The 72,089-nt window shown below is 38.9% G+C and overlaps 1 non-coding gene across 1 annotated transcript; it reads left to right on the top strand.

Annotated features, from left to right (window-relative positions):
• Positions 1 to 22,363: 22,363 nt before the first annotated feature.
• LOC128586847 (U4 spliceosomal RNA) lies at positions 22,364 to 22,504 on the top strand. Its single transcript, XR_008380310.1, has one exon. It is a non-coding gene; the product is annotated as a U4 spliceosomal RNA (small nuclear RNA).
• The last annotated feature ends 49,585 nt before the right edge of the window (positions 22,505 to 72,089 follow it).

The following is a 72,089-nucleotide window of genomic DNA, read 5'->3' as shown; positions in this document are numbered from 1 at the left end:
TACAAAAGTGAGCATAGAAAGCACATGCTTCCACATTTTAATATATTAGCTAGTTAGCAGGGTCACAGAAAGAGAAGACAAAGTGAAATCTTATCCTTTTACCATTTATTTCCTTTAAAAGGACTCAAATGATTGTGTTTCCATGTGTTGAACAACTTACCACAGTAACAACAAACCTCCCACTCATGAGTGCTGCTATAAGCACTGCTTACAGTTTACTAATTCCAGGATGCTTTCTAAGTCCTCACATGCACACAGATAAAAGCCATTCCTCACTGATGAAGTTTTCACTGCAAACACATTATTGTTGCCTGTGCTGTGGACTTCACTGACTCTGAATATTCTCCCATCCAAGTACTAACCAGGCCCGACCCTGCTTAGCTGACTCTGAATATTCTCATTCGCCTTTATATAGTTTAAATAGTATTGGAATGTTCAGTCAGAATGGGTTTCAACTAACAAAAGCAAGCTTCATTTGATTTTGATGCAACTGAGACCTCATTTTATCCCATTTCTAACTCAACAAGAAAATTCCTAAGTGAGAAAAAACAACAAAGAAACTAAATTAAAACCTGAATCGAAAAAGAAAAAACTAAGAACATAGCATTCCTAAGTATCTTTATTTTGAAAGCCTTTAAAATTTGGCCATTTTGCATTGAACATAGGATAGCTGAAGAATTCTGAAGTCATCAAATGCCATGTATTAAAGCAAATTTGGGAATCAACTTTTGATTACAAAATGGTAGCATAGAAGCAAGGTGGCTTTGGTTGCCTCCAAACAAAACCCTAACACAAGCAATATCTCAGAACTCAAACATGAAGACAAGCCAGTACTCAAAGTCACAGAGAGGTGGAAAAACTCTGAGAATAAGATAAAAGAATTAGATTTCAAGTTCCACAATGCCTCTTTCCCCATTCTGACTATACTGGACAAACAGATTGTGTTTCCTGGCAGGAGATCTGTCTCTATTTTAACCCATGGGAAGTATTGCAAGTGGCTGAAGAAAGAAATATCCCTGAGGTCACACCCAAGGGACCAGTGAACAAACCTCCCACAGCATGATGCTGCTGAATAGCCACTCTGATTTTTATGACTCCTTTGGCCAAGTTAAATATAGTATTTCCCCAGAGATGGTATCCCTATCTCCTCCTTTTGTTTCTGCCTGTCCTTGGGGATAATAGGTATCTATGGGATAATTCTGTAGTCCTCATGGTAACCATATGGCAAAAACCTGTAATAGATTCACTAAAATAAAAAGCGACAAATTAAAACATACTACCAGAGAAAATCACTTAACTGCAAATGAAGATAAAATCAATGAACATTTAGCTAGATTAAGAGAAATGAGGGAAGACTCAAATAAATAAAATCAAAAACAGAAAAGGAGACACAACAACTTAGATCACAGAAATACAAAGAATTATTAGAACTATATACATATTGGAAATCCTAGAAGAAATGGATAAATTCTTAGACACATACAACCCGCCAAGATTAAACCTTGAAGAAATAGAAAAGAAGTAAATCAATAAACCAATAATGACTAATCAGATCAAAGCTATCATAAAGTCTCCCCAGGACCTAATGTCTTCACTGCTAAATTCTACCAACCATTCAGAGAAGAAATAATACCAATTCTACTCAAACTCTTCAAAAAAACTGAAGAGGAGAGACTACTTCCAAACTCATTCTACAAGGTCAGTAATACCCTAACACCAAAACCAGATAAGGACACAACAAAAACCACAGGCCAATATCACCAATGAGCTTAGGTGCAACAATCCTCAACAAAATACCAGCAAACCACAATCAACAACACAGTGAAAAGATCATTCACCATGATCAAGTGAAATTCATCCTAGAGATACAAGAATGGTTCACATATGGAAATCAATGAACATAATACATCACATTAAAAAAAAAAAAAGAACAGAAACCAGATGATAATTTCAATGTATGGTGAAAAACCATTCAACATAATTCAACATTCCTTTATGATAAAAACCTTCATCAGACTGGGTATAAAAGGAACATGCCTCAAAATAATAAAGGCTGTGTATGACAAACCCATATCTAACATAGTATAGTACAAGAGAAGATTGAAGGTCTTTAAGAACTGGAACATGACAAGAATGCCCATTTTCTCCAGTTTTATTCAACACAGTACTTAATACCCTGGCCAGACCAATTAGGCAACAGAAAGAAATAAAAGGCATCTGAATTGGAAAGGAAGAAGTTAAATTAGACTGCTTGCAGACGACATGATCTTATACTTAAACAAACAAACAAAAAAAGCCTCTAAAGGCATCATCAAAAAACAATTGTTAATAAACAAATTCAAATACGGGTAGCATTTCTATATGTGAATAACAATTAATCTAAGAAAGAAACCAAGAAAACAATCTCATTTACATTAGTTACAAAAAGAAAAAATGCCTAGGAAAAAATTTCACCAAAGAAGTGAAAGATCTCTCCAAGGAAAACTATACATAGTAAAACACTGATAAAAGAAATTGAGGAGGATAGAAAAACAAAAACAAAAATGGAAAGATTCCACATTCAAAGATGGGAAGAAATAATATTGGTAAGTGACAATACCACTCAAAGTAATTTACAGATTCAATGCAATCCCTATCAAAATGCCAATGATATTCTTCACAGAAATAGGCAAAAGATCCTAATATTTATGTGGAACCACCAAAGACCCTGAATAGTCAAAATAATCCTGAGGAAACAGAACAAAGCTGGAAGCATCACACCACCTGATTTCAAAATCTACTACAAAGCTGTAATAACAAAAACAGCATGGTACTGGAATAAAAACAGACACATTCATCATTGGAACAGAATAGAGAATCCAGGTATAAATTGGGCCAACTCATCTTCAGTAAAGATGCCAAGAATGTACAAGGGGGATAGGACAGTCTCTTCAATGAATGGTGCTGGGACAACTAGATAGCTATATGCAAAAGAATGAGACTAGAAGAATCCTGTGTCTCACCATACACAAAAATCAAATCAAAATGGATCTAAACTTAATTCTAAGACTGGAAATCATGAACAGCATTGGGGAAATGCTCCAAGACATTGATGTGGGCAAAAATTTTGTGTTTAAGACCTCAAAAGTACCGGCGACAAAGGGAAAATAGACAAATGAGATCACAATAAGCTAAAAAGTTTCTGCACAGTAAAGGAGAGAGTCAACAAAGTGAAGAGACAACCCACAGAATGGAAGGACATATTTGCAAACTATTCATCTGACAAAGATTAGCAACCAGACCATGTAAGCAGCTCGAGTACCTCAATGGCAAAAATAATGTTAATAATCCAATTTAAAACAGGTAAAAGATCTGAATAGACATTTCTCAAAAGAAGATATACAAATGGACAATAGATATATGAAAAAATGCTCATCACTAATCATCAGAGAAATGCAAATCAAAACCAGAATGAGATGTCTGTTCACCCCATCCTTAGGCATACAAAAGTTCAAGAGACTGAAACAGAGTTGAAACAATATCACCTTTAGCTTCATCACAAAGGATATGGATGACTACTACAATAACAGGAAACTTTACCCAGTTAAAATGGCTTTTATGAGAAATACAGACAATAACAAATGCTGGCAAGGATATGGAGAAAAAGGAACCACCATGCACTGTTGATGAGAACATAAATTAGTATAGCTGCTAAGAACAGTATGGCGGTTCCTAAAAAAACTGAAAATAGAACTACCGTACAACACAGCAATTCCATTACTAGGTATATACCCAAAAGAAAGAAGTTCAATATATTAAAAATATATCTATTCTTCCTTGTTTATAGCAGCACTAGTCATAATAGCCAAAATAAGGAACCGAACTAAGTGCCCATCAATGGATGAATTGATAAAGAAAATGTATATACAAAGGGTGTCAAAAATATGTATAAGCATTTTAAGAAAGTAAAAAAACTGACCGGGTGTGGTGGCTCACACCTGTTATCCTAGCACTCTTGGAAGCTGAGGCAGGAGGATTGCTTGAACCCAGAACTTCAAGAGTGAAACCCATGCCTCTACCAAAAATAGGAAGAAATTAGCCCAGAGTATCATGGTGGGCACCTGTAATCCCGGCTACTCGTGATGCTGAGGAAGAAGGATAGGAGTTTGAGGTTGCTGTAAGCTGGATTGATGTCATGGCATGCTAGCCTTGGCAAAAGAGTGAGACTCTGTGTAAAAAAAAGGAAAAAACTGTATTAAATTTCTAATACTTAAGTCACATTTAACTTCTGCAATTATTAGAAGAGGTGCTCAACATGACTTGTATTATCTTTTGTTATCAGTATATATTATTACAATTTTAATACAGTTTTTTTCTTTCTTAAAAATGTGTATACACTTTTTGCACCCTCTGTATACATCAGTTGAATGTTATTCAGTCATAAAGGCAATAAAATCCTGTTCTTGGCAGCAATATAGATGAAACTGGAGGTCATCATATTAAGCGAAATATGCCAAGCATAGAAAGATAAATATCTCATGTTCTCACTCATACATGGAAGCTGAAAAAGTGGATCTTGGAAAGATAGAGATAGATGGTATTAGTAAAGATTAGGAAGTGCGTGGAGATGAAGAGAAATTGATTAATGAGTACAAATATATGATTCGATAGAAGAAATAGGACCCTGTGTGATAGATGAGTAGGGTGAACATAATTTACAATAATCTATTGTACTTTTGAAAGCAGCTAGAAGAGAATAAATTGAATGTTTCCAGTATAAAGAAAAGATAAATATTTAAGGGGATGCACATTCCAAATCACACTGATTTGATCTTTATAAATTATATGAATGCATTAAATTATTACATGTTCCCCGAAACTATGTACATCTATTATGCAACAATAAAAATATAAAAAAATGAGATATATTTTTTGAAAACAAGATAGAGTGATAGATCATATTAATTATGATTACTAAGCATTTCTTTCTTTATAGCAAACTGTGAAACAACACACATATTTACACTGAGACTCTGTCAAGTCCAATGTCACTTGGGCTCAATTCCTAGAGATACCTGAAACTTCATGTGTCCCAAATGTATTAGAAACCTTTAGTTTTTCTGGCATTGTTTTTTGCTTCCAGACAGATTTCATTCAAGGATCACACATACTGACTAAGGGCCTCAATGCCTCAGGAAAATCAAAATTCCTCAGGCATACAAACAAAAAGTTTCAAGACAAGACAAAAGCACAATTTAAAGCAATATAACCTTCAAATTCATCATAAAGAATACCAGAAAACTGGTTATGATGGCAGGAAACCTTACACTAAGATGTCTGTGAAAAAACTCTCAAAATAATATCACCATGAATATGATCAGAATTCCCTATTGGATCAGAACTACCTAGTATTTTCTTACTGTTAGAGTTTCCAAGGAGTTTTTTTCCCCTTCTTCAATATCTTTATTTATTTTATTTTATTTTTTATTGTTAAATCATAGCTGTGTACATTAGTGCAATCAAAGGGTACAATGTGCTGGTTTCATATACAATCTGAAATATTCTCATCAAACTGTTCAACGTAGCCTTCGTGGCATTTTCTTAGTTATTGTATGTAGACATTTGTATTCTGCATTTAGTAAGTTTTGCCTGTACCCATTCTAAGATGCACCATAGGTGTGGCCCCATCCATTATGCTCCCTCCACGCCAATATCCCCCCTCCCTTCCCTCCCTTGACCCTTTCCCCATATTCTTGGGCTATACTTGGGTTATAGCCTTCATATGAAAGCTATAAATTAGGTTCATAGTAGGGCTGAGTACATTGGATACCTTTTCTTCAATTCTTGAGATACTTTGCTAAGAAGAATATGTTCCAGCTCCATCCATGTAAACAAGAAAGAGGTAAAGTCTCCATCTTTCTTTAAGGCTGCATAATATTCCATGGTATATATGTATATGTACCACAATTTGCTAGTCCATTCGTGGGTCGATGGGCACTTGGGCTTCTTCCATGACTTAGCAATTATGACTTGGGCTGCAATAAACATTCTGGTATAGATGTCTTTATTATATTGTGATTTTTGGTCTTCTGGGTATATACCTAGCAAAGGATCGAATGGCAGGTCTATTTTTAGATCTCTAAGTGTTCTCCAAACATCTTCCAAAAGGAATGTATTAATTTGCCTTCCCATCAGCAGTGTAGAAGTGCGCCCTTTTCTCCACATCCACACCAACATCTCTGGTTTTGGGATTTTGTTATGTGGGCTACTCTTACTGGGGTTAGGTGATATCTCAAAGTAGTTTTGATTTGCATTTCTCTGATGATTAAGGATGATGAGCTTTTTTTCATGTGTCTGTAGATTGTTCATCTGTCTTCTTTAGAGAAGTTTCTCTTCAAGTCCTTTGCCCACCCTGAGATGGGATCACTTTTCTTTTCTTGTTAATACGTTTGAGTTCTCTGTGGATTCTGGTTATTACACCTTTATCGGAGGTATAACCTGAAAACATTTTCTCCCATTCTGAGGGCTGTCTCCTTGTTTTACTTACTATGTTCTTAGCTGTGCAGAAGCTTTTGAGTTTGATCAGGTCCAAGTAATGTATTTTTGATACTACTTCAGTTGCCTGGGGAGTCCTCCTCATAAAGTATTCACCCAGGCCGATTCCTTCAAGAGTTTTCCCTGCACTTTCTTCAAGTATTTTTATAGTTTCATGTCTTAAGTTTAAATACTTTATCCAGTGAGAGTCTATCTTTATTAATGGTGAAAGGTGTGGGTCCAGTTTCAGTCTTTCACAGGTCACCAGCCAGTTTACCCAGTAACATTTGTTAAATAGGGAATCTTTTCTCCACTGAATGTTTTTAATTAGCTAGTCAAAAATAAAATAATGGTAAGTAGCTGGATTCATCTCTTGGTCTATCCAGTACTGCTAAAGGGGTGTTAAAATCTCCAACTACTATGGAACTGTAGGAAATCAAATTGCTCATGGCTGTTAGAGTTTCTCTTATAATTTGAGGTGCATTCTGGTTGGGTGCATAAATATTAATAATTGAAATCTCATCATATTGAGTATTACCTTTAACAAATATGAAGTGTCTATCCTTATCCTTCCTTATTTTAGTCAGTTTAAAGCCTATTATGTCTGCAAATAGGATTGCAATGCCTACTTTTTTCTGCTTTCCATTTGCCTGGAGTATAGATGACCATCTCTTCATCTTGAGTCTATATTTGTCTTTTAAGGTAAGATGAGATTCTTGTATGCAGCAGATATCTGGCTTGAGTTTTTGTATCCAGTCAGCCAACTTGTGCCTCTTCAGAGGACAATTTAAACCATTGACATTAATTGAGAATATTGATAAGCCTTTCGATAGTCCAGCAAACATTTTTAATCCTTTTGCGACTGTGGAAGTTGGAATTTGATCAGAATTTTCTGGGTGGGTTTACTTTTGTGGTGGAGGATTATGCTGGTCTTCATGGAGGATACATCTGAGAATATTCTGGAGAGCTGGTTTAGTTATGGCAAATTTCTTCAACATGTGAATGCCATTAAAGTATTTAATTTCTCCATCATAAATGAAACTCAGTTTAGCTGGGTACAGGATCCTAGGTTGAAAGTTATTTTGTATTAGGAGATTAAAAGTCAATGACTATCCTCTTCTAGCTTGAAAGTTTTCAGCAAAGAGATCTGCAGTTGTTCTAATATTCTTCCCCTTGTAGGTTATGCTTTTCTTTCATCTGGCTGCTTTTAGAATTTTCTCCTTCATATTAACTTTAGTGAAATTGATTATGATGTGTCTGAGGGATGTCTTAATTGGGATGAGTCATGCTGGAGTTCTGATACTGTCTGCTATCTGAATTTCAGAATCTTTTGATCATGTCTGGAAAGTTCTCTTTCATAATCTCATGGAGAAGAGACTCTGTGCCTTGTGAAGCCACTTCAGTGCTTTTGGGGATCCCTATAAGGCAAATGTTGGGTTTCTTCGAATTATCCCAGAGCTCTCTGAGAGAGTGATCTGTTTTTGCCCTCCATTTCTCTTCCTCTTTGAGAGTTTGGGAGCGTTTGAAAATTTTGTCTTCACTGTCAGAAATCCTTTCTTCTGCTTGCTCCATTCTGTTATTGAGGGATTCTACTGTGTTAATCAGATCTTTGATGGCTGCAACTTCTTGTCTCAATGCATTAAAATCTTTGGTCATTTGATCTTTGAATTCGTTGAATTCTTGAGACATCTTTTGGATTACTGCTTGGAATTCTAATTCGATCTTATTTGCTATCCAGATTCTGAATTTGATTTCTGACATCTCAGCTATTTGTTTGTGCATGGAATCTTGTGCTGTGTCTGCCTCATTGTTCCTTGGGAAGTTGATCTACTTTGATTTTTGATATTGCCAGAATTTTTCCATTGATTTAACCTCATGATTGTTTTTCACTGTTGTCTCTGGGTGTCCTCAGAGTTGAGGAGGTTTCTCTCCAAGATTAGACTCCAGTGGGATCACTCTATTGTTGCTGGATCTTTGTAGGGAGTGACCCTGTGTAGCTCCTCTGAGGCTGCCCCAGCCAGGGAGTTCTGGTTGTGGGAGCAGCTCTGGATTGTGGCACACCTGGATCCAGCAATGGGGCTGGGGGTGATGCACATGGTTCTGGGAATGCCTGGTGCCTGGTGACTTTGGCACAGAGAGCCCAAGGCTCCAGCAGTCTATAGCCAGGAGAAGGGCTCCACGCAGAGGCAGGGAGGGCTCCGGAGGGCAAGTGGCTACCAGAGTCCCTGGCCAGATGAGTGGGCCAGTGTGGAGGCAGGGAAGGTACAGGATGAAGGATGTGGTGTTGGGCGCTCCTGGACCTCCTGGTCAGGGCCTGTGGAGGTCTGGTGGTTGCAGGTCACAGGTCACAAAGCCACTCTCATGGAGGTCCAAGGGCTGCAGGTTGCGGCACCGCTCACACAGAGGTCCAGGTGGCTGCGGATCACGGGTTGCGGGTCACAGCATCTCTCACACGGAGGTCCCAGTGGCCGTGAATCATGGGTCACGGGCCGTGGCGCTGCTTGCACGGAGGTCCAGGTGGGCTGCAGTTCGCAGGGTGCAAGGCTGCCTGGCTGCAGGTGAAGATCCTGTGAGGGCGCGCCCCCGGAGTCTCTTGCTGTGGGTGCACTTGGTCTGGATGACAGGGAGGGGGGGCAGTGCTCAAGAACCTCCTCCCTCCCTCAGTCTTAGCAGAGGTTAGTCTTCTGGTTCATTGGGTAAGGGGGGAAGGGCGTACTGGAAGTTCAGAATGGCAGGGAAGATCTTAGTTTAGTATTTCTGTTTAGCAAGAGAGTGTTCAGAGTCACAGCGTGATTGCTCTGAGGAAGTAGTCCCCACTTCCCACAGCGCTCACCCATGGGGTGAGGCAAGAGGTCCACAGTTCACCACTTGTCTGTAGAAAACCCGCAGGAGCAAATGAAAAGAGAAAAGAAAGGAGACAGAGAAACAAAGAAAAACCACAGCTTTCTTTGGGGGGGGGATGGACACTCCTGCTCCCAGATGAATTTTGTACCTGAAGCTTGGTTTCTTGGAGTCACAGCTCGCCTTAGCAGAGGTGACCTGCAGTTATCATCTCTCTCTTGGCTGGGCTCCCAGTCTTCAGCTTAATTGGGCTGTTTCTGGACATTATCTTTCCTTTTGGACAGGAGCCTCCCTCAGAAGCTGCTCTCAGTCAGCCATCTTGCCCTTCCCCCGTCCAAGGATTTGTTTTACAATTAAATGATTAAATTGTGAGAATCCATCCTGATTTTACCTTAACTCTTTTTAATTTTTACTTAATTGATTAGTATTTATAGTAATTAGAATAATGGCACCCCAGAAAGGTCCCTACCTCAGCCCCCAGAAACTTTGAAATATGTCATAATATATGGCAAAGGGGAATTAGTTATAGGTGGAATTAAGGTTACTAATAGTTGACTTTAAGATGGGAAGATTATTCTGAATCATCCAAATGACTCAAGGTAATTATCCAGGCCCTTAGAAGGGAAAGAGGAAGGAAGGAGAGTCAGAAATTTGAAGATATTATTCTACTGGCTTTGAATATTGAAGGAGCCACAAGCCAAGGGATTCTGAAAAAGGCAAAGAAACAGATTCTCCCCAAAAGCCTGCAGAAGGATCCAGCCTGTGAATACCTTCATTTTTGCTCAGTGAGACTCATTATGAATGTGTGGATTCATAACTGTACGGTAATACATTTGTGTTATTTAAAACATTGAGTGTGTTACAGCATCAATAGAAAGGTGATCTAGTAGTATTGAACATCTCTGCATTATATATTAGGCAAAAGCCACAGTCCCTAACCTCAGTAAGTTTAGTGGAGGGTAAGATTATATCTCCTCTGCATATCATCGAGTGAGTCCTCTGGGAAACTGTCACAATATCAAAAGTCTAACCACTGAGGGACTACATTAGGGGAATACACTTGAGCATATAACCTGGAAGAAATAGAAATTGGTGTTGAATATTCAAATTAGAAAGGCCATCATCTTATATTGAATCAGGTCTGGTACACTGATATCCAGAATACTGGTGTTTTTTCTTTTATACCTAACCGCCTGCTGTAGAAGGTAATTAATACCTTTGAGACCTATTTTCTGACAGTGGAGTTGAGAAAGAGAAAAGGAGACATAATTGTGGACTTAGGTGCTCATGTGCACTCGGATAATGGCAGAGGGCGAAGGCTATGGCCCTGGAAACCAGTATTGCCCAACCTGTGGTTTGTGTCAGGCAGATCTTATGGTCTTTGCTGTTGGTGTTAAGCATCTGACGGTCTAGGTGAGCTTTGGTTGTAACACATAACACTTTATAACAGCTGAGTCACACATAACACTTTATACAAACTTTTCATGAGCATGCACTTTGACTCACCTGTGAGGAGGCTGGAAACCAGTCCTGTGAAAAGACCTTCACAGGATTATCTAGCAAGGTGCAAATTTCACATCTTGCATGGAGGCATTGAAATTTGAAAAGGGGCTCATTTACATTCAGATTCTGACATGAGTACAAGGAAGTGATACTTTTCCCCTCAAAGAGGCACAGCTTATAGCAATTACCTTTCCCTTCTGTCACAGAGACCCAAAGGATCAGACCTAGCTTTCTGTCCAGCATGCGGGCAAGGTATTGCAGGTGTGAAGACCAGGGATGGCAGGTGTTTGCTGTTACTAATGAGAAGAGATGAAGTTTAAGTGCTACTCTCACTTGACAATGAACAGCATTTTAAACACTGGATTGGATTCCATACATTTGTATTTTAGAGCATCGTAGAGCACTACCAACTGTAGCAAAATCAATGACTACATTTTCAGGTAGGAGACGATATTACTTATAATCAGTGCTCCTGTAAGGCTAGGACTTTGCAGGGTATAGGAGAAGATTGTTTACTTTTCCTCTGAATATGTTTGAATACAAACCACTATAAAGTGCCTATTTCACTTATGGAAAAATTATAAATATGGAACCAGTTAACAAACGTGTTATTTCCACTCACCCAGCATATTCTTGTTGTGGAGTATTAGTACTATCCTTCCTTTTTGAGAATGAAAAATTCCCAGAAATGATCCCACGCACTAGTATTACATAGTTTTTAGACAGAGATATTTCTGGATTCAAATCCTGGCTCTGTCACTGTGTAACCCTAGCAATTGGAACCTCATTTTTCTTATCTGTAAAGCAAGGATACTGAAAAATATCTCATAATTGCTCTTTGATGACTAAAAAGATAATTTATGTAAAGTACTTAATATAGTGTAATGCCAAATATTAGTTTTTATTTTAATAACTGAAGCACAGTTACCTACTGATGAGTATGTGTGTTAATAGGTTTGTTAATATTTGTTAATATTGAGTGAATAAAGGAATTATTGAGTACATAGCTGATTTAAGTCCGTAACATGTACTAATAAAGAGTACACTGTCCTACACTTAGCAGGACATGCGTAACTCTCTATCAAGAAGATTCACTAATGGAATTATGTCCTGGGTGGTCACTCAGTTAGGCTGATCCATCACATCCCTTAACATGTCTGTCCTGGTGACACATCATACACATTGGGGAGTTGTTTAGTTGGGATCAGGGGTAGACTAGTCAGTCTTGGCACATTTTGTTCTGTTTTTGGAAAGTACTTACCCGTAAGAGGAAGCCACAACCTTGGCCTCATTTCCTTTCGCCCTGGAGCATGACAAATCTGCTAATTGGCTGCCTGCTGACCACTTGGCTCTTCTCTGGGACCAGGGAAGCCAACTTGAGGAAACAGCAGCTGGAAGCCTAACCCTCTGCTAATGTCAGGCCTTGGCCCATTGTCTGCATCCCGGAGACAAAGGCAATTGATGTTGCCAAGTGTTTTCAAAAACATTATAAATCCTTTAAATGAAAAGGGTTGATTGATAAATGACATGTTGTTCTTTTCACACTGAGCACACATGTTGCCTGTCTGCCAGTAACAGATTTGTCTACTGCAAATATGACCCACTCATTCACATTTTCCTGTTTTTCTCAGATAACCTCACTTACTATGTAGTATGAAAAGGGCTGCACCAGAAGCGGGGGGACCTGGGCTCTCTTCTGGATCTGCTGCACATTGCATACATGGCTTTGGGCAAGAGGGAAGACACTAGCATTGGGTAGTTAAGTGTCTTTGACATACTGATCTGTGGGTTAAGATGTCATCCATGCATGAAACCTCTTTAAATCTTCCCAACAACCCTGTAGGGTCAGTATAAGGGTCCCCATTTTACTGTGTAACTTGCCATGATCACTAAGCTAATATGTAGCAGAATCAGGACGCTAACTTATTTCTGCTCATTCCAAAGTCTTTCCTCTATCTACTATGCTATGTTGCCTCCAGAACTCAGTTACCTCATCTATAAAATGAAGGAAATGATCTGAACAAGCATCCATATTTTTTCCAATAAAGAACTACAGAAGATCAAAATCTAATGCCTTGTAGGCTACAATCACTTTTTCCTTTAAAAAAAATCTTTTCTTTAATAGCATTCCTAAGCCACTTGTAGAAATGTTGCAGGATCTTTCATTGAAATAGAAATTTGCTTCAAGCTATATCCCTCCTCCACACTCCTCCCACCACCAATTTCCATCAGTAGGCAGGGTTGTGTTCCTTCACCTCAGAGGGTATTTGTGGCAGGCTGGAAAGCAAATGCCATTTGAAAGCTGAGAAGTGTTTCTGGTTTTTGTAAAAATCTAAACTCCTTGATGCTATTAGGATAAATGTACCAAGGGATGAGGAAGGAGAAAACCGTGCCTTTGAGGTCAACAGATGGAAGTGCAAAGATTGCTCCAGTGAAGAAAAGGAACGGTGTTCTATGTGCAGGAACGTGCGCATAGCTCCAGGGCAGGGCCCGAGGGACATGGCAATCCTGCAGAGGAGTCGACAGAGAGGGCTGAGAGAAACCAGGTTGTGAGCACTGACTTGTAGCTTAGGAAAGATTCCTGGGCCTCCATGTGGCATGGAAGCAGAGAGCGCATGGGCTTGAAGCATGAATACAGATGAGCAGGATGAGCCATGGATGAAACATTCTTCCTTCAATAGGTCGGTACCACGAACATTTCCTTGATTCTTAATAAGCCTTAATTGACTAAGACTTAATTTCCACCTGTCAAATAGTATTGGGGCTTAGATCAGATTTTATATGGATTTAAAATAATAAATAAATGTGATATTTCCTGCCACCAGAGCTTGTAGACTGAATCACATCTGCTCTGCAATATTAGATGTGACTCAAACTTGAGTCAGGTGCATGTGGAAGCTTTATTGAAACCTATCTTCTTTCTGTTTATAATCTCTCATAAGGCTTTCTTTTCTGGGTTTAATTTTAAAGGAATTAAACATGAGCTATTCAAAACCCTATATTAAATTAGTCTCAGCTTCCAGTAGAATTGCTAATCGATCTATGTCTATTTAACAACATAATAGCTACCAGTCACAGTCATGCAGAAAGCAGTCACAATATACTGGAACCTTAGTTCATACTTACGGTACTATTAGGTAGCTAGCTGGTTATGAGCAGGGTGAATGATGGATGTGGCTAGGCTATTTTGGATGATCTGGGTCAGGCTGACCTGGGCTATTATGGGAATGAGGCTGATTAAGACCCTGCTGGTGGGTTGTTTTCAAGACCTTGCAGGTGGGCTATTTCAAGAATAGAGTTAATCAAGGCCTTGGGAGACTTCCAGGAAACAGCTGATACTCCTCAAAGTTGTGTATAAAACCCAGAGGCTGTGCTTTTCACGGTGCCTGCAGTCCCTAGACAGGGCCTGGCCTGCTTGCCAGGTCATTAATATAACTTTCCTTCCTTGGTAAAACTCTGCTTGCTCTTGCTCTCTTAATTATTTTGGTGACTACCCCAAGCCACCTTCCCACTCTAACAGCTACAGGGCACATCTCAGAATCTCAGTTACTCCAGAAGAGGAGGAAGAGCAATGGGATCAGGGAGGGCCCCAGAGTGATTAATGTCTAAATCAGCGGCGCCCAACCTTTTGGCTTCTCTGGGCCATATCGGAAGAAGAGTTGTCTTGGGCCACACATTAAATACACAAACACTAACAAAAGCTGATGAGCAAAAAAAAGAAAAAAGGTCTGCACATAATTTTTATGATATCTGCCACCACAGATAAGCAAAAAAGTCCTCAGATAATGATCTTAGTTATGCACTGGCCATCCAGAGAGTTTTTTAAAAGCATCAAGCAGGTCCCAAGGTTGAGATCATCAATTTAGAAAATGTACCTGTCTAAATAATAAAAATGTCTTTCTTGATAGTTTGTATTATAAAAGTAAAAGAAAAGTGGACTTTATAAAACTAGTGGGATATTAAAAAATAAAAAACCTAGTGGGATATTTGACATTATAGTTGAGAAACAAATGCATCGGTATCTGGTTCCACAGAAGTAGTTGCAATTCTCAGTGAGTTCTCAAGGTGCTCATCAGATGTCTGGTTCTAATTTTACTCCCAATGTGCTTCATTCTTGAAAATAGTTGCTCACAAATTTAGGTGATGCCAAAAATTGATGACATGAATCTGGTGTGATTGTGAAGTGAGGGGTATTTGTCTCTGGGGAGATAAGATCGACGAAAGTCTAATAAAGAAACATGGTCAAATTTTTCTTTAAGTTGAATGTCAGATTGCAACTCTGTTCATTCCATTTGAAAACTGGCAGGGAACATATTTATGGCAACTGAAAATGGAGTCAGAATGCACCAAAATATTATTTTCCCAGAAATCTTGAAATCTGTTTTCAAATTCTTATATCAAATTAAAAAGCAGGACTGCATATTTTTTATTGTTTATGGGACTTTGCTTAGCCAATGTGTTGAAATGCATAAAATTGTTTGCCTTAATCTGAGTTTACCATAATTTCAGTTTCGTTTGGAATGTTATGGTTTGAAATATGGTTAAGCTGGTTGACCAGCTGGTTTTCACCTTGAAGACGCATGTTTAACTCATATAAATCACGAGTTAAATCCACTAAAAATGCTAAATCTGTAAGCAGTTTTCATTGTCAAGTTCTGGCACAAATTTGGTTTTTGATACTATAAAAAACCACTTGGTAACATCTTGCAAATCATAAAATCTTTTCAACATTTGGCCTCTACTTAGCCATTTTACTTCTGAAAAGTAAATGATGTCACCAAAGTCAGCATCAGTACTTTAAAGGAGTTCCTGGAATTAGCAAAGATTTAGTCAGTCCCTTGGCCCTTTATGAAATTCACAGTCTTGATGACTATTTGCATGACATTACCTATTTGTATTTTATTTTATTTTTTCATTTTATTTTATTTTTGAGATAGAGTCTCACTTTGTTGCCCTCAATAGAGTGCTGTGACATCACAGCTCACAGCAACCTCAAACTCTTGGGCTCAAGTGATCCTCTTGCCTCAGCCTCCCAAGTAGCTGGGACTAGAGGGCCCTCCACAATGCTGGCTATTTTTTGTTGTTGTCGTTGTTTAGCAGGCCTGGGCTGGGTTTGAACCCTCCAGCCCTGGTATATGTGCCCAGCGCCCTAACCACTGAGCATGTGCACTGAGCCATATTATCGATTTTTAAAGCTTTTGTGCCTAAATTGTCATAGTATGCAGTAATACTTTATCAAATATGGGTTTCAGGTGGCAATTGCATAGTCTTCTATTAATTTTACAAGTCTTTCTCTCTTACCTACCACCACTGGGACACCATCGGTAACTATGCCAGGTATGTTGACAATGGACAAAGAAAGTTGCTTTCATATATTTTTTACTGCTTCATATAAATCTCTTGATTTAGTCATGTTTTTTATTGGCACTAAAAAAGCCATTTCTTTAATGACGTTGTACTTGTCATCAATACCTCTAATAAAAATGGCTAGTTGAGCTGTCAGTGCTGTCATCCACTGCCAGAGCATAAAATTTAAAATTAGCAGCTCTGCTCTCCAAATTTCTTTCAATAGATTTTCCAGTTTCTTCAATTCACCTGGCTATAGTCTGATGAGACAAATTGTTTTTAGAAATATCCCCATTTTTTTTCAGGGCAAATTATATCTGTCATGCTTTCCATACACTGCTTAAGAAACTCATCATCAATGCGTTTTGATTTTTTTGCTATTGAATATGCTACAGCCACATGATTAACTTTTACAATGGAATCTGAGTTGTAATTAAAAAAAAATTCTTTTTGTTGTTGAGAAGACAGACTTTGTTAGTTTCCCTATTTTGTCCTTATGACGCAATTCTTCATACACATCAAATTCCCCACCACATTTTTGCATATAATATCTTTTCGAATTATAGTCTTTGAAAACTTGTGCAAATGCCCTACAAATTAAGCAGAGTGCCTTACTGTTGGCCAGGATGAAAAATTGGTCATCTGTCCACTTTTTGTTGAACAATCTTCCTTCATCCGTAATTTTTCTTTTTGGGGTTCTGTTTTCTTTTAAGATATTGTAGAAACCATGCTGGGATTAAAAACAAATAATAGATAAAGGATTATATTTACTTTTATTATGAAAATTAATTGATAGGAAAATAGAAAGCAAGGTGTAGGCTCTTCCATGTCTCAGCTGCCCACGCAAGGCAAGGCAGAGGGCCGATTGTAAAGCGTGGTGGGCGATGTATGAGGCGCCCACTGCCAAGGTGTGGAAGTACCCTTAATAACCAAATAAGAACACTCACCTGACTTCTAAATAACATTACATATCTAATGTTGCTATGGGAGGTTGAAATATCATTGATAATCTCTGCCTTGCCAAATCACCACGAGCACATGTAATGTCTGATGTTGTCAGTCTGTCTGTGCTTGGAAGATAAGACACTGCAAGCAGCACACCATGTAAAACTGAAGCCACATATGCGTACGGAGAGCAAGAGTGAATGTATGTTTATTTTATGTGACATTGCGACCGATGTAGTCTACAAAGTTCACGCTCGAGAATTGCACAATCAAGTTCCACCAAAAAAACACAAACAAATCTTATAATGTTTTAAGTAAGTTTATGATTTTGTCTTGAGACACATTCATAGCCATCCAACTCATAGCATGCTGTGGGTTGGACACCCCAGGTAAGGTCTCGATCAGTGGTTCTTAACCTTCCTCATTGCTGTGTTGTTACAAATGGAAAAAAGGGGTTGCAACCCACAGGTTGAGAACCTCTGGTCTAGATCATCAGTGCATGGTGGGGATACCAATCATTGCTTTATTTATTTATAACTTACAAGTGCACAACAAATACTCTTTTGTAGGTATCAAATATTAAAGTAAATGTTTTTCTTTTTTAATGCTGAAAACCTCTATCAAGACCCAGGTCATAATTCTAATACATATTCCCCAGCAGATTTGCTTAACTTCTGTATCAGAAGGCAGATTCACACCTTCTAAACACTCCTCAAACCTGTCACCCCCATAACACACATTGTGCACACACACATACCTGGGAACATACTCAAGTTTGGCCAAGTCTTAGATTTTATTGAGGAAATAAGCACAGGGATTACGCTCCAGGCATGAAATCTGCCAGGCTGCCTGCATCTGCTCTTTTAGTTTCTTCCCTTTTTTTCCTGCTATACTAAAAAAAATGTGTAGCAATCCTTCCACAGGTCTGAACCCTGTCCCCTGAGCACACAAAAATGTTTTCCCGATTCAAGATTGCAAGCAAAGATATTCTAGTATTGCTCCCTATTAAAACAACCACAAGGAGCCTTCCAGGATCTCCTGTCCCCCTCAGCTAATTCACTTTGTCCTTCACTGCAAAAGTTCTTTTTTTCAAACCCTTCTATCCTCACAGCCTCCATTTCTCCTCAGCCCACCAGGCTGCATGTTTCACTCAAGCCTCTTAAATAATTTAATTTTTTCTCTTCCCCCCTTCTAAAATGTAGGCCATCCTCCAAAAACCCAGCACATGACTGAATCTCACTGTTTGTACCCTTTGAGGTCCTTATATTGGTAACTTTTGATTACTTATGCATATTAAAGATTCGATAGCAACATAAACTCAGATATACTATGAGAAAGTTTTTATTGCAAAATGTAGCCATTGAATCTGTATCCTGGGTCTCCCATACTAACCCTCTAATGTGTCCTTGCATCTTAATATTATTATCCCCCCCACACACAATATCCTGCACATCTCCTTCTGATATCCACCTCAAACCTAGACAATATCTTCCCATATTCTGGGCCCATCTTTCAGGCAACTAAACTCACTTCATCATATACAAGATGCATTACACTACAATTCTTCCTCTTTCACTTTCTTATGAGAGTCACAGACTGTTTTCATTTGGCTTTTTGAAACTTCATTATTACCATCCAGGATCTCATTTGGGGGGCTCTTTGTCTGAAAATGGATAGTAAAGATGTCAGGCAGATGCCATAATTCCCCCAAATGAATGTAGTTTCAGTAGTAGAGACAAGTCTAATCAGCATGCAAAGTCTACCAGGCGTTTTTTTTTTTTTTTTTTTAGATTTATTGATTCTTTTTATCTCTACAATATGCCTTGTATATTTAGTTTCTATAAACAAGGCCATGGTGGCTATGTCAAAGACAATGCTTAGCCAGATTCAAAAAGAAAGTAGAGGTAGACTAACAGTAACCAAGACATATAAATACAAGATACAGATAGATGGATGAATAGATAGATAAGTAGATAGATAAATGATAGGTAAGTAGATAGACAGATAGATGATAAGTAGATAGATAGGTAGATGATAAGTAGGTAGATAGATAAATAGATAGACAGAATAGATTCAGACCTAGACCCTCTTCCTTTCTTATTGTGCCCACCTGAAATCAATCCCTTATATTCTAATTTCTCTCTGACACTCTCAACCAGAGTCATGTCTTGGCAAATCTTCCATTTCTCCTTTACCCCCTTAAATCATACACTTATCTCCTTTCCACTTGGATTTGTCTACATTACATTTATCTACTTTGGATTTCATTTGATTTTCCATGTTTTTATCCTGAAGATTCCTTAAAGTTGACAATGGGGTAGATGTTACAAATATAGAGTTGTAGCAAACGTGGTCTATATTTGAATGGCTAAAATAAATGGAAACATTTTCAAGGTTTAGGAATTGTAATTGGCTAAAGAGGCTCGGTCTTGCAGCATCTACTATGTATGATCCTAGTAGCAGCATGGTGGGCTGAAGGAGGTGGGCTGGGAGCATGCAAGGTAGAAGCTGAAAGGACCAAATTTGCTTCTGGGTTGATCCCATGTGCAGTTGTCCACTAGTAAAGCCTCAAAGTCCAAGGTAACCTAGAAAATTTGGTTTCCTTCTAGGCTAATGTGAATATGCAGAAGGCCCACACTTTTAGCTAGGGTTATGGGATCAGTATTTCCTGGGCATTGATGGCGCTTAAGTGATAGCATCTTGATCCCAAGAGAGGGGGGGAGATAGGGAATTTGGGATTGAAGCAGGGCCCTAGTCAGTGCCTTTAAGTAGGAGACAGAGTTCAGCTCACCAGGAAGTGAGAGTTGGCAAAGGATGAACAGTTGTTTGTAGTCAGCAGTCAGAGTCCAGAGCACATAGCTCCAGGTCCAGCAGGTCCTGCAGCATGAGTTAGGATTAGGGCCTGAGTCCTATCACATAGTAGGCTTACGAGCATCAGTCATAGGCCAGACGCAGGGGCTCACACCTATAATCCTAACATCTGGGAGGCCCAGGCAGGTGGATTGCTTGAGCTCAGGAGTTCAAGACTAGCCTGAGCAAGATTGAGACCCTATCTCTCCTAGAAATAAAAAAACTATCCAGGTATTGTGATGGGTTCCTGTAGTCACAGATGCTTGGGAGACTGAGGCAAAAAGATGGCTCGAGCTCAAGAGTTTGAGGTTGCTGTGAGCAATGACACCACAGCACTTGAGCCTGGGGCAACAGAGTGAGACTGTCAATGAAAAAAGAAAAAGAATAGCAGGTGTGGAAAGGGTACTAATTAATTACCCCAGGGATTCACTTCCAGGGACTCATAACAGCTCTTCAACATAGAGCACAAGTGAATTTCAAACCTCAGTGTCTGTAGAAAATTCAGAAAGTGGGTGGAAGACAGGCAGGTACAGACAGGGGTAGGATGAACCATATCTAGACAGTTAGAGCCTTCTAGACTGGTCCATATTTTAACCTTATGTGTAGGGATAGACTATGCCAGTCTCATAAATTTCACTGCTGATTTGAAAATATTTACCTTTAAATTAATTTTTCAATCATTTCATTATTTTCTTTACCTTTTCACATACACATTTCCTCAACTATAATATGAGCATTATAGTCATTTCTACCTTATAAATTCTTTTGAGTATTAAAATGACAAAATACTGCAGATGCCTTATACTTATACTCGTGCCTGATACATAACCCTTAATATGATGGTCATTATAATACAATGACATTAGTATCAATACCTATTTCATATAGATTATAAATATCAGCTGTCAATTTAATAAGTCTGTACTAGGCCTCGTGCCTAGGTGACCATTTACTCAGTTTTTATTTTGATACTTTTTTGATGCACAAGTATAATGATTATTTTCACTAGATTTCATTGAAACAGTTGTTTGGTAATTGTCCATTAGTTATCAAACATCAAATACAGAATTTCATGTTTTTCGGTTCTAAACTAAGATTTATGTTTGGTTTTGTTAAAATCTATAAATTTTAGATTGTTAAAATCTATAAATTTAATATTTAATAATAAATTCAATTTATTCAGTTGAATTCTGAAGTCAGGAGAATGCTAATGTTCATTTAATGACAGCTTTCTTTAGACTTAACTTCTTAATCCTCTGATTTTTTTTTGACTGATTTCTTTGAAAGAATAACAATTTTACAAGCCAATGCTTGTTTTTCCACAGTATAATCCATTGACTTATTTTTTTTCATCTGCAGAAACTTCATGTTTCAGGGATTGAAAATTCATTTAAGGAAATAAGGACTCAGTGCAGGAAAGGAAGGTAAAGCATTTCACAGTTTATGAGATGCATATGGGAAGGAAACAGACCGGTCTAAAGCAATGGCTTTCCATGAAAAGAGAAAATACCAGAGGAATAATAACAGAATTATTTGTTTAATGAGTATAGATCTGTTTTTTAGAAACCCAAAGTAAATTACAATTGAAAATAAAACTACCTCACAGTTAAAAATTGTAGTCACCGGGGTATCTCTTCTCCAGCCTTCAGAAGAGTGCCTATGGTTAGATGACTTGTGCAGTTAACAGCTGGAGGGGTGGTGTTCACTTGACAATCTAGGAGACTAGTACATACACCCAGAGCAGTGCAGTGCACAACTTGGACAGCTGTACTCAGTGGCCCTAAGTATGACAGACATATTTATACTAAGTGGATCCTAAATTCCTATGCCATCCAAATTGTTCATTCCACCAAAGGAAAAACAAGTACAAATATTTATGAACTGCCTTCTGCCACTGAAATTACTACAAGCCTAAGAAAGAATTCCTACCCAAAAAGAGCACAGAGGGAAACAAGACAGATAAACAGTAGGATAGGATAGGATAGGATAGGATAGGATAGGATAGGATAGGATAGGATAGGATAGGATAGGATAAAGTAGAATAGAATGGAATAGAATAGAACAAGTATTCAGTTAGGGAAGTGTACAAGATACAATGGGACAAAAAAGAGGGACATTTAATACAACCTAGGACTTCAGGAAGGATTTACTGGAAAATTTGTCACATGGGCTCAGCCACAAGGATGAACCGGAGTTTGCAAATAAAGAAAAATGGCCAGGCATTTCTAGAGAGGGAAACATTGTGAGTAGTCATAGAGGCAAGAAATATCAGGGTATGCCAGAAGATATAACCAGCTATACAGGCAAGAGTAAAGAAAAATAAGGCTAGATTGAAGCAGGTGAGGTGAGATAAGAACAGAGTCAGAGCTTTGTGCAGTGGCAGTATCGTAGCCAAGGAGGTTTATCCGAGGTGCGATTATTGCTAATTGAAAACTTTTCCCAATACCCCACCATGATGACTTGAAATATAGTCACCAGTGGCAATTTTTGACAGGTTCTATGGAGACTGAATAAAAAAAATAGAGTCATAAAATCCAAATTAGATGCTACTGCAATAGTCAAGATGAGAAAGGCTGAATGGCAATCTTAGGGCAAAAGTGGAGAGGAGGGTTAGGATGAAATAAAAAGTCATCACTTATTCCTTCCTCAGGTATTTATTGAGCTTTAGAGACTATGTTACTCTTTGGGTTTATCAACCAAGTCTCTATCCACATGGCAGCTGCCACCATATGGGGGAGACACACTACAGGCAAACTCAAATTGACAGAATAAATGAGCTAGCAAAAGCCGAGCAGGTCGACGTCCAGATTTCTGATGGGAAGCTGGATAGACGTGGTCCATTCTCTAAAATCAGTAATACTGTGGCATGACAGGAATGATGACGCATTCCATAATGGATACATTGAACTTGAAGCACCTAAACTATGACATTTAAAGAATAATTTCAGTATCGGATTGTGCCAAAAGTTTAAAGAAATATACTGTGGTTAGGATTAGGATTAAGGTTGTTAATCTTAGGAGTCAACTTGATTGGGCCAAGGACTACCCAGATAGCTAATAAAGCATTATTTCTGAGTGCATCTGTGAGGATGTTTTCAGAAGAGATTAGCATTTCTGCCAGTTGACAGAGTAACGATCACCTTCACCAAGGCAGGCAGGTGCCATCCAATCTATTGAGGGCTGAGATAGAACAAAAAGGCAGGGGAAAGGCAGATTCTCTTTCTGGTGCACTCGTCTTCTCCTGCCCTTGGACCCCAGAACTCCAGGTTCTCTTGCTTTCAGACTCCAGGGCTTGCACTAACAGCCCCAAGGCTAAATTACACCCGCAACATCATTGTCCTCCATCTTGCAGACAGCACATCATGGTCCTTGTTAATCATGTGACCCAATGCCCAAAAGAAATACCCTTTTATATATCTATAAATATATTGGTTTTGTTTCTCTGGAGAACACTAATACACATGCCTAAATACATAAAACAGCAATGAGTTTTCTTCTAAACTAAAAATCTTCTAGACAGAGCTCTTATTTTTGAATGGATACAGTGAGTTCTTCAGGACTGATCTGTGAATGCAATACTTAATTTGATACTGCACTAAGACTACTGATGGCAATAGAAAGATATTGAACTTTAAAATGATAAAATTATAACATGTTTAAAAAACAATAAAGAATAAAACAAAACCCCGCTACAAGACCTGACTCCTTGGCAAACTTCACTGTATTTCACAGTGTAAGGCACAAGGAAAGGATTAGTTATTGTGTGCGGGCTAAACCCAGACCAGCAGGTGATTGCATGTGGGCAAATTCTGTGAATGAATGACACATTTTTATTGCAAAAAGAAATGTTCTCCAAAAGATGGTTTTTGTTATTTTAGCTTCAGCTATTTTCCAGGGTGATATGGTCAGATTTCTTGAATTTAGGAATTTACTGAATGTATTAAACTGACCCTCCAAGCCTGCTTTTCCCAACAAGCAGAGTTTTAACCTGCTTTCTTCAAGAAAAGAGAAATAACTTCAAGGAGGAAGAAAACACTGAGTAAAATGGTACAAACAGTTCAGAAAGTGCTTTATAATTTGAAAGGGATCTAAGAACAAAATTTTACATTTTCATTGGAAAGAAGATAGTTTTAAAAATAAAATTTCTTTAATAGTACATAAATTGATACTACTATATAAAAAATAGAGACTGTCAAAAGTATTCCTCACCTACATTTCTTAACACAAAAACGGACCATAATTCATATACTCATTATATATATGACTTTTGCCAAACTGAGGCAGCAATATAGTTAAAAGAAAAAGAAAGCACTAAATTTAAAGTCCTGGTTTCTAATTTAAAAATAAGAGTTAACCTATCTCCGCAGTAACTTATAACTTAAAATATCCAACTGTACTAAATCAGTAGTTTGGAATTCAATTAATCTTTCTAAACTAAACTTTCTAAATTATCAACAATAATTTGCTCTATTTTAATGTTAGGACATATTTTGAAGGCTTATTTATACTCACAATGTTCTAATTTTCAATCATGCAAGATTAATATGTTATAAAAATGTTCCAAGATGTTAAATGCCAGAGTGTGTTTATTCATTCATCCCTTGTTACTCTCATGTGCACTATCATATTTAGCCACTCATTATTCCCTTTTTTTTTTTGAGGCAGACTCTCAAGCTGTCACCCTCGGTAGAATGCAGTGGCATCACAGCTCACAGCAACCTCAAACTCTTGGGCTTAAGCGATTCTCTTGCCTCAGCCTCCCAAGTAGCCACAATGCCTGGCTATTTTTTGCTGGTAGTTGTCATTGTTGTTTGGCAGGCCTGGGCTGGATTCCAACCCTCCAGCTCCATTGTATGTGGCTGGCACCCTAACCACTGAGCTACAGGCGCTGAGCCTCATTATTCCTTTTTTATTTAAATATTTATTGAGAATCTGCTACATTTTCAGCACTTAAAAAGCACAAATGAGAGGAAAGCAGAAGGCGCATTTTCTTTCCTTTTTTCCCTTACAGTCTGGTTGGAGAGCAAACTGTTTCAGAGTGCTTTACCCTTTTAGCAATAGTCTAAGCACTCTTCAATATTAACTCTGAAGCCCTAGCAATCACTTTACAAGCTTAGTACTATTGTTGGGGTCAAGCAACTTGTCCCAGAAACAAAAAAAAACAGAAAAATTTTATAATGCAAGTTATTACTATGTCTTTGTCCCTAATTTTGGGGAAATGCAAATGAACCAGAGTAAAATAAACGGATGAGACGACTTGTCAGAGATTTGTTTCCATTAATACCGCACAGAGAACAGGAATGTGGATTGGCACAGAGAAGGGAGCAACCTGGACACTAAAAACTCTAAGGTGGAAGGGGCCTGGCTTCTGTAGAGTCTGGGCAAAAGATGTCTGTTGTCCTATTTTTGCACCTGTATACAGCTACTTTCTTGATGCTGTGAGTCAATTAATAGGCAGGCCCAGCCTGTCTCCCCTGCCAGCTCTGCACCAGCCAACTGTACCAGTCTCTATTTTGCCCTCGTCTGACCCGCTCAGTCCTATCAGAAGAAATTATTTAAGAACATTAATTATTATGTTTGTTATGAACAGAAAACATTATTTGCTGTTTTGACTTTTTAGTAAATGTTCCATGATAACTGCTTGTAAAGCAGTTTTATTTTATATGTCAATGAATGTCTGCGTGATATCTATTGTTTGACTTTCCATTATTTCATGAGCATTTTCTACTGCAAACTTCTAAATGTCAGGGAAAAAAACCCCAGGAGCTTGAGATTCAACGCTCCCTGCTCAGCTCCGTTTACAGCAAATCACGACCACACTGCCACCTAGTGGGCCACAGCGGCGGCCTCCACCTTCGGCAGAAATCGCTAATTCCGGTATCTCAAATGCAGGAATCTTCAAAATTTCTGCTTTTGCATTGGTTGCTTGGAATGCTCACTCGTCCTAACATATGAATGATATCCTGAGTGGTCCACAAAAATCGTTTGACCCACAATGTACTTGGAGTGAAGCCTGTCCGGTTCCGTTGACCCGTCTGTAGTCACGGTTCCCTGGGGTCCTCCTTTCGCCTGGCGTAGACCTTCTGCTCTTCCCGCAGCCTCTGAGAAGATGCCTGGCTCCCAGCCTTCCACTGCACCTCGGATGGCTCCGTCTGTTCTCTGGCTTGGGCAGAAAAGGTCCTGCCGGGAGTTGCTCTCTTTCTCTCGGTCTGCTGCTGTCTCGGTGCTGTGAGCGAGTCCACAGGCAGCCCCAGCGCCGTCTCCTCCCCGGCTCTGCACGGCCACTGTATCCGGCCTCCACTCTGCCCTGGCCTGACCCGCTCAGACGCCTCTCTCCAGCCCCCTTGCTGATGGCTCAGTTAACTCCCCTCTAAGTTCCTGTTAGTGGTTCTCACCCCCTCCCTCTACCTGGACAGTGCCCTCGCCACTCCTCTGGACCCGAGAGGAGTCTTCCTTTCCAAATATTTTTAAATGCATGATGAATCAGTACTGGAATGCCTGAGCGGGAAAGGGGACACGGCAGCCGAAGTCATTTCTCATTCTTCTGGTTTCCTGTGAAGGCCTGTGTCCTTGAGTTGCTATCTGTGTTATGTACAAGAGACTATTAGCTAGGGAGGACCTGCCTTACAATATAGAATGTTTTTTTTCAAATTGTATGCAAAGGTGTCAAATATGTTATATATATGTGTGTGTGTGTGTGTGTGTGTAGTTTGACCAGGTTATATCTTAGGCCCCAGATATATGATGCTGTTTCCATGAAATTTATATTTTATGGGAGGGAGAGGGGCAGATAAAAAATAAGGTTATAGCATCTTGGATAAAAAACAAGCTAAGGGAACCAAGAATACGGGGAATTGTTGGTGTTGGCAGTGAGTATTTTACATAGGCTTTTTAGGGAAAGTCTCTGGATTAGTTGCCTACTGCTGCATAAAACTACCCAGAAAGTTAGCATCTTTAAACAACAAACATTCATCCCTTCTCTGGTTCCACAGGTCAGAATATGGGTGTAGCTCAACTGGGTGCCTGCGAATAGAGGTTGCTCACAAGGCAGCCATCAGGGCTGGGGCTGTAGTTATCTTAAGGATCAATTGGGATCTGCTTCCAAGCTCACATGTGTGGCCAGTGACAGGCCCCAGGCATTCAGTGGCTCTTGGTTAGAGACATCAGTTCTTTAGCTTTTCCTTGTAGGCCTCTCCATAGGCAACTTATAATGGCTCCAGATAAGACAGAGTGAGAAAGGGTTCATTCAAGATGAAAACCAGAGGCCTTCTGAGCCTCATCTTGGAGATGACAGACCATCACTTTGCTGTATTCCTTTTGTTAGGCATGAGTCACCAGGTCCAGCCCACACTTACAAGGGTGTAATACTGAGAGGCAAAGATCACTGGGAGTCATGTGAGGTAAGGTGATATTGGATGAGAGAGCAGGTTGAAATAAGGAACAAGCACATGGGCAGAAGGATATCTGTGTCAAGGGATGATCAAGGTAATCCCGGAGGTAGAAACATACTCGGTATGTTCAAATAACGGCAAGGAGACCAGCTTTCTGGAGCCCGGGCAGCAAGGGAGAGAAGTACGGAAGATGAGATCAGAGATACCTGGAGGGCAGACACTGATCTGCTTTCCATCCCTATAGGTCAGTGAGCATTTTCCTGAATTTTATAGCATTGGAATCATACATTGAAATAAATAATGATCGACATCATTATTCTGAGATTAATCTGTGTTATTCATTCCTTTTTCTGTCATTGTTTGAGTGCACCACAGTCTGTTTATCCACTCACCTGTTGGTGGGCATTTAGGTTGTTTTTAGTTTGGTGTAACAAATAAAGCTGCTAAAAGCATTCATGTACAAATGTGTTTTCATTTATCTTGAATAGTTAAGGAGTGGAATAGTTGGAGCATGTGGCAGGTACGCTTAACTTTTTTAAAACTGCCCATCTTTTCTGAAGTGACAGGACCACTCAATGTTCCTCCTGTTCAATAAGTGAGAGTTCTGATTGCTCCACTTTCTCCCTCGGCACTTAGTATGGTCTTTGTAATTCAGAGTGACATTATTTTATGACTTTAATTTTGCTGTCCTTAATGACTCATGGCTTTTTCACATCTTTTCATAAGCTTATTTACCATCTATAGCTTCTTTAATGAAGTTTCTGTTCAACTTCCCCGCCCCATTGTTTTTTTCAGAGACAGGGTCTCACTCTGTCACCCAGACTGGAGTGCAGTGGTGTGTGATCATAGCTCATGGCAACCTCAAATTCCTGGGCTCAGGCAAATGTCCTACCTCAGTCTCCAGAGTAGCTGAGAATACAAGCCTGAACCACAATTACTGGCTAATTATTTTTATTTTTCGCAGAGCCTGGGTCTCACTATGTTGCCCAGGCTAGTCTTTAAATCCTGTCCTCAAGTAATCCTCCTGCATAGGCCTCCAAAAGTCCTGGAATTATAGCTATGAGCCATTTTGCCCAACTCCCACTACCTTTTAAAGGAGGAACTGTTGTTTAAGCTTTAAGATTTCTTCATATATTCTGGATTTGAGTCTTTTAACAGACTTTTTTTCCATTTGTTCTTTCTTATCTTTTTTCTTTCCTTGAGACAGGGTTTTACTCCGTCACCGTGGGTAGAGTATTGTGGTGTCATAGCTCACAGCAACCTCAAACTCCTGGTTTGAAGCAATGCTCTTGCCTCTGTCTCCCCAGTAGCTGGGACTACCATATAACTCACCAGAATATTTGGCTATTTTTTCTATTTTTAGTAGATATGGGCGGGAGGGGGGTCTCACTCTTGCTCACGCTGGTCTCCAACTCCCGAGCTCAGGCAATCCACCTGTCTCGGCCTCCCAGAGTACTAGGATTGCAAGTGTGAGCCACTGCTTCTGGCCCTTTATTACCTTTTTACTTTTATTCTCTTCTTTTGGATTAATTTTTTATTATTACATTTTGATACTTTCCCACAGTGTTTGAATGTTTGTGGGGGACATGGGTGTGAGTTTCATTATTTTTTTCTCTTTACATTTCAGTGTGGGAAGTTTTTACTGGTCTACATCGAGTTCGTGGATTCTTTTCTTAGCCATGTCAAGTCTACAGATATTTTTATTTTCCCCCTTCAGGTGTTCTTTTTTATTTGTTTTGCTATTGTTGTCACACATTTCACTTCTAAACAAGTTATAACCTCATAATTTTTTATTAATTTTGCTTTAAGCATTATGTTTTAAAGATATTTAAGTAATAAGAAAAATATCTCTATATTTAAATAATTACAATTTCTGATTCTCTTCATCCCTTATTGTGCAGCCAAATTTCTTTCTGGCATGATGTATCTTCGGCTTGAAAAACTTCCTTCAACATTTTTTGTAGTGCAAAGTCTGCTGGTGATTAATTCCTTCAACTAATATGCCTTTATTTTTGCAAGATGTTTCCCTAGGCAAAGAAATTACAGTTTGAAAGGTTTTTTTGTTTGTTTGTTTTCTGGGTTTTTGTGCTTTCACAATGTTGTTGCACTGTCTTCTAGTTGGCATTTTTTTCCATCAAGAACTCTGCACTTAGCCTTGTTTTGTTCTTTTGTATACAAGGTGCCTTTTATCTCTGGCTGTTTTTAAATTCTTCTCTTTTTTACTGGTTTTAAGTAATTTAATTATGGTGTGCTTTTGTGTCATTTTCTTCATGTTTCTTATGCTTGGGGTTCTTAGATTCTTAAGCCTGAGGGTTTATAATTTCTATCAAATTTGTAAATTTTTTCAGTCATTATTTCTTATATTTTTCTGTCTTTCTGTCCTTGGAGTATTCTAAATTCTCATATAGGAAATTGCTTGAAATTTTCCCATAGCCCACAGATGTTTGTTCAAGAATTTTCTTTCTTGGTTAGTTTCATTTTGAATAGTTTCTACTAGCAGGTCTTCAAGTTCACCAATCTGCCATTGATCCAATCTGTTTCTTTGTCTCACATGTTATTACTTCCAACTCTAGAAATTAGATTTGGGTCTTTTAAAAATATCTTCCATATCTATAAATAACATGGTCAGCCTTTCCTCTAGCTCCTTAACATAGAGAATATATATGTTCTGTTTCTATACAAGTATTAGTAATCTTATGAATAACATTTAATGACTTCATTACTAATGGTGTCATTTCTGGAGTGATTTAATTTTTTTTAAAGACAGGATTCCACTCTGTCAACTGGACCAGAATGCAGTGGTGCTATTATAGTTCACTGCAATGTCTAACTTGGGAGCATCAAGCAAACCTCTTGCCTCAGCCTCCTGAGTAGCTGGGACTATGGATGTAGACCACCACTCTTGGCTAATTTTTCTATTTTTTGTAGAGACAGGGTCTTGCTTTTGCTCATTCTGGTCTCAGACTCCTGACTTCAAGCCATCCTCCTGCCTCAGCCTTCTAAAGTGCTAGGATTACAGGTGTGAGCCACCACCTCCAGCCTTCAGTTGATTACTTTTAACGTCTTTGTGGGCCCTATTTCCCTGTATTTTCTCAGGCCTAGTAATTTTTTATTAGATTGCAGACATCATAAAATTTATCTTGTTGGGTACTGCACATTTTTAAAATTTCTATAAGTATTCCTGAGATATGTTCTAGGAGACAATTAAGTTAATTGGAAGTAGGCAATCCTTTTGAGTCTTGTTTTTAGGCTGTGTTAGGCAAAAACATAGCGAAAAGTCTAGGCCTGACTTTTATGTCACTAATGAGGCAAAATTCTTCTGAGCACTCTACTCTACTCAAATGCTCAGTGAATTACGAGGTTTTCCACTCTGGCTGGTGGGAGCAGGGGCCATTCACAGTTCTGTGCAAGCTCGGAGGATTTCCCCCTCTAGCCCTGTGGTTTCTCCCCCACCCTGGGTAGTTTTCTGACATACACGTGCTCGTCAGTGCTCCGCTGAAGAATCAAGAAAGCTCTAGTGCAGACCTATAGTTTTTATTCCGTGTAGTTCTCTCTTCTCCGGCATGCTGCCCTGAGACCTCTGGCCGCCTTGGCATTGCTGACAATGGGCATTGTCTCCTCACCTCAAGAAATTTGCTCTCTGCCTGCAGCCTGGACGCTGTCTTCAGGCAGAAAGCTGAGACACTTGTGGGGCTTAACTTGTTTATTCCCCATCTCTCCAGGGTCACTGTTCTTTGTTGTCTGAGTACAATATCATGAGAGCTGCTGTTTCATGTATTTTTCCCATTTTTTGTAGGTGGGAGAGTAAATCCTGCCCCTGTCATTCCATCTTGACCAGAAGCAGAAATTGAAAGTGCATTTTTAGAACAGCTATTCCTCGAAGGCTGCCTTTTCTTCATCTACAAAAACAACTCATCTTTCAGGTCCAGACATAATATCAGTTTCTTTGCATAAGACTTTCTTGTCATTATCCTATTTCCGGACAAAATCTATTATAGGAATTATCGTGTTCTATTCTAATTATTTGAATATATATGTGTCTCCCTCTACCTTGGTAGAGACTTTCTGACACTTCATTGCTTTGTCAGTGCCAGGACGTAGCACATAGTAGGTCTTTAACAAATACTTTCTGAACACTGAGCCCTCTATGATTCTTCCTGAGAACATGCTAATAGACTGACCACCTATTCATTTAGGAGTATCAGTTTTCCCATCAGCTCTATCTTCCTTCTCCACTGCCTTATCATCTAGTTGCTCATGGTTGCTAAGGAAAATAATAACCCCTAGTAACAGTAAAAGCAATAAAGCAGATAGCTGGTGGTGGCTGTGAAGTAAAACCAATTGGAGCTCTTAGGAGTTCTCATTAGTCCATCTGTGTTGAATTCTAAAAATATCATGGACCAAGAGTCAGAAGGTCAGATGTGCAGGCTGCTCTGTCACCGGCTGGCTGTGTAAACCAGGGCTGTTAACCAACTTTCTAAAGCCATTTTCTCATTTATAAAATGGGGGTGATAATAATACAGGTTTATAACCTCTTGTCTGCAATTCTGACATCCTAACAGCTGTGAAAGGTAAATGCTTTCTCATAACTCATTTGGCATCAGATTTTGACCCATATAGGATGAACTAATGTGAAGCTCTTCACAACTTTTATTGATCCCATTATGATCACTCAGACTCGCCTGGTATGTTGTCTAATGTATGGTAAAGATATAAAATTGTCTTTCTAAAAACTGAAAACTTTTGAATTCCAAACTCTGGCTCCAGTTAGATAAAATGAACAATATCTGATAGCACAGCAAAGGGACTATAATCAACGGTAAGTTAGGGTAGACTTTAAAATAACGAAAAGAGTGGAATTGGAATGTTCCTAACACAAAGAAATGTTAAATGCCTGAGGTGATGGACACTCCAATTACCCTGGTTTGACTAACTCACGGTGTGTGCCTGTATCAAAGCATCACATGTACCCTACTAAGATACACAACTATTATGTACTCATAACAGTGAAAAATTACAAACAACAAAAAAACTGGCTCCAATAAACATGCCTTCATAGAGCACACACTCAGGCCAAGCATTTCCTAAAGGGACTGTGGGTCTTTTCCTACCTCATGGTGGTTATGATGTGTGGTAATAACCGAATGAAAGCTGTTACCACAGTGCCTGGACACATTAAGCCCTCAGTCAACGTAAGTTGTTTTTTTATTTTAATTCTTTTTACACAAAAATAAAAGCGTTTTCTCAGTCTTTCTGGAAGGGCACAAACTATAGAACATTTATTCCAAGCAATGTACTTAAGTTTTCTTTTCTTTCTCTTCTTTTTCCTTTTTCTCGTATTTCTTACCTTCTCTTCCTCTCTTCCTAATATCTGGTTATTTTAATCTCTTTGAGATGTGATGAAAGACATGGAAAATTTCCTCTTAACACGTATACACGTGCACTTTCAGAGAAGCCACAGATTACCCTAAATTCATCGGGGTATCATGGAGTTCATCTTTTGGGAATTAAGTAATATAATATGTGTAAGAAAAAAACACTGCTCTCATTGTATACTACTGTTTAACATAAAATCATTTTCAAAGTGCTTTATACTATAAAATTACGATGCAAAGCTTTTAAATATTGGGGGGAAATGGAAATACCATCAAAACGAATAAAATATATGATATACAAGTTACTATCTTGAGTGACTTTGGCAGGTGAATGAACCAAACAACTTCTTATGGACATTACTGATTCTATTTTTCTATGACTGTTCTCATCAATACCTTAAATTCGTGTACCTTGTAAAGCCTGTTCCCTTTATTTTATTTTATTTTATTATTAAATCATAGCTGTGTACATCAATGGGATCATGGGGCACCATACACTGGTTTTATAAACAGTTTGACACATTTTCATCACACTGGTTAACATAGCCTTCCCGGCATTTTCTTAGTTATTGTGTTAATACAATTATATTCTACATTGACTAAGTTTCACATGTACCCTTGTAAGATGCACCATAAGTGTGATCCCACCAATCACCCTCCCTTTGCCCATCCCTACCCCTCCTTCTCCTCCCCCTCCCTCTTCCCCATATTCTTAGGTTATAACTGGGTTATAGCTTTCATATGAAAGCCATAAATTAGTTTCATAGTAGGGCCGAGTACACTGGATACTTTTTCTTCCATTCTTGAGATACTTTACTAAGAAGAATATGTTCCAGCTTCATCCATGTAAACATGAAAGAGGTAAAGTCTCCATCTTTCTTTAAGGCTGCATAATATTCCATGGTGTACATATACCACAATTTATTAATTGTGGATCGTGGATCGATTGGCACTTGTTTCAATATCTTAAGGGCTATATATTCAGCTTCAAATGTTGCTTTTATTAAATAGATGGTGCAAATGATAACAGTGTAACAGTCAGGGCTTTAGGCAAAAATTAATATGAAGAGAATATACCCTCAAATTTCCATTCTTTGTCTATAACCAAAACCACTAACAACATCTCTACAATTCTCGTACCTTTCATGCCCTTTCCACTCTCCCCTGTACCAAAACCTAGTTTCAAAAAAGTAGTGGAAATTCTGGCTACATGCGGCAGATTAAACACATATGTTTATTGTTGTTTCTTTGTAACACTCCAGAATGAAAACAAATGCACAAAAGGCATAAATCTACAAGAACAAAGAGAATGGGAGAGCAGATAACAGCAGATGAGAGATGTCAACACGATCTTGGACTCAGGAAAGCAGATGGATGAACAGCAACTGACTTGGCAGATCCAAGAAGAGGGAGCTGTGAGCTTACAGCAGAGGAAGCTGCTTAGCCCTGGGCATCTCAGAAAGACTTAGGGACAGTTGATACCTCTGAAAGCAGGATTTCAGGGGGAAGCAGCAAACTGGAGGACAGATGGAAAGTTCACATGAGAGTCAGACCCCCAGATCCCCTCCCTAGGAACCTGGCCCTCCTCTAACGAAGAGATTTACCTTTGGGGAAATTTATAGCCCAACATGGACAGTGGGGTGGTATGGGTTAAAGGCAATACAGGGGAAAAAAGGGGGGAAGGAAATGAATAGTGAGCCTCTGTAGCTCCTTTTTCCTTTGTCCCCCAGATGGCTTACAGCTGTGCTTTTATTTTCCAGGTAGGAGTTAGAAGAATTCCTTAATAAGGCAGTCAGTGGTTCTCAATCCAGGGTGATTCTGTCCACCTGGGAACACTGGACAATGTTTCAAGACATGTTTGGTTGTCACAACTGGTGTGTGCGATGGGGGCGGGGAAGGAGGTTGCTAGTGGGTAAAGGCCCAGGATGTTGCTGAACGTTGTACAAACGCACCACAGAACAAAGAATCATCCACTACCTAATGTCAGTCATGCCAAGGAAAGGAATCCTGACAGAGGCAGGGACTTCCTCAGCCTGGTCCCCAGACCAGTAGCACTTGCATCACCTAGGAACTTGATAGGAAGGCAAATTGTCCCAGGCCTCTCCGCAGATCTACTGAATCACAAACCAGGCATATGTCTGAGCCCCCTATGTTTTAACAGGCCTTGCAAGGGATGCTGGTGCGGCTACTGCTGAAACGCTGCTCTTAGGACGCAATACCCCAAGAGAAAAGTCCACAGATGCCCGTAGTGAGGGATCCTCCAATGCAGTGCGAGTCCGTCCCTTGTCACATGCTAAGCCCCCTGAGATTACCATAGGTTAATGCCTTACTCTTAAAAAAGACTAATCAGGGCGGCGCCTGTGGCTCAGTCGGTAAGGCGCCGGCCCCATATACCGAGGGTTGCGGGTTCAAACCTGGCCCCGGCCAAACTGCAACCAAAAAATAGCTGGGCATTGTGGCGGGCGCCTGTAGTCCCAGCTACTCGGGAGGCTGAGGCAAGAGAATCGCTTAAGCCCAGGAGTTGGAGGTTGCTGTGAGCTGTGTGAGGCCACGGCACTCTACCGAGGGCCATAAAGTGAGACTCTGTCTCTACAAAAAAAAAAAAAAAAAAAAAAAAAGACTAATCAGCCAGATAAATCACCAAGATTATTGGGAAAAGGTGCCATGAAAGTCAGGGCCCCAAACCAACAAAAGATACATAGATGTGTGTATGTACACAGAGACACACACACAGCCTATAGTTAATATCTTCAGTAAAATAAGCTGGGCCTCCAAAACAAGGCACAAAAGCAGAACACAAGGCTCAAACTGCAGGAAGAATCATTTGATGGTGAGGCCCAGAATGAATGGGGTAAAGTGACTTCACTATCTCCTACCCAAAGGCTGAATTGGTCCTGGACACACAGGTAGTTAAAAATAAGACCAGGTTCTGATTGTGGCTGAGGAGGACCCTGAAGGTTAGGGGCCAAGAGGGGTCTGATGAGGAAAGAGCACTTTGTAACGGTATGTTTAGCAAGTTTGATTCAGGAATCAATGTGATCAATAATTTGCTTTTGTTTCCGTTGTTGGTTTAAAATGTCTTCAGTGGAAGTTGCCTTCTGCTTTTTGATATAAACTTTGTCAGTTTCCTGACTTCTCACTGTTAAGAAACAGAGTTCAGCCATCATTTAAAGTCCCAAACAAAGTCTCAGTCTGCACACTGAACGTGTCTTGGTTCAACACATCAATCAGTACCTGTGTTTTTATTTGGGGTAGGGTGTCTCCTCCTCCTCCTCTTTCAGCTGCAGTCCACAGGGGTAAAGCCCTGTTCAGTAGGAAGAGGTGCTGATTAGCTGTGGCTTCTCTCTCTGCCTTGCTCTGCTTCCCCAACTTTGCTAACTGTGGTTTCAGCCCTTAAACCTGGGAAGTCGGGAGGGAAGAAGGAAAGTGATGCTCCCTGAGCTGGACGGATGTTTGAAGCATGTCCCTCCCCTCACTGGGCACTTTCTGGGTTCTTTGGAGGCCCCTCCTCTGTTGGAGAATAGGATTTGTTTCCATAGGTGCCACTCTGCCCTCAGCTCCTGGGTCTCAGCAAATAGAAGCTGTATGCTTTGAAGCTTCCCCAGCCCAGCTTTGTGGCTCTTCCTCCCCCCTTTCTCCAGCATGGCTGTTATCAGGCCCCCTCCTTGACCCTGATATACATAGGCACACAGGACCGTCTCAGCACAGCTGCTTCCATCTTGCTGCACAAGCCTCTTAAACTCTCCCAGCCACTGAGACTAAAAGAAACCAGTGGTCTCACAGGTGTCTTTATAGATTTTATTTTCAAAATCTGTGTTATCCTTGCTCCAAGTCTCAGCAAATTTTTTAAAATGTAGCATGAGGTTGAGTGTGTTGGCTCACACCAGTCCTAGTACTCTGGGCAGCCAAGGCGGGTGGCTTGCTTGAGTTCAGGAGTTCAAGACCAGCCTGAGCAAGAGTGAGACCCTGATTCTACTAAAAATAGAAAAACTAGCCAGGCATTGTGAGACACACCTGTAGTCCCAGCTATAAGAGGCTGAGGCAAGAGAATCACTTGAGCCTAATAGTTTGAAGTTGCTGTGAGCTATGATGCCATGGCACTCTATTCAGGGTAACAAAGTGAGACTCTGTCTAAAAGAAAAAAAATGTACACACACACATACATATAGTATAACCACCCTCTGGAAGATGGCCCCTTCCTTCACTTTCTTAGGAAGACCCAAAATACCACTGTGTGTCCACAGTACCATGAGAGTGGCTGCCGCAGCACCTAGAAAAGGACAGTAGGGGGTGGGGCCTTCCCTTGCCTCTGGCCTTTTGGAGGGCATGCACCCAAATTCTCTAGGCCCGTGCCCTCATCTTTCATAAAATTTAAATGATGTCTAAGTAATCTTGCAGCCCTAATGTGTTGTGATTGTGGCCATATAAATAAAACACTATTTTGGTAGCAGGATGGATAAAATCTATAGTCAAAGTAGAAAAGACTCAATTACTTAAAAAAGAGAGAAAAGACTCAATTATATTAAAAGAATCCTGATTCTTTTTCTTTCTTTCTTTCTTTTTTTTTTTTTGAGACAGAATCTCTCTCCTGTGCCTAGGATAGAATGCAGTGCCATAATCATAGCAACCTCAAATTCGTGGTTCAAGCACCCTTTCTGCCCCAGCCTCCTGAATGTTTGGAACTACAGGTGAACATACCCGTGCCCTGCTAATTGTTGATGGGGTCTTGCTGTGTTGCCCAGGCTGGTCTCAGACTCCTGGCCTCCAGAGATCCTCCTGCCTTGGCTTCTCAAAGTGCTAGGATTACAAGAGTGAGCCCCTACACCCAGCCTCAGATCTTCTTTAAATATAGCCCCTCCCTTCTGTAGCTGCATAATTTAGGGGAGGGGATAAGGGGGTGCACAGAATGTTTGTTTCTGTGTCTGGGCTCCTGGCCTAGCTGTATTCTCTTCATTCACTCCTCACCAGCACTGCTCAGCCTGGAGTTATATGCCCGAGGCACACCTCCACAGTGCCCTAGCATTGGGTTAACACTGACAGACTCCTTCCTCATTCCCCAGAAGGTATTAGCTGTGATTTTAGTTTATTTTTTAAAAGTTAGAAGCATACTAAGTCCAACATATTGTCATGATTATCGAGGGCCCAACACTGGAAGATTCATTTATTTGGTGCAGAAGAGAAAATTACTGATTATATTAATAAATACACATCTACAATTAGTCTTCAGCTCATTATTTTTGTGATATAATTCAGATCCTAAGCCTCTGAGCTAGGCAATCTACAACTGTAGGGCTTGGAAATTCACAGACGTTAAATTATCTGCATAGAGAACATTTACTGTAATTTTGAATTCAATAGATGTACATTATTTATTGCCAGGAAAAATCATAGCACTAAAGTAGGATATAAAAGCTATAATGTTCAAGGAAATTGTGTTCCTTAGCTCATAACCACAACTATATCCATGTAAATGTATTGAAATTCTGGTATAATGTGGTAGGTTGTGCCTTGCTTTTTTTAAGACAAAAAAAAAAATTGAAGTATTTTCATTAACCAAAAAATATTTTTAGACTACAGAGATAATTAACCTTGGAAAGCGAATCATTCCTTTGGTTAATGATAAAATAAATATATAAGGTATTTCTATCAATTAAAATTCTACCCATGAGGGTTCTAAACCTCACTATATATGCAATGAAATCTTCTCAAAAGGCAATACGGTATAGGTTTTACTGAGATTACATTCACATTACCAACATTATAATATTCATAAAGATATGGAAGCAATTATAGGGATGATGTTTTACGTTCTTTGAAACAATTGAAACACACTGAAACCGACTTTGTGACCCAATTTTCTGGCATCCCAGAAAATTATGAGAAAATATTATTCCCTAATGTAAGAATGGCGAAACCACAAGTACAATACGCTCTCACTTTCTATGTTTCTGCAGCTCATTAGGGGTTTGGATTTAGGACGGAGGTTATGTTCAGAAATAGGCATTATCTTAATTGAATAACAGTGTTGCTTGCAATTTTTGTAAATTGCAAAAAAGGTTTTTTCCATCATATGATATTACAAAGTGATTGCTTTTTGAGCTGGAAGTAGAAAACTCGGTAAGGCCAAATTATACAATTAAAAAGGTGGTAGGTATGGAGACATGACCTCCCAGAAACGTAGGAGCTTAGTAGAGGACACTAACGGACGCAATGGCAGTGAAAAGGGATTCCAGCTCCCCACTCAGCACAATTACCGGTGTCCCAAATCCCCGGAGTCTCCCTCTTTCCTCTGATAAAATATATAAAACAGAATGAATCTGTGAACTTGGTAGATTGAGGAGGTTGAGATGGACTGACAGCCTCCTTGACCCTCCCTGGGGTTCATAGATACCTGAAAACTCCCTGAGATGATTTGGACTTCTGGCAAGAGAGACTCTCCCTTGTCCCCCAGGAATTTGTTGGTGATGCACACCAGTTTCTGGTTTTGTCAAGACTACAAACCCAAACAAATAAAGTTTAAAACAAAACAAACAAACAAAAACCCCCAAATTCTTGTCTGATCAGAGAGGCCAAATATGGAGGAGAATAAAAGAGAAAGCTCTCAAGATTATATTATAGATAATTTTATCCAATGGTATATGTTCTCGAGAAACTTAAGTTTAAAATATTTGAAGGGACGGGCGGCGCCAGCCCCATATGCCGAGGGTGGCGGGTTCAAACCCAGCCCCGGCCAAACTGCAACCAAAAAATAGCCGGGCGTTGTGGCGGGCGCCTGTAGTCCCAGCTGCTTGGGAGGCTGAGGCAAGAGAATCGCGTAAGCCCAAGAGTTAAGAGGTTGCTGTGAGCCGTGTGACGCCAGGGCACTCTACCCGAGGGCGGTACAGTGAAACTCTGTCTCTACAAAAAAAAAAAAATATTTGAAGGGAAACCTTTGCATCACCTATGGATACGAAACTCTTCTGGTTCATGATTGGCCACATATACTGGGTGGACATAAGGTTCATGTGCAATTTAAGATAGTTTAACATAGTAAATCACACAAGAACTTTATGTTCACCCTGTATCTATGTCCAAAGATATTATGAAAGCCCAGGTCTCCACTGGCAATGCAAAAACTGACTTTTTATAAATCTTTAGTTCTAAGATAACTGACTCAAATTTAATAGATTCTAAGCCCTTTCAGGCCAGCATCTATCTAAAGTATTGGCCTTCTACACTTTGTAATCAAAGCTTTTAAAAACTTTTTCTAACTTGAGGATATAATCATTAATGACAAATTGACCAAAATTAATTCTGTGGTAAAATCCTATAAAAAAGAACTGGGGAGGGGCAAGATGGCAGACTGAACGCAGCCTCAGAAAGAGGTTCCTGTCCCAAAGGAACAACAACGTCCAGAAATAGCCCAATTAAGCTGAAGACTGGGAGCCCAGCCGAGAGAGAAATGATAACTGCAGGTCACCTCTGCTAAGGCAAGCTGCAACTCTAAGAAACCAAGCTTCAGGTACAAAATTCATCCAAAAGGAAAAGTGTCTGTCCCCTCCCCCAAGAAAGCTATGGGTTTTTTTTTTTTGCTTTTCTATCTCCTTTCTTTTTTCTCTTCATTTGGCCCTGTGGGTTTTCTACGGACAAGCGGTGAACTGTGGACCTCTTGTCTCACCCCACGGGTGAGTGCTGTGGGAAGTGGGGACTACTTCCTCAGAGGGACCCTGCTGTGACTCTGAACACTTTCTTGCTAGGCAGAAAAATTGAACTAAAGTGTTCCCTGCCATTCTGAACTTCCAGCATACCCTTCCCCCACTTACCTGATGAACCAGAAGCCTGAACCCTGCTGAGACTGAGGGAGGAAGTTCTTGAGCAGTGCCCTCCTTCCCTGTCTGCCGAACCAAGCACTCCCCAGGAAGAGACTCTGGGGGCCGCACGGAGCCCCTCCACCAGGGACTCCGCCAGCAACCGTGCGGCCCCATGCCCACCCTGGCCAGGGAGTCCACTGGCAACCATGTGGCTCCACGCCTTGTGCATGCCAGACCTCCATAAGTCCACCCCAGCCAGGGACTCGCCAACAACCAGCAGCCCCGTGCCCCATGACCACTGGGCCCCCATATGCCCGCCCATGCCAGGGACTCCACTGGCAACCACGTGGCCTGTGCCCCGTGCCCACCAAGCCTCCGCCCGCCCAGGCCAGGAACTCCGGAAGCCGCGCAACTCACGTCCTCACTCCCATACCCTCACTGCATCCACACCGGCCCACCAATCTGGCCAGGGACCCTGGTAGATGCGCGACCCGTGCCCTAACTCCAGAGCCTTCCATGCCTCTGCACGGAGCCCTCCTCCTGGCTAGAGACAGCTGGAGCCTTGGGCTCACTGTGCCAAAGTCATCAGGTGCCAGGCACTCCCAGAGCCTGCCCTGTTGCTGGATCCAGGTGTGCCACATTCCAGAGCTGCTCCCACAGCCAGAACCCCCTGGCTTGGGCTCCCAGAGGAGCTACATAGGGTCACTCGCTACAAAGATCGAGCAACAATAGAGTGATCCCGCTGGGGTCTAATTTTGGAGAGACACCTCCCCAATTCTGAAGATGGCCAGAGGCAATGGTGAAAAACAATAATGGGGCAGAATCAATGGAAAAACTCTGGCAATATGAATAATCAGAGTAGATCAACTCCCCCAAAGAACAATAAGGCAGACACAGCACAAGACCCCATGCATAAACAAATAGCTGAGATGTCAGAAATCGAATTCAGAATCTGGATAGCAAATGAGATCGAATTAGAATTCCAAGCAGTAACCCAAAAGATGTCTCAAGAATTCAACGAATTCAAAGACCAAATGAACAAAGATTTTAACACATTGAGACAAGAAGTTGCAGCCTGCAAATATCTGAGAAATATAGTAGAATCCCTAGTAACAGAAGGGAGCAAGCAGAAGAAAGGATTTCTGACATTGAAGACAAAGCTTTCAAATGCTCCCAAACTCTCAAGGAGGAAGAGAAATGGAGGACAAAAACAGATCACTCTCGCAGAGAGTTCTGGGATAATTCGAAGAAAACTAATATTCACCTTATAGAGATCCTCAAAAGTAATGAAGTGGCTTCACAATGCACAGAGTCTCTTCTTCATGAGATGATGAAAGAGAACTTTCCAGACATGCCAAGAGATTCTGAAATTCAGATAGTAGACAGTTTCAGAATTTCAGCACGACTCAACCCAAATAAGACATTGCCCAGACACATCATAAATAATATCACTGAAGTTAATATGAAGGAGAAAACTCTGAAAGCAGCCAGATGTAAGAAAACCATAACCTATAAGGGGAAGAATATTAGAATATCTGCAGATCTCTCTGCTGAAACCTTTCAAGCTAGAAGAAGATGGTCATCGACTTTTAATCTCCTAATACAAAATAACTTTCAACCCAGGATCCTGTATCCAGCTAAACTGAGTTTCATGTATGATGGATACTTTAATGACATTCACATGTTGAAGAAATTTGCCATAAATAAACCAGCTCTCCAGAATATTCTCAGACCTATCCTCCATAAAGACCATCGTAATTCTCCACCACAAAAGTAAACTCACCCAGAAACATTTGATCAAATTCCAACTTCCACAGTTGCAAAAGGATTAAAAATGTCCACTGGACTCTCAAAAGGCTTATCAATATTCTCAATAAATGTGAATGGTTTAAATTGTCCTCTAAAGAGGCACAGGTTGGCTGGCTGGATACAAAAACTCAGGCCAGATATCTGCAGCATACAAGAATCTCATCTTACCTTAAAAGATAAATATAGACTCAAGGTGAAGGGATGGTCATGGTCATCTATACTCCAGGCAAATGGAAAGCAGAAAAAGCAGGCATTGCAATCCTATTCGCAGACGCAATAGGCTGTAAACCAAACAAAATAAGGAAGGATAAGGATTGACACTTCGTATTTGTTCAAGGTAATACTCAATATGATGAGATTTCAATTATTAGTATTTATGCACCCAACCAGAATGCACCTCAATTTATAAGAGAAACTCTAACAGACATGAGCAACTTGATTTCCTTCAGTTCCATTGTAGTCAGAGATTTTAACATCCCTTTAGCAGTGTTGGATAGATCCTCCAAAAAAAGCTGAGCAAAGAATTTTAGATTTAAATGTAACCATTCAACATCTGGATTTAACAGACCTCTACAGAACATTTCATCCCAACAAAAATGAACACATATTCTTATCAGCCCATGGACCATACTCCAAAATCGATCACATCCTAGGTCACAAGTCTTACCCTGGCAAATTTAAAAAAATAGAAATTATTCCTTGCACCTTCTCAGACCATCACGGAATAAAAGTTTGACTCAATAACAACAGGAATCTGCATACTTATACAAAAACTTGGGAACTAAATAACCTTATGCTGAAGGATAGATGGGTCATAGATGAGATTAAGAAGGAAATTACCACATTTTTGGAAGAAAATGACAATGAGGACACGAATTACCAGAACCTCTGGGATACTGCAAAGGTAGTCCTAAGAGGGAAATTTATAGCACTGCAAGCCTTCCTCAAGAAAATGGAAAGAGAGGAAGTTAACAACTTAATGGGACATCTCAAGCAACTGGAGAAGGAAGAGCAATCCAACCCGAAACCCAGCAGAAGAAAAGAAATAACCAAAATTAGAGCAGAATTAAATGAAACTGAAAACAAAAGAATTATACAACAGATCAATAAATCAAAAAAGTTGGTTTTTTGGAAAGATCAATAAAATAGATAAACCTTTGGCTAACCTAACCAGGAAAAAAAAGAGTAAAATCTCTAATTTAATCAATCAAAAATGGTAAAGACAAAATAACAACAGACCCCCTCAGAAAATCCTGGGTGGTGCCTGTGGCTCAGTGAGTAGGGCGCAGGCCCCATATGCCAAGGGTGGTGGGTTCAAACCCAGCCCCAGCCAAACTGCAACAAAAAAATAGCTGGGCATTGTGGCAGGCTCCTGTAGTCCCAGCTGCTCGGGAGGCTGAGGCAAGAGAATCACATAAGCCCAAGAGCTGGAGGTTGCTGTGAGCCGTGTGACTCCACGGCACTCTACCGAGGGCAGTAAAGTGAGACTCTGTCTCTACTAAAAAAAAAATTAAATTAAATTAAAAAAAAAAAGAAATTCAAAAAATCATTAACAAATATTACAAGAAACTTTACTCTTAGAAATATGAAAATCTGAAGGAAATTGACCAATACTTGGAAGCACACCACCTACCAAGACATAGCCAGAGTGAAGTGGAAATGTTGAACAGGCGTATATCAAGTTCCAAAATAGCATCAACTATACAAAACCTCCTTAAAAAGAAAAGCCCGGGACCAGATGGCTTCATGTCAGAATTCTACCAAACCCTTAAAGAAGAACTAGTGCCTATATTACTAAACCTCTTCCAAAATATAGAAAAAGAAGTACTACCCAACACATTCTATGAAGCAAACATCACCTTGATTCCCTAAACCAGGGAAAGACCCAACAAGAAAATAAAATTATAGACCAATATCACTAATGAATATTGAGTCAAAAATATTCAATAAAATCCTAACAAACAGAATCCAACAACACATCAAAAAAATTATACACCATGACCAAGTGGTATTTATCCCAGGGTCTCAAGGCTGGTTCAATATACGTAAATCTATAAATGTAATTCAGCACATAAATAAACTAAAAAATAAAGACCATATGATTCTCTCAATTGATGCAGAAAAAGCTTTTGATAATATCCAGCATCACTTCATGATCAGAGCACTTCAGAAAATTGGTATAGGAGGGACATTCTTAAACTAATGTAGGCCATCTACAGCAAACCCACAGTCAATATCATATTGAATGGAGTTAAATTGAAATCATTTCCACTTAGATCAGGAACCAGGCAAGGTTGTCCATTGTCTCTATTGCTCTTTAACATTGTAATGGAAGATTTAGCCATTGCAATTAGGGAAGAAAAGACGATCAAGGATATCCACATAGGGTCAGAAGAGATCAAACTTTCACTCTTCATAGATGATATGACCATATATCTGGAAAACACCAGGGATTCTACTACAAAACTTTTAGAAGTGATCAAGGAATACAGCAATGTCTCAGGCTACAAAATCAACACCCATAGATCTGTAGCCTTTATGTATACAATAGCCAAGCCAAAAAAACAGTCAAGGACTCTATTTCACAGTAGTGCCAAAGACGATGAAATATTTGGGAGTTTACTTAATAAAGGAAGTGGAAGATCTCTATAAAGAGAACTGTAAAACTTTAAGAAAAGAAATAGCTGAAGATGTTAACAAATGGAAAAACATACCATGCTCATGGTTGGGAAGAATCAACATTGTTAAAATGTCTATACTACCCAAAGCAATATAAAATTTTAATGCAATTCCTATTAAAGCTCCATTGTCATATTTTAAAGACTCAAAAAAACAATATTTCATTTTATATGGAATCAGAAAAAAACCTTGAATAGCCAAGACATTATTCAGAAATAAAAACAAAGCAGGAGGAATCATGCTACCAGACCTAACACTGTACTATAAATCAATCAAGAGTGATCAAATCAGCATGGCACTGACACAAAAACAGAGAGGTAGATGTCTGGAACAGAATAGAGAACCAAGAGATGAATCCAGCTACTTACCATTATTTGATCTTTGACAAGCCAAGTAAAAACATTCAGTGGGGAAATGATTCCCTATTTAACAAATGGTGCTGGGTGAACTGGCTGGCAACCTGTAGAAGACTGAAAGTGGACCCACACCTTTCACCATTAACTAATATAGACTCTCACTGGATAAAAGATTTAAACTTAAGACATGAAACTATAAAAATACTTGAAGAACATGCAGGGAAAACGCTTGAAGGAATCCGCCTGAGTGAATATTTTATGAGGAGAACTCCCCAGGCAATTGAAGCAGTATGAAAAATACACTACTGGGACCGAATCAAACTAAAAAGCTTCTGCACAGCCAAGAACATAGTAAGTATAGCAAGCAGACAGCCCTCAGAATGGGAGAAAAATATTTGCAGGTTATACCTCTGACAAAGGTTTAATAACCAAAATTCACAGAGAACTCAAAGGTATTAGCAAGAAAAGAACAACTGATCTCATTTCAGGGTGGGCAAAAGACTTGAAGAGAAACTTCTCTAAAGAAGACAGGTGAATGGCCTACAGACACATGAAAAAATGCTCATCATCCTTAATCATCAGAGAAATGCAAATCAAAACTACTTTGAGATATCACCTAACTCCAGTAAGAGTAGCCCACATAACAAAATCCCAAAACCAGAGATGTTGGCGTGGATGTGGAGAAAAGGGCACACTTCTACACTGCTGGTGGGAATGCACACTAATTTGTTCCTTTTGGAAGGATGTTTGGAGAATACTTAGAGATCTAAAAATAGACCTGCCATTCGATCCTATAATTCCTTTACTAGGTATATACTCAGAAGACCAAAAATCACAATATAACAAAGACATCTGTACAAGAATGTTTATTGCAGCCCAATTCATAATTGATAGTTCATGGAAGAAGCCCAGGTACCCATTAACCCACAAATGGGTTAACAAATTGTGGTACATGTACACCATGGAATATTATGCAGCCTTGAAGAAAGATGGAGACTTTACTTCTTTCAGTTTACTTCGATGGAGCTGGAACATATTCTTCTTAGCAAAGTATCTCAAGAATGGAAGAAAAAGTATCCAATGTACTCAGCCCTACTATGAAGCTAATTTATAGCTTTCTCATAAAGGCTACAACCCAACTATAGCACCAGAATATGGGGAAAGGGCCAAGGGGGGCGGGGAGAGGGAATGTTGGAGTGGAGGAAGGGTAATTGGTGGGGCCACACCTATGGTGCATCTTAGAATGAGTATAGGTAAAACTTACTAAATGCAGAATACAAATGCCTACATACAGTAACTAAGAAAATGCCATGAAGGCTATATTAAACAGTTTGATGAAAACATTTCAGATTGTATATGAAACCAGCACATTGTACCCCTTGATTGCACAAATGTACACAGCTATGATTTAATAAAAAAAATCCTATAAAAAAGAACTGACAGTTATAGTTATTTAGGTTTAAAAGTCAATTCTCTAGTTCCCCTGGTTTTTTTATAAATCATCCACCTAATTTTTTAGCCCCATTTCTCTTTATTAAATTATAAACCTGGGCATCCTAAATCAATACTCTAATTCCTCTTTTGAAGAGTGTTTAAATAATATTTTAATACAGTCTTTGAAGAATATTAACTTTCCAGTTAATGAACACTTCCTACTAATTACAGAAAAAAAAAAGAAAGAAAGAAAAAGAAGAAGAAGGAGGAGGAGAAGGAAGGGAAGAAAATAGAAAAAAAGGGAGAAAAGAAGAGAAAAAGCTTAAATTGAAATCAATCACCCAATATCTAATGAGACCACTTACATAATTTTCAGGGACCAGTGAAATAAAAATTTAGGACATTTTACTGAAAAATTATGAAGAATTTCAAGAAAGGGACAGCTGAGAATTCAATCAAGAGTGGGCCTTTCTAAGTGTGGGGCTCTGTGGACCTGCCCCCACCTCACGGCTTTGCCCACAGCTGCATTCACCCATACAGAATCCATCACATTTTGTGAATGCCTCCTCTCTCACTGCATGGGTAACTTTAGATATGTGTAAAGTTTGATCTTTGTGAATTCATAAATATCACAGACTCCTTTAGATACATGAAACTGTGTCCAGAAGCACAGAAAGTACAGGAAAGAAAATGGGTTTAAAATAATTCAGAAAAGTTAGGAAACAGAGAACAAGAGAATAGTCAGAACAAATGCTAGATCATCCATATTCTTTTTCACATTGTAGAAATAGGACCTGTGGAGCAAATCAATGGTTAAAACATTAATCAGTCATTTAAAATATCTTTACAAAAGAAAACACCAGGCCAGATGGTTTATCAGCTGCTTCTTCCAAATATTAAATGAACAAACAGACCATATTCATGAACTCTTCCAGAGGATGGTAAAAAGAAAGCATACTCGCTGGCTCATTCTGTAAAGTCAGCATAAATCTTAATACCTGTGTTGGATAAATGTTCTTTCTCAACTCCACACTTATGCTCTGTACATTTTTCTATACCTTTGGGGCTGGAAGTCTGCAAGCTGTATTTCATAGTCCCTTGTCATCTGACTTCCTATTAGTTTCTCCCAATGTGAGGCACTGCCAAGAGACCAGAAAGTCAGAGGAATATGGAAGCAATTCAGGTCTAATTTCTGGCAGCTCCATCAGTAGAGGGAGCTTTGGCTGCAGCAACAGCCGCCACCTGTGAGAGGAGGTGCTTAGTAAGAGAGCAGCTCCCAACTACAGCAGCCTGGGAATCTTAGCAATCATCAGCTCTAGGCAGCACCATTTTTCTTTTGCTTTTTAGCCCTCAAAGGTAACTATTTTTTCCTGTTTTGTTCCTCTAAATCTTCTAATAACTAGTAATCAATTTAATTCCTGTATTAAATTTTTTCTATTTGCAATATCTGGAATATTCCTGCTTGGACAATGGCTGATTCAGGGCTTGAATCACCCACATTTAAGATATAGAAGCCCCAAGGGACTAAGACAAGTGCTAAATAAAACACTAGCCATTCTATTTAGCAATATATTTAAAAAGCTAATATGAGATTGCCAAACTGTGTTTATTCCAACACTTCAAGTCTATTTCTATATTGGCAGATCAATTAACCATGAAGGAAAAGGAAAAAACCATATCTCTTTATAGACTATCTTTCCCAACTCAGGAAAAATATCTAGTGAAATTTAGTATCCATTCATGACAAAAATTCTTACTTAATTTGGAATAGCAGACAATGTCTGTAACCTATCACCTAATAAGAGGTACCTACAAAGGCTTTACTGCCATCATTTTTCCAAAATGTTATTAGCATTCCCTTTAGAATCAGGAAAAAATATAAAAATTTCTATTCAGAATTGATCTGGAGATCCTAGCCAGAGTAGCAAAGGAAGAAAAATAAGTAAAAGTATTATGTATTAAAAATTAAGAACAAATACTATAATTTTTTAGATGGTATACTTGAATATCTACACAGAAGATGAAAATAATCCATAGAGAAGTATTATTAGAATATATTTGAGTTTATCAAAGCTGCTGAAAATAAAATCATTATTATCAATATTATTTCTATACATTAGCAACAAATAGAAAATATAATTTTACTATTTGTAATAGCAACCAAAAAAGCCATAAAAATGTAAATACTTTGTAGAAAAATTATAAAATTTTATTATAAAGGCCTTTTTAAAAATACCTAAATAAATAGAGCAATATACCATCTTCTTGGATGTATCTAAGAAGTATCCAAACTAGTAAAAAAAAAAAAACAACCAATTTTAATCTCATTGACTTAAAAATTGGGTGAAACTCTAAATAATATTCCAGCATGATTTATTTTTATGGAACTTGGCAAGATGATTTCCTGTAGTGAAGTTCAAATGGTCCAGAGAACAGCCAAACTCTCCTTAAACAAAAGAGTAAGTTGGGGGAGATCTGCTTTAACTGCAGTAAAAAAATTAAAAAGTGAGATAAGAGCTTAGGGATGAAGAGTTTGCTCAAGGAAGCTAAAGAGAGACCCCCCACAACTAATCCATGTATTTATGAAAATTTGATTTATGGAAAAATCTGGCATTTCAGATCAAAGGGGAAATGAGAGTGCATACAATGATATTGATAAAACAATTGTTTAATTATATAAAAGAAACTGATATGCACTCATATACTGCACAAAAATTAATCCCGGGAGGTCTAAAAACTTAACTTTGAAAAGGAATGCCTTTCAACATGTAGGAGAAAATATGGGGAAATACATTTAGACAATGCTCAAGTCAGAACTTATTAAAGAAAAGCCATAAATGAAATGCTTTGAAGGAAAAAATATAAACTCAATTTAAAGCCTTAATCAAAACATAATAAAATGTTTCTGTCTAGTTTTTCTTCTAGACAGAAACTGGGAAAATATTCTTGAAGCGCAAATAAATAATAAGGAATTAAAATGTAGAATGTATTCAGGAGAAAGTAACATAATTTTATATGTGGTTTTAAAAGATTACCAGCCCATTATTTGCCCAATAAATTATATAGGTGCAAAAGTGAAAAATGGGACAGTAGCTAAGAGGCAGGTTAGGGGAATGATGATGGAATTTTGAACTGGGTAGCAAAGCAGTGGAGAAGGAGAAGTAGGTGAGTTCCAGATGTGGTTTTGCACATGTGGCCAACAGAACTTGCTGATGAATTGGATGTGGATTTTAAATAAAAAAAGAAAAATCCTAATTTGATTCTAAAGTTTTTGGCTTGATCAACTGGTATTCTATAAGTAAATCTATTTCTATTTATGAAGAAAACTAGAAAAGGACAAGGTTAGGGTTGAAGAGAGATCTAGGGTTCTCTTTTGGCAAGTTTGAGTTGCCTGTTAGGTATCTAAATGGAGATGTTGGCTCCATTAAAACAGACGTTGGCCGCTTTAGTTCAGACCTCAACAGAGAGGTCAGATTTAATCGATTAATTTGTAGGTCATGACTGTACATGGAGTGAAGATACCCATTTTTCCTCCCAGACTCTGACCTGAAAAAAAGAACCTTAGACTTTGGAGAAAAATGACAAAGCGCAGAAGACCCCTGCTTGGAGGACAGGCAGAAGAGAGTCTGAAGAGAGCCCAGTAGGGTCCCCTAGGGAAGGCACTTAGTTGATCACTTCTAGGAACAGTAATATGCGGTCATCAGTTTTAAGATTTATCTCCCAAGTTTCAATCCCCTAACGTGTTCACTGATACCCCTGATTATGTCTCTGGGTAGAGGCATGTAGGACAGGGAAGTGGCTGCAGCCTAGAAAGGAGGTATAATGGGTAGAGTACATTGTAGAGAAGCCCAGCTTGTCAGTCCATAGCAGCATGATATGGAGAGATTTACTTCTCAAAGTCCACTTCCTACCCCATCTAAGACTCAAGTAGAGGAGATGAGAATCCCTGATTAATATGGACCAATTGGAAACAAGACTCATGATGGCAGACAGGACGGACATGTAGCCCGCCTCTCCCAAAGTCATCAAGTGAGAGGAAGAGGAGTCTGAACCTTTCCTGCGCGTGGATTATTGGTGTGGACAGACAGCTGGAGACTCTCAGCAAATTGGCGGATTGCTGTATATGAGGGGTAATTTAAAACCACAGATTCTGTTGTAGAGATTTTTCCCTGTTTGGCCGTGCTGGCCAGCAGGCCCCTCCCTTACAGAGGACAACAGCTTGTAATTACTGGCAAAACCCAATTGACAAAAATTTATTCCTGAGCTGAGTGTGGCACCCGAAAGCAGAGCCACTCAAAACCACGGGGAGCTGGGCAACCTGAAGGAAAATTGAAGGGAAGGGATCCTGCCTGGGAAACAGACATTTTGAACTATCTGAAATGGCGGATGCCTTCCCCCAGAACAAGAGTGATTAAATAGACCGGAGCATTCCTGGTGGGGAATGTTGGAGGGGGCTGGCAGTTCAGGCTGTGCAGTGAATTGGCCGGTGGATGGACTCAAAAGTCCTGATTCAAAAGGGAGACTCTGAACCACAAAACTGAGAATAAGGTCCCTGAGTGCTCCAGCCACGGGAAACGGCTGCAGCCACGGGACACTTCAGCAGCAGCATGAGCAGCCAGCAGCCAACACCCTCCCCCACAGCCGATTGCAGTCACCAGTTTGCAGGAGAACGTGGGAACAGAGTGGAAAGATTTGTGAAGCATGGACTCCTGCACTGAGTTCGGAGGTCAGATAGGAGTGCCGTCTGGAACAGAGCAGCTGAGGTTGCACAATAGTCAGGTGGCAGACTTTTAAAGAAACTCGAAAATGGCGATCGGCCAGGTAGGGTGGTTACCGTGGTAACAGTATAAACTGTGAATCAGGTATAAGCCTGGGAACCTCTCACAGCGCCACCTGGTGTCCAGAAAGTATATTGCATTATAAATATGTTCCTACGAAAGTTGATCCCTACATCATACATATAGGTGTATATTTCTATATATATATACAACAATAATATTTTTGTGGTTGGTGCCATTTTTTCATTTCTCTCTTTTTTTTATTTTGTTCTGTTTTTTCCTCACCATTTTCTTGGAGGAGCTATTGTTAATTTTTTATTTTTTTATAGATATATTTTTTGTTTCTATTTTTTCTATTTTTAATTTCTCTTTTCTTCTTTTTGAACTTTTTTATGAATACCACTTTTTTCTTTTTTTTCAATTATTTTATGATTATCACTATTTTTATTGTAGTTGTTTTTTGTTGTTGTTGTCCTGGGTGTTGTCTGCATATCTATGTGTCTCCATCTGTTTGTGCATCTATGCACTCATGTGTCTGGTAGCCTTTGTATTTGTTTAATTGCTCATTTGGTCTCAATGAGCTTGGTGTTACGACCTGCAATTCTGAACTCCCAGCACTCCCCTCCACTCTCACTCTGAGGTCTGGAGGCCTGTCCCCCAGGAGTCCAGATTCTTGGGTGATTTCTCGAGAGGTGTAGACAGGACCTGGACTGCAGCTGGACAGTGCTGATTCTGCAGCATGGGAGTGAGGAGACGACGGTCGGCTGAGAGGGAATCATGCCAGAGTGGCAGTGCCCCAAGATGTAGAGCAGCAGCCGTCTTTAGCAATAACAAGGCCCACACCCAGATATCCTGAAGCCACTCCCCCTGTCTCCCTGGGCAACCAGAGGAGGCTGGGCATCTTCTCAGATGGCAACCACCGCAGAACAGATCTGGGACTGAAACACAGGCCCTGTGAGTAAAGGGTTTGCCTGAGGTGGTACTGGCCTGGGTGGAATACGGGGACTAGAATACACATGCGCAGAGTTAGGAAACTCCCAGGGTGGGGCTGACCAAGAGGACGGCTTTACAGAGCCTAAGATGCACCCAGCCCGCAGGGGATCATCAGCCTATAGACAAAGGAGGACAGGAGGCTAGAGCTGACAGCTAACTGTGCTGCAAATACAAATCAGCTGTGGAGTAAAGACAGGGCCTGAGGCACAGGTTCTGGGAACTCAAATCAGTCCCTCTTTTGCAGAGGAATTTAGTAGGGAAAGAAACAAACTCCCACAGGTTTGTTCTGTTCTGCCAGTAACATCAATCAAGGGTGGGGCTGGAACTGAGTAAACACCCGCAAGCCTCCATCAAGTGCCCGAGGTTGACAGGCTTCACCACCCCATGCTGAATAGAGGAAGAGAGCAGTGGCCCGGCTGAGCAGATACAGACTTCCTTGTGATTTAGGCAGGTGCCAACATCTGGAGTATCTGCTCACTGGAGACAACTGACTGGGTCACAGCCCTGCAGGGCTAGAAGTGACTGGGTATGACAGAGCTGCAAGGTGGGGAAGGAGGCATCAACCTTCCCAGACTAATCTATTTGCTGAGTAGGTCCTCCAGACTTCACAGAGCACTGGAGCAAGTTATATTTAAGTTGTCACCAGACTCCTGTGTTCAGGTTGCCAGAGACCTTTTAAACTCTCCCACCCAAGACAGGTTCTGACTGAGACAATTGATTTGGACATTTTGAACTGAGCCAATCACCTGAGGACTATTCAAGTGGCGCCCTGGGTGTGTGGTTGTAGAAAGGTTTGATTTTCCTTTTCCAATTATTGCCTGTGGGGGGCGGGGTGACTTAATTGCTGGTGTTTCTCCGCAGCTGATACTGCAACCCAGAGTAACTGTTTCACTAGGGGTGAACAGAGACCAGCTGAAAACAAGACAGAACCACTTAGCCCCACCACATCAAATAGGTCCCCAACATCTCAGGCCGTAGCACTGCACGGGTCCTTGACAAGGCTCCAGGGGAAAAATCAAATGGTGTAAAGTAATCATGGGGCGCAATCAGTGGAAAAACTCTGGTAACATGAATAACCAGAATAGATCAATCCCCACAAGGAAAGATATGGCAGATTTAACTGAAGATCTCATTCATAAACAGCTGGCCGAGATGTCAGAAATCGAATTCAGAATTTGGATTGCAAACAAGATTAACAGAATGGAGGAAAATTTGGAATTAGAAATCCAAAGAACAATTCAAAAGTCAGAATTAGACATTCGAGGAGAAATTCAAAAATTGTCTCAAGAATTTAATGAATTTAAAGACAAAACCACCAAAGATTTTGATGCACTGAAGCAAGAATTTGCAGCCCTCAAAGACCTGAAAAACACAGTAGAATCCCTCAGTAACAGAGTGGAGCAGGCAGAAGAAAGGATTTCTGACATTGAAGATGAGGCATTTGAATGCTCCCAAACTCTCAAAGAAGAAGAAAAATGGAGAGCAATAATGGATCATTCTCTCAGAGAGCTCTGGGATAATTTGAAGAAGGCTAATATCCGCCTCATTGGAATCCCTAAAAGTGATGAAGTAGCCTTGCAAGGCACAGAGGCCCATCTCCATGAAATTATGAAAGAAAATTTTCCAGATATGTCAAGAGATTTTGAAATTCAGATAGCAGTTGCAGAACCTAGCACAACTCAATCCGAATAAGACATCCCCCAGGCATATCATAATTAACTTCACTAGTGTCAATATGAAGGAGAAAATTCTGAAATCAGCCAGATGTAAGAAATCTATTACCTACAAAGGGAAGAATATTAGAATGACTGCAGATCTCTCTGCTGAAACCTTTCAAGCCAGAAGAGGGTGGTCATCGACTTTTAATCTCCTAAAGCACAATAACTTTCAACCCTGGATCCTGTATCCAGCTAAACTGAGTTTCATTTATGATGGAGAAATTAAATACTTTAATGACATTCATATGTTGAAGAAATTTGCCATAACCAAACCAGTTCTCTAGGATATTCTCAGACCTATCCTCCATAATGACCATCCCAATTCTCTACCACAAAAATAAACTCACTCAAAAACTTTTGATCAAACTCCAACTTCCACAATGGCGAAAGGATTAAAATTGTCCACTGGACTTTCACAAAACTCGATACCCAAAATTTTATCAGACCTATCAATATTCTCCATTAATGTGAATGGCTTAAACTGTCATCTAAAGAGGCACAGGTTAGCTGACTGGATACAAAAACTCAGGCCAGATAGTTGCTGCATATAAGAGTCATATCTTACCTTAAAAGATAAATATAGACTCAGGGTGAAAGGATGGTCATCCATATTTCAGGCAAATGATAATCAGAAAAAAGCAGGTGCTGCAATTCTATTTGCTTACACAATAGGCTTTAAACCAACAAAAGTAAAGAAAGATAAGAATGGTCACTACATGTTTGTTAAAGGTAATACTCAATATGATGAGATTTCAGTTATGAATATTTATGTACCCAACCAGAATGTGCCTCAATTTATAAGAGAAATTCTAACAGACATGAACAACTTGATTTCCTCCAGTTCCATAACAGTTGGAGATTTCAACACTCCTTTGGCAGTGCTGGATAGATCCTCCAATAAGAAACTGAGCAAAGAAATTTTAGATTTAAACCTAAGTATCCAACATTTGGATTTAGCAGACATCTACAGAACATTTCATCCCAACAAAAATGAATACACATACTTCTCCTCAGCCCACGGAACATACTCCAAAATTGATCACATCTTAGGTCACAAGTTTAACCTCAGTAAATTTAAAGGAATGGAAATTATTCCTTGCATCCTCTCGAACCACCATGGAATAAAAGTTGAACTCAGTAAAAACAGGAATCTGCATACTCATACAAAAACATGGAAGTTAAATAACCTTGTGCTGAATGATAGCTGGGTCAGAGATGAGATTAAGAAGGAAATCACCAAATTTTTGGAACAAAATGACAATGAAGACATGAATTATCAGAACCTTTGGGATTCTGCAAAGGCAGTCCTAAGAGGGAAATTCATAGCACTGCAAGGCTTCCTCAAGAGAATGGAAAGAGAGGAAGTTAACAACTTAATGGGACATCTCAAGCAACTGGAAAAGGAAGAACATTCCAACCCCAAACCCAGCAGAAGAAAAGAAATAACTAAAACTAGAGCAGAATTAAATGAAATTGAAAACAAAAGAATTATACAACAGATCAATATATCAAAAAGTTGGTTTTTTGAAAAGGTCAATAAAATAGATAAATCTTTGGCTAACCTAACCAGGAAAAAAAGAGTAAAATCTCAAATTTCATCAATTAGAAGCAACAAAGACGAAATAACAACAGACTCCTCAGAAATTCAAAAAATCCTTAATGAATATTACAAGAAACTTTATTATCAGAATATGAAAATCTGAAGGAAATTGACCAATACTTGGAAGCACATCACCTTCCAAGACTTATCCAAAATCAAGTGGAAATGTTGAACATGCCAATATCAAGTTCTGAAATATCATCAACCATACGAGATCTCCCTAAAAAGAAAAGCCCAGGACCTGAGGGCTTCATGTCAGAATTCTACCAAACCTTTAAAGAGGAACTAGTACCTATATTACTCAACCTGTTCCAAAACGTAGAAAAAAAGGAAGACTACCCAACACATTCTATGAAGCAAACATCACCCTAATCACCAAACCAGGAAAAGACCCAACAAGAAAAGAAAATTATAGACCAATATCACTAATGAATATAGATGCAAAAATATTCAACAAGATCCTAACAAACAGAATCCAGCAACATATCAAACAAATTATACATCATGACCAAGTCGGTTTTATCCCAGGGTCTCAAGGCTGGTTTAATATACGCAAATCTATAAGTATAATTCAGCACATAAACAAATTAAAAGACAAAGACCATATGATTCTCTCAATTGATGCAGAAAAAGCTTTTGATAATATCCAGCATCCCTTCATGATCAGAACACTGAAGAAAATTGGTATAGAAGAGACATTTTTTAAACTGATAGAATCATCTACAGCAAACTCACAGCCAATATTGTATTGAATGGAGTTAAATTGAAATCATTTCCACTCAGATCAGGAAGTAGACAAGGCTGCCCATTGTTTCCACTGCTCTTTAACATTGTGATGGAAGTTTTAGCCACAGCAATTAGGGAAAAAAAGGTGATCAAGTGTATCCATAAAGGGTCAGAAGATCAAACTTTCGCTCTTCACAGATAATATGACTGTATATCTGGAAAACACCAGGGATTCTACTACAAAACTTTTAGAAGTGATCAAGGAATACAGCAATGTCTCAGGTTACAAAATCGGTAGCCTTTATATATACAAACAATAGTCAAGCTGAAAAAAACAGTTAAGGACTCTATTCCATTCACATTAGTGCCAAAGAAGATGAAATATTTAGGAGTTTATCTAACAAAAGATGTGAAAGATCTCTATAAAGAGAACTATGAAACTCTAAGAAAAGAAATAGCTGAAGATGTTAACAAATGGAAAAACATACCATGCTCATGGCAGGGAAGAATCAACATTATTAAAATGTCCATACTACCCAAAGCAATATATAATTTTAATGCAATCCCTATTTAAAGCCCCACTGTCATACTTTAAAGATATTGAAGAAATAGTACTTTGTTTTATATGGAATAAAAAAAAAAAACCTTGAATAGCCAAGACATTATTCAGAAATAAAAACAAAACAGGAGGAATTATGTTACCAGACCTCAGACTATACTACAAATGGATAGTGATCAAAACAGCATGGTATCAGCACAAAAACAGAGAAGTAGATGTCTGGAACATAATAGAGAACCAAGAGATGAATCCAGCTACTTACCATTATCTGATCTTTGACAAGCCAATTAAAAACATTCAGTGGGGAAAAGATTTCCTATTTAACAAATGGTGCTGGGTGAACTGGCTGGCAACCTGTCGAAGACTGAAACTGGACCCACACCTTTCACCATTAACTAAGATAGACTCTCACTGGATTAAAGATTTAAACTTAAGACATGAAACTATAAAAATACTAGAAGAGAGTGCAGGGAAAACCCTTGAAGAAATCAGTCTGGGCAAATATTTTATGAAGAGGACCCTCCGGGCAATTGAAGCAGCTTCAAAAATACACTACTAGAACCTGATCAAACTAAAAAGCTTCTGCATAGCCAAGAACACAGTAAGTAAAGCAAGCAGACAGCCCTCAGAATGGGAGAAGATATTTGCAGGTTATGTCTCCGACAAAGGTTTAATAACCAGAATTCACAGAGAACTCAAACGCATTAGCAAGAAAAGAACAAGGGATCCCATTGCAGGCTGGGCAAGGGACTTGAAGAGAAACTTCTCTGAAGAAGACAGGCACACAGCCTACAGACGTATGAAAAAATTCTCATCATCTTTAATCATCAGAGAAATGCAAATCAAAACTACCTTGAGATACCATCTAACTCCAGTAAGATTAGCCCACATCACAAAATCCCAAGACCAGAGATGTTGGCATGGATGTGGAGAAAAGGGAACACTTCTGCACTGCTGGTGGGAATGCAAATTAATACATTCCTTTTGGAAAGATGTTTGGAGAATACTTAGAGATCTAAAAATAGATCTGCCATTCAATCCTATAATTCCTCTACTAGGTATATACCCAGAAGACCAAAAATCATATTATAACAAAGATATTTGCACCAGAATGTTTATTGCAACCCAATTCACAATTGCTAAGTCATGCTAAGTCATGGAAATTGCCAAATGCCCATGATCCACGAATGGATTAGTAAACTGTGGTATATGTACATCATGGAATATTATGCAGCCTTAAATAAAGATTGAGACTTTACCTCTTTCATGTTTACATGGATGGAGCTGGAACATATTCTTCTGAGTAAAGTATCTCAAGAATGGAAGAAAAAGTATCCAATGTACTCAGCTCTACTATGAAACTAATTTTTGGCTTTCATATGAAAGCTATAACCCAGTTATAACCTAAGAATGTGGGGAATGGGAGGGAGGTTTGAAGATGGGCAGAAGGAAGGTGATTGGTGAGATTATACCTGCAGTTCATCTTACAAGGGTACATGTGAAACTTAGTAAATGTAGAATGTAAATGTCTTAACACAATAATTAAGAAAATGCCAGGAAGGCTATGTTAACCAATGTGATGAAAATGTGTCAAACGGTCTATAAAACCAGTGTATGGTGCTCCATGATCGCATTAATGTACACAGGTATGATTTAATATTAATAAAAAATAATAATAATAGTATGGACCAATTATGATAATCCTATATCCGTGCTGGAGATTACTGGTGGAAAGGCCTAAGCTCGTTTATACCAATGCGAAGTGAGGAGAGTTTTGTTGTGGTCTGCAGGGAAAGAAATGTCTTAACTCTTAAGAGAAAGCTATGAAAAGTCAAGTTACTTCTTCCTGCACTTAAAAATTGAAGTCTGTCTTTCTGATTGCTACTGACCATGATTCTATGACCACAGGAAACTGATCGGTGGATGTAGAGGAAGAGGGACAGACGGAACCCAGGTCCTTTTCATGAATCCACTCCCTCTGAAGCAGCCTCTCCCCTGGAGCACCTCAGTGCGAGGCCATACGTTCTTCATTAGCTAGGCCCAGTTTGGGTCAGGTTTTATGTTCATTGAAGCTGAAAACATTATAACTGATACAAACCCTGATCCACAACAATCAGATTGGTCCACAACAATCAGAAGGATTTATTGAAAAATTAAACATTCGTGGAGCTCAAAAATATTACAGGAAGGAAATTCAATAACAAGAAATGACTAACTTAACCTATATCTAGATGAGTGATTGGACTGTGATCATGGGTACTAGAGAGAAAACTGACCCTAGAGGTCACGAACATGGGGCATTTGGGACATTCAGGAAACTCAATCATGTACAATTTCTACACAGCCAAAAATCAGGGAGTTATATAACTTGAGATTGTTGGAGCCGGGACAGTAGGCCACGGGCCCGGACCCAGGAAACTGCCAGGACGCTGACCGGGGTACATTCTCGCCCGGGGTATCGCTCGGCACAGGGGCCGGGGACCCGGTTGTCCCAGTCAGGTCCCAGGCGTGAGCGTCTCAAAGCTGCAGCAGTCAGTCTGAGGAAGAGGAACCCCAACTAGCTTCTCCCGAAGTGATCCCATGGCTATTTACACCACAGGTGTGGAGACTGATAAGCAATAACGTTTGTGCTCCTGTGCTCTTGTGCCTTTTAACCAGAGACCAATCCCTTCCCCATTCCTTTATTACCAAGATATTTCTAGCGGTGCCTGTGGCTCAGTGGGTAGGGCGCCAGCCCAAAATACCGAGAGTGGCAGATTCGACCTCAGCCTCAGCCAAACTGCAACAACAACAAAAATACCCAGGCGTTGAGGCAGGCTCCTATAGTCCCAGCTACTCGGGAGGCTGAGGCAAGAGAATCGCCTAAACCCAAGAGCTGGAGGTTGCCGTGAGCTGTGATATTACCGTACTCTACAGAGGGCAACTCTGTCTTTAAAAAAAAAAAAAAAGAAAGATGTTTCTTTTAAGGCCTCTCCTACATGCGATCACTCTAACAATTAATCATAATGCAAAAAAAAAAAATTCTTGCAAAAGTAAAAATAAATCCTTAGAAACAGAAACATAAAAATATGTAATGCTAATGAAGATCTTCTTCCCTTGAATGCAATATGAGAATACAAAGGAAATAACCTTGTTACCTGGGTTGTTAATCATTAATTCTCCTTTTTGAAGAGTCTAAGAAGTATTACAAATAAGATAAACATTAATAACTAAGGGATGAACAGAATTCTTTTTTAAAAAAACACAAAGTGTTCAAGCAAAGATTTTCTTAGATTGATTAATCTGAAATACCCTCAAGAAAAGCTTTTTCAAAACTCTAAGAAGCAATTTTCAGATTTGCATAGGTTCAAAAGTTTAGTTTGCTCTAAGTAAATACTTTTGAAGTCTAATATATATACATATGGCATAACATCCTTAGGCTAACCCAAATTGAAATTAAAGAAGAAAAAGAGAAAAGAATTAAAATAAATATCCTAAGTGAGCAATTTCCAACAAGAGGAGGAGAAAGGTGAAGATGAAGCTAATGTTTTAAAAATTCATAGCTTACTCTTGCTTACCAGCTCTTCAAATCCAACCCCTACTGAAACTCCCAAAGAAATGTCTTGGAAGTGACATCGGTGTTCTTTACAAATTAGGGACAGACACTTAAATCAAACCCAAGAGATTGTCTGCCCTCTTCTGGGCAGTGTTGAAGCCTAACCAGACTGTGCCCCCACTAAGATCCTGTGTGCATAAAGCCTGGACTGTGTCTTACCTATCCAGTGTAAGATTTCTGTAACACTAAAAGTGAATATCTAGAAAATTTTAGAGACTTATGAGATAAACTGTAAAGTCCTTGTAAGTGTGAAGCACTAAAAACAAGTTTTCAGCATAAAATGGTATGAGATACCCCTAAATCTGGTGATGTAATCAACTCACTTCTGGCAATGAGAGTCAGTCCTCATTGAATAAATACCATGTTAACACTAGATATTAATCATACATCCTTAGGGAATTTTTTTTAAATCTTGTTTGTCAAGACTGTGGAAGCATTACAATTCTGGGGCTGTTCTTAGGACTGTAATATAATTAAGCAAAGCTATGTCATTTTTAGGGACCTTGTCACCTGCCAGAAAAATGTGGTGGTAGAAAAGTGGTTAATAATTTTTGATAGCCACCAAAAATATGGTGGTTATCTGTGAAATACAGTAATTTGTTGGATAATAATATTGTTTTGATCTCTGTAAGGGAAAGGGGCAATATCTTGAAATATAATTTTAAATACTAATTGAGGTTTTCAGAGCCTTTTCTGTCAGGAGGAGGCAGGACCCTAGATTAATCTTTGCACTGAAACAACCTCCAGTGCAAATAAATAAACCATGTTTTGAATTGCAAGGGGAATCATTTCAGAGTTTGATAGTTAAGGGTTGTTTCTGAGAACTGAGTAACCTAAGGACCTATGAAATTGAGGTTCTAAATGTGACAAGCCAAGACCCATAGCCCAGGTCAGAGTGGTCCTGCCAGCTTACTGCTAACCTGTGAGAGCTTTCCTGAGGACCAGCAATTTCTCTCACTTCGATAAGTACAACACAAGGTGCTTCTTACTCATTCATAATTTAGTAAATCCACAGTCTTAAAACCAGGTGAGTATAAGATTAGCTTTCATGATTAGTGTCACCTAAGTGATCTTCATATTTTTAATTCCTTTTAAAAATTTGTTTTATTTTTCTAAGCCAAATGATTTTTCATCTAAACAGATCGACAGACACTAAGACATACAAACACACAGATTTGTCCACAAACAGCAATTCGAATGGAATGGGGAACTTATTAAATAGACATTTATGTGATTAAAGAAAAACCCACAAGAGTGTAAACCAATAAAATCATATATCAACAAATTATTTTAGATGATGCTGGTGTGTTCAGATGCAGAGAAATAAATAAACTATATAATCCTCTGAGACTATGGCAAAGAACTAATGAATAACTTTGCATACTATTAAAAATCCATCACCAAAGCAGCAAGGCTTTTTAGCTGACAGATGGCTAATGTGCTGGTTTTCTATCAAACTACAGAATAAACCATGAGCCTGAGTAGTGAGGCTGAGCCGCTATCTTTAAAATGTCAATTGTCTTGGACAAGCATATTTTGTGAACCAAACATTAGAGTGAAGGATCTGAGAAACAGAGTATGCTAATGGAGACAATGAGGCAGAATATTGAAATTGTGACTGTTCATTAAATCTGCGATGATTGCTTGTTCTTTTAATACCCAAACCCCGAGAGGAAGGAAAACAGCAGGACTAATAGAAAAATTTCTTTTGTATTTAAAATTTTTGTATTGTTGTATTTTCAGATTTAAAAATAGTAACAATAGGGATGTGTATTAATAATAGCCATAATTTACTACACATTTACCCTGTGCTATCCCATTCTGAGCACAGTATGTGTGTTGTCTAATCTAACAACTCTGTAAGGTGGTTTAACCTGTGAGGAGACTGAGTCACAGAGCAAGGATGATAACTTGCTCCAGACTATTAGCTCCCAAAAGGCAGAGCTAGGCTAAATTCAGGCAGCCTAACTCAAGAGCCCACGTATTCATTGTAAGGCAGTATTGTGCTGATTAATTTTACATGTCAATTTGGCTAGGCAATTGTATCCAGTTGTTTGGTCAAACACTCGTGTAGATGTTGCTGAGAAGGTTCTTTTTCGAGGTGATTACCATTTAAATCAGTAGGCCTGCATACTGTAGCTGAGTCTCATCCAATTAGCTGATGGCCTTAATAGCAAAGACTGGGATTTCCTTAAAAAGAAGCAATTCTGCCTAAATACTGCAACAGAAATCCTGCCTGGGTTTCCAGCATGCAGGTGTGGGGCTGAAGACTGCAAACCTTGAAGACTGCAATTCCTTGAATTTCTAGCCTGCCAGCCCGTTCTACAGATTTCAGACTTGCCAGCCCCCAAAAGCGTATAAGCCAATTCCTTAAAATAAATCTCTCTCTTTCTCTCTTCACACGTACATATATATCCTATGGTTCTGTTTCTATGGAGAATCCTGACTAATACACAAATATTTATATAATCTGAAGCTTCTATTATATAACATTGTTCCATTTAATTCTTGTCATAACCCTATGCCATAGGTAAAACAAATATAACATTTTACAGATAAAGGAAATGAAGCCAACAGAATCGTAGCTCTCATAAATGATAAAGCCAGAACCAAAACATAGATCCAAGATTATAAGATTTGCCAGCACAAGTGTTATGTTTGGCTGCAACAAATGTGCTATCTTTCAATAGGGATGGGAGTTTCCCACCTCCTACCTAAGTCTTCTGACTCCATGGTTTAAAGATCTTTTCTTTACCTCTCATTACCTTTCAAATAAGCAAATGCCCCTTGTCAGATCATTCAATCTGACGTAGAAAGAGAACACTGAATTGAAAGCAGTAGATAAATTCTGTCTCCTTGCCGTATTGTGAGGCTAATATAATTGCCAAAAAAGCAAAGATGTAGAAAATAGAATCAAGCAAACCAGCTCTTCATTTGTTTATTCAAATACACACGGAGTCCCTATTACACAGTGCACAAGCTTGTCCTTTGAAAGACGGCAAAAAGAGTGTATTCTTATTGAGTCACAGAGCTAAAATCATTAAGTACTTCTAGCATTTCAAACAGTTCCAGCGACAACATCCTTCTCCTTAAGCTGACTTGCCATGTCGCCTGTGACCCACCTTAAATTTGATTATTATATGTACAGTGTTATAAGCCAAACAATACTGAGGTCTCCAAACAAGTACACCATGGTCAACGTTATTTAGGCCTAACATGAAATGAGAAATTATAGTAGGGTGCATAGTGGTTAACTGAAGAATGGAGATTGCCAGCAAAAAGTAAAGAGCAATACTGTGTAAATGCCTTAAAAGATACCATCTTAAATAAATCAAAATTGCTGTGCAATGAGCATTTATTAAGATTGCATCACTCATAAGATTGTAATCACCAGCCCTTAACTCTGCTCAGCAATCTGACTCTATTTCTCTTGGCAACACACTCTCCCACTCACCTTGGTGAATTTGGCAAACCTCTGTACTATTTTTTTTTCAGTCTCATAACTTTATTTTTTGTTTTTGTTTTAACATCCTGTGTATTATTTTGATGCCCTTGGTCCCTTCCTCCTAACCTGGTTCTCATCTAATTCACAGAGGAAATAGAAGCCACTGGCTTGAGCTCCCTCACCTGCCACATCAGTCCCCATCCTCCCCTCCCCACTGATGCTGAAGGAGCTGACCATCCTCCTGTCCAAAGACACACTTTCCTCTAGTTCTTCTGCCTGTGATGATTAACTTTACATATCGACTTGGCTGGGCTATGGTACCCAGTTGTTTGCTTAAACAACTAGAAGTTGCTGCAAAGCTAGTTTTCATATGTTATTAACATTTAAATCAGTAGACTTGGAGTAAAGCAGATCACCTTTCACACTGTGGTTGAACGTTATCCAATCAGTAGAAGTCATTAAGAGAAAAGACTGAGGTATCTAGAGAGGAAGGAATTTTGCCTGCAGACTCAAGATTGCAACATTGACTCCTGCTGAAATTTCTAGCCTGCTGGCATCCTTCCCTACAAATTTCAGACTTACCAGACTCCACAATTCCGTGGCCAACTCCTTAAAATCAATCTCTTTCTTTCTCTCCTCCCTTCCTTTCTGTACATAATATATGTACATACAAGTTCTGTTTCTCTGGAGAACTCTTAACGAATACCATCTGCTTTCTTGAGACCCTCACACCAGAGCTTCTCGATACTTTTCACAAAGTGGTCTACTTACAAACAATATTGGCATAGCACACTGGCTGCTCCTGGTGGGAAATTCCCACACCTGAGCTGAAAACGTCATGACATCAGCTCACCTGTAACTCTGAGCTGCGGCATCAATTTAGGGAATCCCTGCCTAACCCTTTGCTAACTCCTTCCCCTTTTATATTCTGCCTCTCCATGGATTTTATACAAGGTTATCAGGTTCGAAAATAAAATAAAATAGAATACTGTTCTCCACATCCTCCTCAAATTACCCCTTTATTTTTCCTATCTGCTTAACACATTTTATGATTATTTATTCTGCTTTTTTGCTTTTCGTGCCTCCTCTTTGTGTATTTCTTAGATTAATGGAACAAGGAATAAATGGACTGTCTACGGATGCAAGAGTGCAGGCACTATGGGACTATTGAGAGACATAAAAATCAAACAGAGCATGTGTTGGTACAAACAAGCATATGCATAAAATTCCTTGTGATGGGTATAAGCAAAGAGGTAGAAGGATGGAGCATGAAAGGCAGGATTATGACCACATCCCAAGCAGGACTTAGTGAGATTTTATTTCCTTGATTCTCGTTTTCTCAATTTGGTATGCAATGGTTGGAAAGCCCCAGAGTTCTAAATTGGGCTTTCTTCACTACTTACTCTCTTCAGTGACTGTCTTCTCATGTTTTAAAAAGATATGCAGACAACTGCCAACTCTATATATTCAGCTGGAACCTCCGCGTCAAACTCCATGTTTATATATCCTATTCTTAAAGCATTTGGTGCCATACTATATGTTATGTGTGTGTGTGTGTGTATAACATTTTTACTACTTTCTTTTGTCATTCAACATAGTTTTTTTGAGAATTCTCCATCTTATCCTCGAGATCAGGTCCATTTTTAACTGCTAAATAGTCATCTAAGCATAAGTAAGCCATAATTTAGCTATCTATTTCTCTGACTAAGGACAGTTGTTTTACTTTTGCTATTACAAGCAGCTGCAAACAAAAAATTTTTACATGTCTGCTAGATGTACTATTATGGGATGGGGGTATTTATCTTCCCATACAATTGTGGATTCATCTATTTCTCTCTTTAATCGTATAAAATGTTCTTTCTACGTATTGTTGGAGGCATATACACTCTGAAATGTTACTTCCTTGTAACCTGAATCATTATCAATGTGTAGTGATAATCTTTATCTCTGATAATGATTTTCCCCTCAAAGTATATTTTATATTAACGTAATTATTCTGGCTTACGTTTGATTATTTGTGGTCTACTTTTTCTCATCCTTTTTCTTTTAGTCATTTTGTGCCATTATGTTTATATTTATGTTCCCTTACAAAGAGAATTTTATTGGATACTTACAACCCAATTTATGGCCTTTGTCTTTCAACTGGAGAATTTTCCCCATTGACATTCTTATTATTACTGAAATATTTGGTTTTATTTCTATCTATTTTTATGTTATGTATGGTTTCTCTTTCAAATGCTTTTATCTTTTCTTGCCTTCCATAAGATTGACTAATTTATCTTTATTCCTTTTTATTCTCTAGACCTTTAGATATTATGCAATCAATATTTATTGTTTAAGTGATTAGATTGAAATTAGCATAGATACTTGATTAAACTGGGCCTAAAATGAATAATTCTAACCTTCTCCTAGACAAAAATTACCCATTTTTCTTGTTAAATGATATAGCTATTTAAAGAGTGTTTTTATTTTTTAAAAATTTTTTAATAGATGTAGGAGGTATGAGTTGAATTCCATTGCCTGTATATTTTTTATAGTGGTAGAATCTAGCCCTTTGGTGCACACACCACCTGAGTAGTGTACATTGTACCTCACAGGAAATTTTTCATCCCTCATTCCCTCCAAATCTCCCTCTTTGTCGGTATTCAATGTCTGTTACATTATACTGTGTGCCCTTGTATAGCCATAGTTTAGCTCTCACTTATAACTGAGAAAACACAGCACTTATTTCTCTCTTCCTAAGTTATATCACTTAACATAAGGGCCTCCAATTCCACCCAAGTTGCTACAAAAGATATTATGCATATTACCCTTTCTTATTGCTGAGTGGTACTCTATGATGTACATATGCCATATTTTCTTAATCCACTCATTAGTTACGGGCACTTAGGTTAATTCCATATCTTTGCAGTGTGAATTATTCTTCAGTAAACATGAGTGCAGGTATCTTTTTGATATAATAATTTCTTTTCCTCTGAGTAGATGCCCAGTAGTGAGAGATTGCAGGATTGAATGGTAGATCTACTTTTAATTTTTTGAGAAATCTATATACTGATCTTCATAAAGGTACTAATTTGAATTCCCACCAATAGTGTGTAAGTGTTCCCTTTCCAACATGTCTACACCAACATCTACCCAGTTTCATTCTTTCGCATGGGCCTATCCCATTTTCCTAGCACCATTTATTGAATAGTGTGTCCTTTCCCCATTGTATTGTTTTTGTCTGCTTTGTAGAAAATCAGTTGGTTATAGGTAAATAATTTGATTTCTGTGTTCTCTGTTCTGTTCCATTGATCTGTGTGTCTACTTTGATGCCAGTACCATGGTATTTTGGTTACTGTAGCCCTGCAGTATACTTTGAAATCAGGCAATGTTATCCCTTCAATTTTGTACTTTTTGCTTAAGATTACTTTGGATATTTGGACTGTTTTGTGGTCTCATATGAATTTTAGACTTTTTTTCCTAATTCTGTGAAAAATGACATTGATATTTTGATAGGGATTGTATGGAATCTATAGATTGCTATGGGCAGTATGGTCATTTTCACAATATTAATTCTTCCAATTCATGAACATGGATTGTTTTCCATTTGTTTGTGCCATCTATGGTTTCTTTCATCAATAATTTATAATTCTCATAGAAATATTTCACCTCCTTGGTCACACTTATTTGTGGGGTTTTCTTTATTTTTTGCAGCTATTATAAATGGGATTGAGTTCTTGATTTGGTTTTTAGCTTGATTGATGTTGTGTATACAAATACTATTGATTGCTGTATGTTGATTTTATAACCTAAGACTTTGCTCAATTTGTTTATCAAATCTAGGAGTTTTTTTGGAAAAGTCCTTAGGGTTTTCCTTGGATGGAGGTGGAACACATTCTTCTTAGTAAAGCATCACAAGAATGGAGAAGCAAGAATCCAGTGTACTCAATTCTAATATGAAGGGAATAGATGATCTAATACAAGGGGTGGGGTAGAGGAATGAGAGATGGGGAGAGGGGAGGAGAGAGAAGGATGGGGGTGTCATGGTGTGTAGCACACCTCTGGGGAGCAGGACACAATTACAAGAGAGACTTTACCTAGCAATCACAATCAGTGTAACCTAATTCTTTGTACCCTCAATGAATTCCAAACAATAAAAAAAAAAAAAAAAGGAAGAAAAGTCCTCAGGGTTTTCTAGTTATAAGATCATATCATCAACAAACAGAGATAATTTCACTTCCTCTATTTCAACTTCAGTGTCCTTTATTTCTTTCTCTTGCCTTATTTGTCTGGCCAGGACTTCCAGTACTATACATACAAGTGGCAAAAGTGAGCATCTTGTGTTATTTCAGCAAATAAGAGGAATGCTTCCAACTTCTCCCCATTCAGAATGATGTTAACTATGAGTTTAGAATATATGACTTTTATTATTTTGAGGTAGGGATATTTTTTCCGTGCTGAGTTTTGTGATAGTTTTTATCATGCAAGGATGCTGGATTTTATCAAATACTTTTCTCACATATATCCAGATGATCACATGATTCTTGTTCTTAATTCTATTTATGTGGTAAATCACATTTATTGACTTGCCTGTGTTAAATTATCTTTCCATCCTTGAGATGAAACCTACTTGATTGTGGTGCATCACTTTTCTTATGTGCTATTGGATTCAGTTTACCAGCATTTTGCTGAGGATTTTTAAGTCTATGGTCATCAGTGATATTGGTACATAGTTTTCTTTTTTTCTTGTATTCTTTCCCAGCTTTGGTATCAAGGTGATACTGGCTCTGTAGAGTGAGTTACAGAGGATTCTCTCCTTCTCCATCTTTTGGAACAGTTTTAGTAGGATTGTCATGGTTCTTTGTACAGCTGGTAGAATTTGGCTGTGAATCCATCAGGTGATGAGCTTTATTTGGAGGGTGGAGGTTATTGCTGATTCAACCTTGCTGGGTGCTCTCTGTCTATTCAGGAGATCTAATCATGGTGAGTTGTATGCTTTTAGGAATTAGTCCATTTCCTCTAGGCTTTCTAGTTTGAAAACATGTAGTTTTTCATAATAGTCTCTGATGGTCTTTTGTATTTCTGTGGTATCAGTTTCAATGTCTTTTTTTTCTGATTGTGTTTATTGAGATCTCTCCTTTTCTTGATTAGTCTGGCTAATAGTTTATCAATTTTGTCTATTTTTGTAAAGAATCAACTTTTTATTTCATTGATCCATTGTAATTTTTTGTCTGTTGTATCTGAGACATAGGTCACTGCAAGTTTTGAGACAGACTGTCCTATGGTCCATCATTTCACCTCCAGGAAACAGGGTTGACAGTATCTTTTCTGATTCACCTGTGTAAGCTTCGAAGTATTGGGCTTATCTGGGAGGGCTTCATTTGTTTCCATCCAGGCAGATTTTATATTTTTTTATTTTTGTGTATTTCAAAACTTTCATATGACCCACATATAAATATAATCCTCCTGCTGGCTTTTGCTTTCTGTTTGTAGAGAATTTCTTTTTTCAATCCTTTCCTTTTAATCTATGTGTGTATTTATGAATAAAGTGAATTCCTTTTAAACACATAGTGTTGGATCATGATTATATTTTTTTATCCATTCTGCCAATCTGCATCTTTTAAGTGGAGCCTTTAATCAATCCATTTATATTCAAGGTTAATATTGGTATGCAAGGCTTTGTCCTTGTCATATTGTTAACTGATTCCTGGTTGTTTTATAGATTCTTGCTTTTTCCTTGTTTTTTTGTTTTTGCAGTTTGCAGAACATTTGTCATGTTGCTATTTAATTCCTTTCTCTTCCTCCTTTGTGCGATTGTTTTAGTAGACATTTTAGATTTATATTTCCATTAGTTTTGATGATGATGAATATTGACATTTAATTTCCACATGTAAGACACCTTTAAGCATTTCCTATAGGGCCAGTCTAGTGATTATGAATTCTCTCAGTTTGCATGTCTGGGAATGACTTTATTTCTTCTTCATTTATGAAGCTTCTTCTGGCAGGATATGAAGTTCTTGGCTAGAAGAGTTTTTTTTTTTCTTTTTCTTTTCTTTTCTTTCTTACAGCACTTTGAAAATACCATACCATTCTCCTCTGGTTTATAAAGTTTCTATTGAGAAGTCAGCTGTTAGTCTGATGGGGTATCCTTTATAGGTGACAAGATGCTTTTTCTTAGCTAATTTTAAAGTTCTTTCTTTCATTTTGATTTTAGTAATTCTGACTATAATATGCCCTAGTAAAGTCTTTTTTTGCAATGTATGTGCCTGGGGATTATAGGGGCCCTTATATCAGAAGTCTCAATTTCAACCTCTTGCCTTTCTTTTGAATACAAAGCTTCAATTTCTACCCCTGTGAGGATATTAAACTCTGAGCCTCTGTATTATGGACACCAAGAATACTTCAGAGAAACCACAAAAGCGTGGTCTCACATACTTCACTTTGCCATCAGAGAAGGCTGTATTCTACCTTATATGGTCAACTATGCATTCTTAGTTGTTTATATATTTAATATATGCATATACCTATGCCAGTACTTATAACATATGCATAGGGTGCCAAAAATGGATACACATTTTAAGAAAGGAAAAAATCGTACTAAAATTATAATATTCAATATATACCAATAACAAAAGATGGATACAAATCATGTTTGAACACCTCTTATAATTCCAGTAGTGTGACTTGATTATTACAATCTTAATACAGTTTTTCCTTTCTTAAGTTGTGTGTACATTTTTTGGCACCCTCTCTGTACCTTATAGGTATTGGTCGTAGGAGACGGTCTTGCTTCTCTTTTTCCTCCACTTGTCGTATCTCTTTAAGACAGCTGTCATCTCTTTAGACTGAAACACAAGGCCATTTCCTAAGTTATAGATGCCAGTTTTAGGGCAAAGAGAAAGGCCAAACCTCTGTACGTGTGTTTGTGTAACGTGTGAATGTGTTAAGTGTGTGAAACAAGGCCTCAGTCAGGTAAAATTTTTGTCAGAAGTTATTTCTTGAAAGAAGAGGAGTTTACTACAGAGGCAGAGGAAGCCTGTTCCAGGAAGCGGGCATGGCAGGAGTAAACGCTCAAAGGTTTAAGAGATTGTGGATTATTTGGAGATCTGTGAGTAGGTCCATCAAACAGGAGCAGAAGCCTAAGTCAAGAACTGGATCATGAAAATTTATTTTAATTCCATCCTAAGAAACTTTTATTTTATCCTTAAGAAGACTGAAATCCCTTGAAGGGTTTGGAGCAGAATAGCATGATTAGATTTCCCCTTACAGTATGAGTAGGAAGAACAGAGATACAGGGAGGCAAGAGACCATTGCACTAATTCACATGTCAGATTCCACGTGCTGGAAAGGGTCGTTTGGAGGCAGATGATGTCAAGGTGGGTTGGGGGTGCAGAGAAAAAGTTCCAGGGGCAGACACCTGACACCAAAGACATAAAAACCAAAGGAAGAATCTGGTAGGAAGCTGGACAAAGTGTCTGAAATTCAAGAGAGTCAAAAAAAGGACTCACAGCCAAAACCAGATCAAAGGCCAGTGTTCAAGCCTGGTTAACAGGACAAGAAATCTAGGTTGGGAAGATGCAGACAAATCTACATTAACAGAAACAAAAGGCTAAAAGTTTGGTACTGTCAGTTATGGAGCCCTATGCCCAGTTGTGGTAAAGATTTTCAATATGTCTGTTTTCACTCATTCACACAACAGGTATCCATGCCCACTGTTGATTGTGATGGCCTTTCTGAGTCAGTCTATTTGATCCATTAGCATTATTGAAAATTCATTTTTAAATATAATCAATGACAAAAGATAAATACTAGAGAAAATAACTTTAATATAGCTCTAGCTGTGTCTTTATGGATGCAGAGC

Source organism: Nycticebus coucang, chromosome 5 (genome assembly GCF_027406575.1).
Source record: "Nycticebus coucang isolate mNycCou1 chromosome 5, mNycCou1.pri, whole genome shotgun sequence".
Lineage (NCBI taxonomy): Eukaryota > Metazoa > Chordata > Mammalia > Primates > Lorisidae > Nycticebus > Nycticebus coucang.
This window is presented reverse-complemented; position numbering and strand designations above follow the sequence as displayed.